At 39.2% G+C, this 60,948-nt stretch overlaps 1 protein-coding gene, 1 long non-coding RNA gene and 1 pseudogene across 3 annotated transcripts; 2 read left to right on the top strand and 1 right to left on the bottom strand.

The window, feature by feature from the left end:
• Positions 1–9,585: 9,585 nt before the first annotated feature.
• Positions 9,586–44,136, top strand: Nucks1 (nuclear casein kinase and cyclin dependent kinase substrate 1). Of its 2 annotated transcripts, none has more exons than XM_078022705.1 (7): positions 9,586–9,841; positions 26,662–26,711; positions 29,221–29,326; positions 34,010–34,065; positions 36,255–36,407; positions 37,183–37,329; positions 38,734–44,136. In XM_078022705.1, the coding sequence occupies exons 1-7, from the start codon at positions 9,825–9,827 to the stop codon at positions 38,931–38,933; spliced, it is 729 nt and encodes a 242-aa protein (XP_077878831.1). In that variant the 5' UTR covers positions 9,586–9,824; the 3' UTR covers positions 38,934–44,136. The 2 variants fall into 2 exon arrangements, with proteins under 2 accessions (XP_077878831.1, XP_077878830.1); XM_078022704.1 differs by having other exon boundaries at positions 9,592–9,841; positions 37,180–37,329.
• Positions 9,621–10,865, bottom strand: LOC144367195 (uncharacterized). Its single transcript, XR_013426496.1, has 2 exons — positions 10,181–10,865; positions 9,621–9,861 (listed from the first exon to the last, which is right to left on the bottom strand). It is a non-coding gene; the product is annotated as an uncharacterized LOC144367195 (long non-coding RNA).
• On the top strand, positions 25,307–26,626 carry LOC101967775 (inhibitor of growth protein 1 pseudogene; annotated as a pseudogene).
• Positions 44,137–60,948: the final 16,812 nt, after the last annotated feature.

Here is a 60,948-nt window from a genome sequence, read left to right as displayed (position 1 = left end):
GACTCCCGCAGTGTAAGTGACTCAATCTATTAAAGCCAAATAATCCCCAAAGGTACATGTTGAAATAAGTAGGAAGTCATTAGAAAGAAATGTATGTTGGAAAGAACTCGACATGTGCTTTTGATTTATCCATAAATACTACAGACTGCAGAATATATCTAGAAGTGATTTTATTGTTAGAAAAATCCTGCTTTCTTTCCTTTAAGGCATTTCAGACATGATTTGAATCCTCTCAAGTTTTATCTGCAGAGTTTCAGTATAATAATTGTATTGATCTGTATTAGAGTTCTCCAGGGACATAGAAACAATAAGTGAAAAAGAGAGAGAGAGAGAAGCTGGACTTGGTGGTGCACACCCGTAATCCCAGCTACTTGCAAGACTGAGGCAGCAGGGTCACAAGTATCAGGCTAGACTCAGCAACTTGGCAAGACCCTCTCTCAAAATAAAAAATAAAAAAGGGACAGGAATGCATCTCAGTAGTAGAGTTCCCCTGAGTCTTATCCCCAGTACTACACCAAAAAAAAAAAAATTTTTGTAGAGAGATATAGATAACAATATATAAAGAGATATGTAGAGAAATATAAATATCAATATATGGAGAGAGCCAGGCATGGTGGCACATGCCTGTAATCCCAGTATCTCAAGAGGCTGAGACAGGAGGATAGCGAGTTCAAAGCCAGCCTCAGCAATCGCAAGGCCCTAAGCTGCCGCAGTCTTGGCTGGGCACATAAGCTACTCGGTGAGACCCTGTCTCTAAATAAAATACCAAAAAAAATAAGGCTGGGGATATCACTCAGTGGTCTAATGCCCCTGAGTTCAATCACACTGGTACAAAACAAAACAAAAAAAATGGAGGTACATAGATGGGTAAGTGTATATGCATTTATTATAAGTAATTAGCTCATACTGTAATGGAGTCTATCAAGTCCAAATTTTGCAAAGTGAAGGATTCTAGTTTGAGTCCCCTTGAAGGTCAGCAGCCTGGCAGATCTAGTGTTTCAGCTGTTAAGGAGGAGAATTTTCTCTCGCTTGAGAGAAGACATCTTTATGTTCTGTTCATGTCTTCCACTGATTGGGTGAGGCCCACCCACTTGAAGGAGTCAGTCTGCTTTTCAGGGTCTGCTAATTTATTAATCTCATCCAAAATACTCTCGCAGAAAACACCCAGAATAGTTTTTGACCAAATATCTGGGCACCCTGTGACCCAGTCAAGTTGAGACAAAATGAACTATCACATGCTCTTAACAGGGCTCCCTGAGTGAGGGGTACTATTTTGATAACTTTTCTTTGCATAAATTGAATTTGATTCACATTCAAGTTGAGGCCCATCTCATAAGGAGCTAATTAAAGAGGAGAAAGCAGAGAGGAAGAGGAAGGCAATGAGACAGGTATTTTCCGATGAGTGCCCAAAGCACTGGATTCCAATACCTGATTCTGTACAGGACTCTTCCCTCAGCTCTGCAAGCTGTATAGGCCTCTCATACGATCTTTCAAACAAGAGAGCCAACAGTTCTTCCCATTTTCCATTTGAGGGAACAAATGTCTCAAAATTTGACTGACTGAAAGGCAGCTGGTTGCATTTGTAATAAAGCCAAGACATAACTGCATGTCTTCTAATTCCCCATCTCCATTCTGTCATTTGGGTTTCTGGGAAACGTTTGGCCTGGAAAACCCATTTTAGAAAATAAGCCTAGACATTTAGAGAAACAGAACTGAGTCCTTTGGGGTTTGAAACTCTTGGTTTGTATTAAGATAGCTTTTGAGAACATGCTTATGTATGGAATAGTGACATGTGATTAAATTTGGGGCCAAATCGAGTGCACCCTGAAGAGCATGCAGTGTACACGTGTCCTAAGATCTTTAATTGACAGGTTCGATTTACTAAGATATGTCACCCCGTGCAGTGACTGTCATTTAATTTCGCATATCACTTTTCTTATTTGCAAGTGCAGGGATTTTAACAGCCATTCTATTTTCAACTGTTGCTGCCAGTAGCTGTGTTAATCTGTGTATTTGCTGCAAACCACATACTCTCCTAAGCACTTCACACAGAAAATTTTTATTTCACATTGACCTTATGGGACAAATATATGAGGTATCTGGGGCCAAAAAAATGACTTTTCTCAAAATGGTGATTTTTAACTTTAATCAACTCCAGAAATAGCCCTTTGCTGCATCACAGTGCTTTCCACTCTTTGTGTGTGTGTGTGTGTGTGTGTGTGTGTGTGTGTGTGTTGGTGGTGGTGGCATCCTTGAAGTTTTTCCATTTAACAAATTTCAGTGTGGTAGAAAGAGTAATATGTTAAGTGGGTAGATAAATTTTCTAATATCTTTATGATAAGAATGTTTATACTTGCTCATTAAGGAAATGAGAAGGAAGACCCCCAAATTGGCCATAGCTCCACAACCCAATCAAGACCTCTAATTTATTTCAGTAAATTTGCTTTCCATTAATTTTTTAATGCAGACTTTTTTTGTTCAATTGTTTTCATACTTGAAACATCTGATTGCCTGCTATTTATGTATCTAGGGTTGCAGCAGGAATTGTAGGAGATATAAGATCTGTGCCCTAGAAATCAAAAGAAGAAAGAGGTCAAAAAAGAGTTCTTAAAGTAAATTTGAGACAGATAATGATTGAGAAAAAGGTGGGATAAGATTTCAGGTTGGGCAGAAAGGGAGTTTGAAATGCTTAGGCAAGTTTGGAAAGTAGTCAATGGACCAAAGAGTTTGTGTTAAAAATAAGGTTAGGGGCTGGGGTTGTGGCTCAGTGGTGGAGCGCTTGCCTTGTGAGGCACTGTGAGGCACATGTGAGGCACTGGGTTCGATCCTCAACACTACATAAAAATAAATAAATAAAATAAAGGTATTATGTCCATGTGCAACTAAAAAAATATTTTTAAAAAGTAAGGTTAGGGCTGGGGTGTGGCTCAGTGGTAGAGGACACACCTTGCACGTGTAAGGCACTGGGTTAATCCTCAGCACCACATAAAAATAAAGGTATTATGTTCATCTACAACCAAAAAATATTTTTAAAAATAAGGTTACAAAGATGATTGGCAGCTTGTTTAGGTGATTCATTTGGCCCATGTGGTATGCCCATTTTGTGCCAGGTATTTCTTTAAGTATGTAGGATGCAAGGCTGGGGAGGAGAAGGCTCCTGTCCCGGAAGGGTGATCAGAAAACAGAGGGGACGTGGAAAGAACTCTTCAGTGTGGAAAGTGCCAAGTCTTTACTACTTAAGAGTGGTAGAGCTTGAGAGGGGAGATCAGAAAAGCCTTATGACAGACAGGACAGTCAAACTGAGTAAGAGTCTGCCAATTGGAGGGCTATGGAAGGAAATGCATTTCAGACAGGTGGAATAAAGGGAATGAAGCCAGGGGAGATGTGATGCACAGCACAACTTGCTCAGAGGAAAGCGGATATTCGTCACAGCTGGAGCTGGAAGTGGGGAGGTGGCAGTAGGATTGTATTAGTCTGTGCATGCTGCTATAACAAAGTGTTAAACTTGGTAATTTTTAAGTACCAGAAATGTATTTATTGCTCACAGTGTTATAGGCTGGGAAGTCCTAGATCAAGACACCAGCCCTAGTGAAGGCTATTTGCTTCATAGATGACACCAATTTTGCTGTATCTAACTGGCAGAAGGGGCAAACAAGCTCCCTCAGGCCTCTTACATAAGGGCGCCAATACCGTTCAGGAGGGCTCCATCCTTATGACATAGTCACCTCTCAAATATCTCATCTAGATACCATCACATTGAGGATTAGATTTCAACATATGCATTTTACAATCAGGCTATTGCAAGAGTAGAGGTGAGAAAACACATTTGAAGTGGGGTCAAATAAAGGATATCTTTGTAGGCCATGCCAAAGCATTTGGACTTCATCTTGTAGTACCAAGTGAAGGGATGTAGTACCTGTGAAAGGATCTTTTTAATCTTGTTTTCTTATTGAAAAATACATAAATACTAGTCTTTTGAAATGTCATATTTAGACACCATTTTTTTAACCTAATTGTTCTGGATGTCATAAGTGCAACATGGTCTCATTGGGCTGAAATCAAGGTGTGGGCAGGACAGCATGTTTTTAGTTATAGGGAAGCATTCTTTTCTTGCTTCTGGGCCCCCTTTCTTCATTTTCAAAGCCGTTTTTTCTCATCTCTTATCACTCTGGCCTTTTTTGGCTCCTTTTTCTTTTCTTTTCTTTTTTGCTGTGCTAGGGATGGAACCCAGGGCCTTGTGCATGCTAGGCAAGCGCTCTTTACTGGGCATCACCCCCAGCCCCTCCTTTTTCCACTTTTTTTTTTTTTTTACTAGGGATTGAACTCAGGGGCACTCAACCACTGAGCCACATCCCCATCCCAATTTTGTATTTATTTAGAGACAGGGTCTCACTGAGTTGCTTAGCACCTCACTGTTACTGAGGCTGACTTTGAACTCTTGATCCTCCTACCTCAGCCTCCCCAGCTGCTAGGATTATAGGCACGCACCACTGCACCCTTTTTTTTCCACTTTTCAGGAACCCTTGTGATTCTATTGGGGCCCACTTGGATAATCGAGGTCAATTTTCCATCTTAAGATCAACAGATTAGAAGCTTACTTTCCCCTCACATAGTCACAGTTTCTAGGAATGAGGACCCAAAAAATTTTCAGGGATCATTGTGCTTATGATAGACAGAAAAACTGAGAGTAGAGGGGTCGAGGAACCTGTCCAAGATCATACAGCTAGTTTGTAGTAGGATCAAGAATAAAGACAATGTTTTACTATTTAAATAATATAGATATTTTTTTAAAGGAGATAGGATTCTGTAATGTCATCTCTGAAATAAAAATTGATTAAGAGATTGGATATTATTATAGGTATTTCTCTACATATACAGTCCCAGCTGTGAGCCCCTCCCCCTACAAAAAATAAAGTAAAATAAGAACAAGCTTATATATGGCTTTTGGCAATTTGCTTTTCTCTCTTTAATGTATCTTGGATAGCTTCCCATGTAAGAACACAGAATTCTACTTTCTTGCTTTTCATTGCTACATAGGATTGTATGGAGATATTATAATTTATATATCCAGTTACCTATTATTGGATACTTGGGGTACTCCTTTTTCCTCTATTATGAACTCTTATCTTTGTATATTTATGAATTTACATGAAAACTTTTTTAGGAACTCCTAGAAATACTCCAAAAGGATATACACATTTTGTTTAAATTTTGAATCAAATTTCCCTGTAAAATATATCCATATATACACATCCATTAATAGGGTCTGAGAGGTCAGTTTTCCAATGTCCTTAACAAGACAGTTTACTGATTTGAGAAGTGAAAAAAACTAAATTATTTGGCTTTTATTTTGTTATAAGTGAACGATATGTAATGTATATTCATCATTTTTATTTCTTCTGTGAGTCACCATCCTGCATCTGTCTGTGCTGGTGATTGAACCCAGGGCCTCTCCACACTAAACCCACACTCCACCACTGGGCTACACCCCAGCCCCTTCTTAGTGATTTATTTTATATATTAAGGACAATGATCTTTTGCTATATATTGCAAGTATTTTTCCTAATTCATGGAGGGATTTTAGCAAAGTCCTGTTAGATCTGTGCTTAAGAAATATCTCTCGTAGTAGCTTGAATGCTAGCTTAAGGAGTTAAGACTTTATTATGGAGCTGTATGCACTTAATTTGAGGATGGATGTGAGTGCTGTGCTTTATGAAGGCAGTGTTGCCTGTTAAACCTACCACAGATTACAGATCCCATCCTTCCTTCTAGGTTGGCAGGGTGAACAGAGCCAGTAGATTGGAAATAGAAATTAAAAAAAAAAAATTAAAGAGGCTTTCTTTAACTTCCTAGAAGAGTCTTCAAAGAGTGGTACCTTTCTGTGTTCCTGTGATCAGTAAAAGCAGGGACTGTCTTTTTATTTATTTATTTATTTATTCATATTAGGAATTGATCCCAGGGACCCTTTATCACCAAGCTACATCTTCAGTCTTTTCTTTTTCTTTCTTTTGTTTTGTACCAGGGATTGAGCCCAGGGGCACTCTACCACTGAGCCACATTCACGGCCCTTTTTATTTTTCATTTTGACACAGCGTCTCACTAAGTTGCTTAGAGCCTTGCTAAGTTCTGAGGCTAAGTTGCTGAGACTAGCCTTGAACTTGCTGTCTCAGCCTTCTAGAGGCACAGGGATAAAAGGCGTGTGCCACCAGGCCTGCCTTAGTTTTTTTTCTATTTTTTATTTTGAGACAGAGTCTCACTAAGTTGCTTAGGACCCTGCTAAATTGCTGAGGCTGGCCTTGAACTTATGATCTTCCTGTGTGTATGTGTGTGTGTGTTTGTGTGTGGGTTTGTTTTTGCTGGGGGTTGAACCTAGGGCCTTGTGCATGCTAAGCATATATCCCCTGCCTTTACTGTCTTTAATATACGCAATGAAGAAGGAAAAGACTACTTCTCAAAATACAATTAAAATCATAGGGGAAATTAAGCATTGGGATAACAAGCCAAGTGTTTTTTTGTTTGAGACGGGGTCTCACTATGTAGCCCAGGCCAGCCTCAAATACTTGGGCTCAAGTGATCCTCCTGCCTCAGCCACCTGAGTAGCTGGGACTACAGGCACACACCATCACACCCTCCTGTATGTCTCATTTCCGGAGAAAAGGAATAACTGCCTTTTCTGTCAACTGATCATTTTCTGTTTTTATAGCTTTTCAGAGTTTTATTACACATACTGTCTCTTCAGAGTTCTCAGATGGTGCTTTCAAAATCTGACCTATCATATATGATCCGTGTCTTTCTTCAGATTCCAATAAAATTGTTACGGTTGAGATAGGCACACAGTGATGATTGGAGGTGCAGTAGCTTGGAGCATGCATTCTAGGTTCTGTTAGCTCTAATAGGCAGAAGTTCTGAATTTGTCCAGTAAAAAGTAAACTAGAAGTTCAAATGTTAAGCTACTTCCTTCCTAAAAGACAGTGTTGGTGAAATCTCTTATATTATTACTATTTTGTACTAGGGATTGAACTTGGGGCACTCAACTACTGAGCTACATCCCCGCCCTTTTTTATATTTTATTTAGAGACAAGGTCTCACTAAGTTGCTGAGACTGGCTTTGAACTCACGATCCTCCTGCCTCAGCCTCCCAAACTGCTGGGATTACAGATATGCACCACTGAGATATGTACCACTGTGCCTGGCCAGTGTTGGCTGAAATATGAGTGAATAAATGAGCAAATGGAGGGGAAGCATCAGCTGAAGCTTCAGTGAAGAGACAGGGAGGATATGACTCACACCTCCGATGGGGAGAGTCTTCATTCAGTGGCCATTCATATGCTGGCCTTGGACTACACAACCAGGCCAAGTCCTGGAAGACCTGTTGTGAACTTTTTCCCTGCCTGGACATGTTGACTATGGCTAGTTTCATTCATTACCTAGTAAATGATTAACAAGACTGCTTCTGCCTCGTTTCATAATACTAAATAACGGTGTTTGCTAAAATAATAGCAATTTGTTCTAATAAAACAGCCTCCAACAAAACTACTTTTTGATCACAGCACCACCCCAATCTCGGCACTGGCATTCTGATAATAATACCAATGGTAAGACACTTAGTATAAACATATCTGGATATCTATTAGAATAGCTATTATAAAACCAAAACCAAAGCCAAAATAAGTGCTGGTAAAGATGTGGAAAAAGGAGAACACTTGTGCATTGCTGATGGAATGTAAATTGGTACATACAGCCATTCCTGAAAAAATTAAACAGAATTGCCATGTAATCTAGTAATTTCAGTTCTGGGTATATACCTAATAGAAGCGAAAATAGGGACTCAGATATCTGCATACTCATGTGCAGGCACTACCCATAGGTGGGAGCAACCCATGTGTCCAGACTTGATGAATGGATACACAAAATGTAGTATATACATACAATTTGGCCTTTAAAAGAAGGACATTCTGTCACCTGCTATGATGTAGATGAACCTAGAAGATATTAATTAAGTGCAATATGCCAATCACAAAAGGACAAAAACTATGTGATTCCACTTATAGGAGCTACGTGGAGTAGTCAAATTCATACACACTGAAGACAGAATGGTGAGGCCCAGGGCTGGGTGCAGGGAGAGGGAGTTAGTGTTTAACCTGCACAGAGTATCTGTTACCTTCCTGGAAGATGGAAATGTTCTGGAGGTGGATGATGGTGATGATCACCCAATGAAATGAATGCACTTAATGCCATACTACCGTACACGTAAATATGCTCATCTTGTGTAATCTTTTAGCCATAATTTTTGAAAAAGCAGGGTAGGGGAGAAGTTGGCAGGACCTGGAGTAGACAAGAGAGAACTTGTTTAATGTTTCACTGGTTGGCCGTACTATTCTCTTCCCTCAGAGAAGCCACGTTTTACAAAGGGAGACTTTCAGGAGACAGATGGTGATGTGTTTTGCTGTCGTTTGGGGACTGCATCTTCAGTTGGTTATAAACGCTCTGTGGCAGGGATTGAAGACTATTTACAATGAATGGTGGGGTAAACTTTAGTGGTTCCCATAGGGATCTCTGAAATCTCTGATCTCTGAAATTTAGGTATACAACAAATGTTTGTGGATTTAAACAGAAAGCTCTGACTTACCTTCATTTATGATTTGGGAGTCAGCCCCGCCTCTACCCAAGGATGTGGTCATATTTTAAAAATTAAGTGTAGCACATACACATTGCACTTATGTATGCCAGACTGTCCTAAAGGCTTTTCACATATCTATTCATTTAACCCTAATAAGCCTGTGCGGTAGGTAACTTGTTTCCCATTTGACAGATGAGAAAACTGAGGCACAGTGAGAGAAAGTTATACAATTATAAAGTGGTGGATCTGGGATTCCACAGGAAACATTTTATGATACCAGAGCTCATTCTCCAAATTATTATACACCTCTTGCTTCTTGGAATAGTAATGTTCTAGGCGGGGATTTTAATGACCCTGAAATGGATCTCAAGGTCCAGAATGGAGAACGTAAATTGGGGATGAAGACATCTTTGATTATGATCCTGATTCTCTACTTCAGCGGCGTGGTTGGTCTCCTGAGGGGTAATGCCGGAGCCAGGTTTAAGGGCTTTCGGGTTTAAGGTCAAATTTTTTGAACCTAAGGAATTTCCCTCCAATTCTAAAGCAGCCCCTTAGTGACGAATCTGCGGCGTAGCCCACGGGTTTTGCTATTAGCAGATTTCCTAAGTGATCAAGGCAGACGAAATGAAACATCATTTCATGAACACTGAGCCACGTTGAACCCTATATAAATCTTTTTTTCTAGTCATTTCAAGATACAGCTCAAGACGAATCTGCAACTTTGGAGTGGAAGCCAGGGGGCGGGCTGAGCAGCGACCATTTTTGTTTTGCGGCCGTGCGCTCTCAGAGCATCTTGATTAACAGGACCTCACGGAGGAGGCGGGGCCTACCAGGGGGAGGGGCGGGGCCTGAGAGACGTGATGATTTAAACTGACTAATAAGCAGGACGCATCTGGCAGAAGCCGCCAATGAGAGAGCGTGTTGGGGCGGGGCGCCCAAACCCTATTGGGTTTGGTTGTGCCGCTGCTTTGGCGCATTTTCGGCTGGTTTGATTCATCCATTTTGAAGAGACGGGGGAGCGGGGGGCTCGTCTGATCCAGGGGCCCTGAACCAAGGAGCGGCGGAGTTTGAGAAGCCAGCATCTCGGGGTTCGGCGGCAGCGGCCCCATCGGCCGAAGTTCGGGGGGGGTGGGGCGCCGAGCGCGCGGGGTGGGGGGGGTCCTGGTCTTTGGCTTCTCGACTCGGTCCTGTTTCGACAGCGAACATGTCTCGGCCTGTCAGGTCAGTGCGGAGTCCGAGGCCTGGAGCGGGTTGGAGGGGGTTGGGGGTGAGTGGCGAAGGAGTGGGAGACGGAGCCTAGAATCGGCCCTCCCGGTTGCCACGCGCGGCCTCCTCCCTTTCGGGGCCCGCGCGCGCCCTTGAGCGTGGGGGGCCCTGTTGGCGCGCGGGGGTGGCGGCAGCGCGCCCGTGCGCGCGCCCCTCCCCTACCCGCGCCGCTGCAGGGCTCCGGTCTGCTCTGATGCCTCCCCCACCCGCCGCACTGGAGCGGGCGGGGTGTTCCCGAACCGCCAGGGCCAGAGGGGGAGGGGTGTGAAGTCAGCGCCCCCAAGCAGGCCCCACCTCCTCGGGGCGGGCCCCTCAGGTCCCGTAAGGGAGACTGGCAGACTCGCGCTCGGCCCCCTCAGATTTGGTGAGGAGGGGCGCAAGCACCGTGTTGCCCCTGCATCCCGCGCCTTGCTTCGGGGTGGGGGCACTCGCCCTCCTGCTCCAGCGGACAGGGTGTTCCACGCCAAGGCGGAGGGGCAGCAGTGCTGCCCGGCCCCGCCTCCGTCCTCGGGGTCGCCCCAGGCCCCGCCTCCCGGGCCGGACGTGGGCGGGACCCATTCTTTACCCTTGGAGCAAAAAGTTGAGAGATTGGACCCCCCCAAAATAATGCACGGCTCTCTCTCCCCACCCCGGAGTTTGGAGAACTTTAACCCCGAAGTTCGCTCTTTCCTCCGACCAGAAATGTCCTTTGGGGAAATGTCCGTACTCAGGGAGGTGCGGGTTAACAGCACGACCCAAATCCCGTGTGGTTCTCGTTCCGCCCTAACCCGGCCTACACGGCTCGGGATATTTCTGTAACCCTCTCCCTCCCCGGAGTGACTTTTTAATCATAAAGGGGCTAGATTCCGTTAACCATCAGACTTTATTCTCAGAATTTCAACAAGTTTGCTGCTCCCCCAGCGGTCGGTGGGATCGCCCTCTACCATTCTCCAGGCTGTTGTATGGAATGTGCCATTTACGGAGGGGTGTGGTTTAGTCCGATCTGTTAAGGCGTTAAAGAGGAGAGCTGTTGTAAATAAATACACTTACTGTAAAGGATTGGCTACTTTGTATAGTGTTTTCTAAACAGATATTTAGTTTTTAAACGTTTTCATGCTTGTCGATTTCCCTTCATTCCAAGTTTTGTGGGCAACGGAAGTATTTTCAGAGTTCTAAAAAAAGGTTTGGGATCCTGGGAACGGTTTTGTTGCACACCGTTCTGTCTCCTACTAGAGGATCCGTTTCCAACTGGTGGTGGTATGGGACTGCGTACTCCTATGCCTGGGTGGGAATGCAGAGAATGAGCTAACTACCTGACTGCTTCTGTGCCATCCAACTTCAATCCGCATCTCTGTAAATCACCACCTACTGACAAAGTTTTGCTGGCTTTTTAGTAAGGAGTCTAGATGGCTCTTTCAAATTACAGTGTGAATACTTATTTGGCATAGAAAGTGGCCAGTGTATTTTATCAGGATATTTTTCCTTAGGATCAGGTAATTAGACAATATTATAATAAAGATTTATTTTATCTGGATTCCATCTTTTGTCTCCTGGAAGTAATTACTGTGTGGTGAAACTAAATTACTATTTTTCCCTGCCATGAAATCAGTACACTAGGTTGTGATGAATTTGTATTCCTAGATTTAGATAATGAAATATCCACAGAACTTTTTTACTGGAAAACTTGGGGTTATCACTTTGTGGACATAAATATATTAAGCACATTTATTATTTTTTAGAGGTATTGGGATTTCTGCACAACTTTTTCTTAATGTGTTGTTAAACATAATTAAACTTTGTCTATCCCCATAATTTGAAGAGCGAAGTCAATATATTGTGGGCTTCTCTTTTGTCACTTTCAAATTATTAATTTCAGAGCAGTTTGGTTTCTGATTATATTTTAGTGATAAAGTCTCTGTAATTATTTTTTAAAGAGTCTTTAATATACTTATGACCAATAATAAAACAGAAACAAATAAACTTGAGTTTGGTGGTTTGTCAAATTTTGCTATAAATAAGTCCTAGCTTAGGGAAATTCGATAGATTCAAAGTGTAATTAAGAATCTATATTACCGTAGATCATTTAACAACAAGAATGTAGACATTGACTTGATTTTAAAACAATCAAAAAAGAAGTATATGTTGAAAAATATCAATGTCAGTGCATCATTTGGTGTACATTTCTGTCCATGGACCATTTTTCTAGTTCTCGTTTTTACTGTAAATGTTTATTTTAATATAAACCTAAATATTTAAAGGGCATTTAGAAATGAATTAATGGTGCTTTGACACCAGTATCTAAATAAAGCATATAATGGGCTGATTGGATACAGCATGGTTTTCCATGGATGTCTAGGTTGATAGTACATTATTTCTTATTAAATTATTTATTTCATGGTGCTGGGGATTGAACCCAGGGGCTCATGCATGTTAAACATATGCTTTGCTACTGAGCCACATCCCCAGCATAATATGTTATTTCTAAGTAATTTTGTTCATACAAGGTAGCTGTCTTTACCTTTTACAGTATTTATGACAGTTCAAATATGTTGACCCTTAGTTTCAAATTAATAACATAAAACTATAATCCTGGAACTAGAAAGAAAAGACAACTCAGTTCACAGGACTTAATGTGGTGGACAAATGACATGCTTTGTATCACATACTACTAGTAGGTCCCAAAATTGAACCTAGAACCTAGTCTTAATTCCCCATAGTAATCACTTTACTTCTGCCTGAGAAGTAGTAATAATGTCTGTGGTGATTCAAAAACAGTATATGGTGTTTTTTAACATGAGAGTGCTTTGTGACTCTTAATCCTTGTGTAGAAGGAAGGAAAGTGCCACTTGTAAAAGATGAGAAAGAAAGCTCAGATTTACTGACAGGCCCTCACTAGAAACCAGGTTTCTTGATCCCAGCTTGGTATATTCTCCAGGGATCCTCCTCCCTTGTTGAAAATGATCCAAGTCACTCAAGTCAGTCAGTCTTGCTCCTCTTTGTAGAGAGGTGTGCTTGATATCTTTTGTTTAATACTTTAGAATACAGAGTCTTTGCCATTAAAAATTTAAATGTGAAAACAGAGGCTCTTACAAGTTACTTTTATTGTTTATAATTACAATGAAAATTAACAGTTTTCCCAAGATTCCAGATTGCTTTCTTTTCAAGAATGTGTTTAGACTCTAAAAATATGTTTGTAGCAAAAAAAAAAAAAAAAAAAAAGTTTCAAGAATCCCTCAGTTGGAGCTGGGGTTGTAGCTCAGTGGTAGAGCATTTGTTTAATATGTGGGAGGCACTGGGTTCAAGTCTCAGCATCACATTATAAACTAATAAAGATTGTGTCCATCTACAACTAAAAGTGATACACATACCAAAAAAAAACCCTCAATTATAGGGAAAACTTAGAAACCTGGAAATTCAAGGTAGCTTGGAATTTGTTACTAAGCAAGCACATGATGACACTTAAGTTGTCATGGCTGTAAATAAGCCAGTTTCCTTATATCTCTTCCGGTATTCTTTTTGGTGTTTATGGATATGTGCGAGATGAGTATGACTTTATTAACCGTGGGTCCGTACATTTTATTATTAGCTTTTATCTAAAAAGACAATCCCAGACTGGATGTGGTGGTCCACACCTGTAATCTCAACTACTGTAGAAGCTGAGACATGGTTTGAAACTTTGAAGTCAATTTAGTGAGACCCTGTCTCAAAAACTGAAAAGGGCTGGGGATGTGCTCAATGGTAAAAACGCCCTTGTGTTCAATCCCCAGAACCAGGAAGAAGGAAAAAAAGGATAACATAATTTTTAAAGCCTGAATAATGGGGAAGTTGGTTTTATGAGAAATTAAAAGCACTCAACTTTTTCAACATATTTGATTAATTGAAATAATAATACAATGATTAAAATAGAGTAGACTACCGAATAAACATTCATTGAGAAAAAATGCAGTCAGGCACTGTGCTTTCAGTTTATCTTGTTTTATCCTTTCTAAAAATATTTAACCAGGGTATTTTTTTTAATACCCAGAAAAACTTAAAAGCTTTTGTTACCCAAGGTAATAGAGTAGTAGCAGAACCATGATCTAATAAATACAAATCTAGATATAGCATTCTTTTATGATACAACTCTTTACTACCTAGTATTTGGTGTTAAAATGGTCAGGGTTTTTTTGTTGTTGTTTCCGTTTTGTTTTTTGCATGGGATCCAGCTTAGACTTGTTCATGCTAGGCAAATGTTGTACCATTGAGCTACACCCCTCAGCCTGAATACATTCTTTATTCATAGATTTTAGCTCCACATAGGAAATTTTTTTTGGAGAAAACATAGCCAAAATATTTCAGTATGAGCACTGTTGTTTGACACTATACAAAATAATTTTCAGATAAATTTTTTAATTAAAAGCATTGCATTAAAATCAGTTTCTTCAGTTTACCAGTGATGATTTGAAACCCAAAGAATTAAATACAGATTATAGCAAGGCTGCATTTAGACTGCCTGAATCTTAGCCATTCTACTTTCTGCATATGTACTGTATTTGGTTCCACAGAGAATATATTACAGGTGCAGGTCCCTGATTTGAAACCTTTGGGGCCAAATATGGGAATTTTTGAGTTGTTTTGGTTTTCTTTTTAATTTAGAAAAGGTAATGGGGTACATATAACATAAAAGTACTACCTCTGGGGTAGTACTATAATCAAACACATTGGTATCTTATGAAGTTTTATGAATATTCACAGAGGAGATGGGTTTGTAAATTATGAAAAAATGGTTTTCAGAACTTAGGGCATTCTGAACTGTGAATTAGGGATTGTAGACCTTTAATGGCATAAGTTGAAAAAAATCACTTTCTAAACTCAAGAGAGCTGTCAGTCACTGAGCAACTCTTAGGTACCAGGTATTTGGCCAGGTACTTTACACAACTATTTCAAAATCATGCAGTAGTTCTTCAAGCAAGGTATATATTATCCCATTTCATGTGTGAGGCCTGGGGCTTGGAAAAATTAAGTACCTGGCACAGTTCACCTAACTATTAGAGACAAATCAGGAATTTGAATCCAGATGTGAACAACCAAAAGCCATTATGATCTTTCTCATGTGGCACCCTCACAAGGTGTGGTTTTTCCCGCAGTGATTGTACACTGTCTTTGGAGGGTGATGACATTTCATACTGGGACTTGTGAGGAGGGTTAACCTTAAGGAAGTTGGGAGGGTGGTAAAGGAAACTCTTGGAAGGAACAAAGCATGTTAAGCAATTAAATGAGGATAAACTTGACTAGGGGGAAAAGTTGAAATTAGTTTGAGTCTTTTGAGGGAAAATGTAAATGATAAATGGTATTATTGCATTTACACATTTCATAATATGAGGACACTTCCCTTGATTAAAATATGTCAAAGAAATACAAGAAAGTTATGTGCTTATTTTACATTTTTGTTTTGTTTTGATACTGGGGTTGAGCCCAGGGGTGCTTAACCACTGAGCCATATCTCCAGCCCTTTTATTATGTTTTATTAGAAACAGAGTCTTGCTGAGTTGGTAAGTGCCCCTTCCTAAATTGCTGAAGCTGGCTTTGAACTATGATCCTGCCTCAGACTCCCAAACTGCTGGGACTACAGGCGTTCGCCACCCACAGCTTGTTTTATTTATTTATTTTTTTTAATTGACGCCAAAATAAATCCAAACAGACGAATAACTAACTGAATCCAAGGTATATTAAAAGAATTATGTGATCAAGTATTTTGTTCAAAGAACAAAAGAGTCTTATCACTGATCCTTTATAAAGACTAAAAGAAAAATTATGGCAATTGAAAGTTTCAACATCTATTAACAAAACTTGTTAATGCCATTAAAATTAGAAGGAATTTAATATTAGGAGTTTAACTTGACTAAGTTTCAAAAGTAAGTGGTTAAGTTTTTATTTTTTTAAGTCTCGATAAAACTTTTGCTTTTGAGGTGCTGGTGACTGAGATAAAAAACTAATTCTTTGGGGGAGATAGCATGGCATAGCAAAAGAAACCCTGGGGGCGGGGCATGTGTTTCACCCTCTTTTAGGTTTGTATAATGGACATGTTGAACTTCACTCGAGTATTACTACATTGCATTTAACAAAGCAAGCATTTTATTTTTCAAAGCTTTTCTCATTGGTTTGAGCTCTAAAATTACCATTCATGGGGCTGTGGTTGTGGCTCAGTGGTAGAGCACTTGCCTAGCATGTGTGAGGCACTGGGTTTGATCCTCAGCACCACATAAAAATAAATAAATAAATAAAGATATCGTGTCCATTTACAACCTAAAAATATAAATTAAGATATTAAAAATAAAAAAATTACCATTCATTATTAAGAAGGAGAAAATGATTTCAAATAAAGATTTTTGTTTTGAGCAGTGTTTGGTCTCTTGTTTCCAGAAATGTAAAACAAGGCCACCACACTATAAAACTCAGGGACATCATCCTCATTATAGTCCATGTGTATGTATAGTATCACACCTATATAGTTGTGTGATTTATAGTCTGCATAGCCAGAATTTATTTCTGTCTACTTGAACTAATAAAGATATTATTGCTATAAAGTATTAATTGTTTGCCTTTTTAAAAATTCTTAGCTGCAAGGATAAATGTGACTTAAGATTCAGAAGTAGTTTTTTGGATTGTTGAGACAGCACCTAGGGGACTCTGTAATGTTGTATACAAGTAGAGAAAATAATTGATTTAGCATAGGACCACTTTGGTCAAATTGAGCATCCTTTTTTTTTTATTGTGGGAAAATCTGATTATCAGTTGGCAGTGGCTTATGTAAGTAATCCCAGAAACTCTAGAGACTGAGGCAGGAGGATCACGAATTCAAAGCCAGCTTCAGCAAAGGCCACACTAAGCAACTCAGTGAGACTCTGTCTTGAAACAAAATACAAAATAGGGCTGGGGATGTGGCTCAGTGTTCGAGCGCCCCTAGTTTAATCCCAGTACCAAAAAATAATTTTAAAAATATTTGACTATCTAGAGTCAAGGAAATGAAGCTGATTATAGAATTGCATTTCCATGTTTAAAATAACTACCATTTAAGTAGTCATAATTATAGGTCTTTTAAATACATTAGATGAAGAGACCACCTGCTGCCAAGAGTTGCAACTGGGTATTGCATATTTTCAGATGCCTTGAATTGTACTTTTGTTCAGTTTCCACTAAGCAAGGTACTCTTCAAAGAGATTTCCTTTCCAACTACTTTTGGTCGTATAGAATCCTTCATTTGTCAAGATCATAACCTGAAAAATAAACTACATGAGAAATTAAAAGTCGGGTTACCGAGAAAATAGAAGTCCACCCTGCTATGTTTTTGTTGTTGGTTTGTGGTACTGGGGATTAAATCCAGGGCCGTGCATGGGAGGCAAGCACTCTACCAACTGAGCTATATCCCCAGCCTATCCTGCTATGTTTTGAGCTAGGATTAACAGATGTAGTTATCTTCCAAGATCATGTCATAGCTGTAAAGTTTTATGGCAACCTGTTCTTTAGTTGCTACAGTTCTTTTTTCTAGGCAGGGCTGGGGATTGAGTCCAGGGGTACTCTACCACAGAGCTGCATCACTAGCCCTTTTTTATTTTTTGAGACAGATGTCACCAAGTTGCCGAGGCTGGCCTTAAACTTGCAATCCCACTTTAGCCTCCTAAATTGCTTGGATTACAGTGTGCCACTGCACCCTTCAGTAACTACTGTTTTCTTAACAAGAAACCTGGTTTCTTTAAAATCAGAGACTTAGAAAGTTTTTTTGTTTAGAATTATAACATCACATTTTTGTCAGGAAGATCTTAGTCACTTTGACATAGAGAACTAGTCTTGATTTACAGCTTCAGTGCTTTGGATGAGGGATTACTAGCCATGAAATTCCAGATCTACCTTGCCTTCTTTCCCAAGAAATAGGACCCTTGGTCCACTTTGCGGTCCAGACCTGTGTGTACCCCTCTAACACATACTCCTACATTTAGAGCCTGTCGAGACCTGCTCTTTTTACCTTGGCTCTGTATTTCCCCAAAATCCTAGAATTTTTTTTCTCTGATATCAGATGCCAGGCATTACTGATGTGCTTTGTTTTAATGAGTCAATACATCTCACTTGGTCAGGCCACAGAATTGTCCCTGGTGATTGAGTTAGGCAGTTGAGTAGATTCCATATGGTTTCCAAACACCCTCTGCTGAAAAGCAATCCTTTAGCTCAATAATGTGTAAACCTGAGACCCCTAAGACTTCACCATTTGAGACTTCTTTGTCCCCATTTGCATAGGTTTTACAGTAAAATTCAACTGGGAAAAATCTTCTAGCCCATCTCATATAGCAAATATTTTATCTTATACTCATTGACATTTGTGTGTGATTTTCCTATGTAGTGGAACTGAATATGATAAGTCAGTGAAATATCTTCAGCCTTGGTAATAAAGCATACTATATAGGAATTAATATTTGTGTGGATTAAGACCAGTTAGTAAAATGTTTAGTAGAAAAATGTCATTTATCTAAAAAACATGTCTGGCTCATCTCCAGACTTTCTATAATTTTCTTGTTTGTTTGCTTTCCTGTATCTGGTAACTTTGTTTTTAATTTATATATATAAGATATACTTTATATAAATATATATATATATACATATACACATATTTATAGTGTATGCATGTATTTATATATAAATATTTTATATGAGTATGTATGTATATATAGATATATAGTATTTGCATATATATTCATGTATGGTACTATGGATTGAACACTGAACCTAGGGCCTAGTGCTTGCTAGGCAAGAACTGTACTACTAAGCTACATCCCCAGCCCTTGATGTTTTAAATGTGAATAATAGAATGACATAAAATCTTACTTAAAATTACATATCTTAGGGGCTGGTGCTGTAGCTCAGTGGCAGAGTGCTTGCTTAGCACATGTGAGGCACTGGGTTTGATCCTTAACACCACATAAAAATAAACATACAATACAGGCACGCTGTGTCCATCTACAACTACAAAAAAATTTTTTTAATTGTATATCTTAGAAGGAACTTGAAGGTAAAGATTTAAGTGAGATAATTGTAAGAAATTGTCCTGAACTAAGTTCAGGCATCCTGGGCCTCAATGAGCTAACATTTTTTATCCTGAAATATCTGATATGTAAGATTGCTTAATCATCTGAGGGATAGAACAATAGAAAAAGGTAAACGTCCTAAATTCTAAAAAGGAGCAGATAGTTGATGTGCAGAAATTTTAATGGGATCAGTTCCACAGAAGAGTTGGCTTTATAATGTTTAGGAAAGTTCTAGAGGGTTGCCTCAGTAGCATATGTGAGTTTGAATTAGGATGAACTTAGGTTGGAAAATAGTCTTTGTTGTAGTAAATTGTTTATTGAAGTAAAGCTATGTAGCCTTTTTGAGCATTATTTTCCTCAGGCAAAATTGATACAATATTAATTAGCTCCTCTTAGAGCAGTGTGAGAATTAAATGAGGATTTAGATGGAGCAACTCTGAAACTGCTCTTGTAATCAAAATTCATGGTTTCACAAAAAAATCTGATTTTGTAGATCAGTAGTCTTCATAATGTTGAATTTCAGGGATATATTAGACTTTTTAAAATATTTTTTCCCCTTAGTTGTTGATAGATCTTTTATTTATTTATACGTCGTCCTGAGAATCGAACCCAGTGCCTCACACATGCAAGGCAAGTGCATTAGCACTGAGCCACAGTCCCAGCCCAGAGACATTTTTTAAAATGTGAATTATAAGACCAATTTATACTTTTTATTTTTCTTTGTAGTGTTAGAATTTTTTTTTTTATTTTTAACTTTTTGTTCTTTTGCAATCTTAAGAGATTGAACACAGGGCCTTAGCATGCGCTGTACCTTTGAGCATACTCCTAACCCCAAGTTTATACTCTTAAAATACTACTTATACTTACAAATAGCTGTGTTTTATTTGTTGTTTCTAGGCAGTTTTCTGGTTGGTTGGTTTTTGCTTTGTTGTTGGGCTACTGGAGATTGAATCCCAGGGGCACTATACCAAAGCTACCTCCCAAGCCCTTTTTTAATTTTTGAGATGGGGTTCTCATTAAGTTTTCAGGGCTAGCCTAGAACTTTTTACTCCAGCCTTAACCCACCCAAGTGCTAGGATTATAGGCTTGCACAACTACTCCCAGCCCTAGACAGATTTTGTTTGAACAAAAGTATACTGCTTTGAGTTATCTATAATTTATGCCAAACAGATCCTTTAGTGTCCTCTGTTTAGCTCCCCACTTTATTTTTCATTTCTACATTTTAAATGAATATGAAAGTGGAAGCTTCCTGGTTCAAAGCCCTGTGGGAATCATCCAGGAATTGGTATGTTATGACCAAAATCAACTTTTTTTCCTTGATGCTTGAGATTGAACCCAGTGCTTTTGCACATACTACGTACGTGCTCTAGCACCAAATTATATCCCCAAGCTCCCTCCCCAAGTTACACCTAAAATCTAGATACAGTGGTTATATGAGCTTTTTAAGTGAGAACAGGCACAAAATTGGTATTTAAAGTTTCTGTGTTTCTGCCAGGAGTGGTGGCATACATTTGTAATCCCAGCAGTTTTAGAGGCTGAGGTAAGAGAATTGCAAGTTCAAGGTCAGTCTCAGTAATTTTAGCAAGAACCTGTTCAAAAATTCAAAAATAGTTTTTAAAGGGTCAGGGATGTGGCTCAGTGGTTAGGCAAACTTGGTACCAAATTCCTGGTACCAAAAATAAATAAATATATATATACATACATGCATATAGTTTTTGTGTTTCTGCCAGGCATTGTGATGCAACATTTTTAATCCCAGCGACTCTGGACACTGGGGCAGGAAGGTCACAAATTGAAGGCCAACCATGCACAGTGGTGTATACCTGTAATCCTAGCGGCCCGGGAAACTGAGGCTGGAGGATCATGAATTCATAGCCAGACTCAGCAACTGAACGAGGTCCTAAAAGCAACTCAGAAAGATCCTATACCTAAATAAAATATTAAAAAGGGCTAGGGATATAGCTCTGGCAGAGGGCCCTTGGGTTCAATCTCAGGACCTCAAAAAAAAAATCAAAATTTTTTTTTAAATAAAGCTTTTATGCTCTAGATTTTGTATTGTTTTCCTTGTTGGGTTGCAGTTTTTCTTTCTGGCGCAAACTTTGAGACTAGTTTAAATGGAACTCAAGTTGATTTGAGTGTTGGGAATTGTTATAACCCATTTGATGGTTTTAAAATGCTATAACTTGCTTTCTTGGATCTAAATGGTGGGTTTTTTTGGTTTGTTTTGTGCTGGGGATTGAACCCAGGGCCTTATGCATGCAAGGCAAGCACTCTACCAACTGAGCTATATCCCTAGCCTGATTGGATCTAAATGGTAACCTGAAAATTTTGCCATAAAGTTAAAAATTACTTAGTATAAAAATAGGGAGATGTAGGGCTGGGATTGTGGCTAATTGGTAGAGTACTTGCCTGGCATGTGTGAGGCACTGGGTTCGATTCTTGGCACACCACATGGATAAATGAATAAAATAAAGGGTCATCAACACCTAAAAAAAAAAGAGAGAGAGAGATGTAAGAAATAGTAGCTGATATTAATTGGAGAATAATCTACCTGACACTCGCTTATTCCTAGAACAATCTTGAGAGGTATTCCTGTTTTAAAAGTGAAGAAAAACTGAAGTTCATTGAGGAGAAAGCACTTCCTTGGGGACATGCCACTAGTAAGTGGCAAAGTCAGGATTTAAATCCAGTTTGGAAATTCGTTTTTGACCTCTCTGATATATTGAAAATTTACAATATGGGCCTCCAAGTTCTAGTTATTACTCATTATACACTGGAGAGTTAGTTTAGCTTTGGCTTGAATTTAAATAATAATATTTTGAGGGACTAATGTTGTTTCTGTTTAGGCTAGAAAAATCTCTGAATACTCAAATCCCTTATATAAAATGGTATCTTTGCATGTAACCTATGCATATTCTTCTGAACGTTTTAAAGTCATCTTTAGATGACCTGTGATGTCTGTATACTGTAAATGCTGTGTTAATAGTTGTTATATTGGGTCTGAGGTATAACCCATTGGTAGAGCACTTGCCTGGCATTCGTTAAGTCCCTGGATTCAATCCCCAGCACCACACACACGCAAAAGTAGTTGTTATATACTGTATTGCTTAGGGAATAATGACAAAGAAAAATGTCTGTACACTTTTTTTTTTTTAAAACACTGAATGTTTTTAGTCCATCATTAAATCTGCAGATGTGGAACCCACATTTAGAGGACTGACTTTAGTAGAATTGGTTTTTTTTTTTTTTTTTTAGGTATCTTTAAAAGGCAGGACATAGTTTGAGAAATCAATCAGATTATTATTATAAGTCAATATAACTAGTCATTATGAATGGCCCTTGTTACCATATATCATTTACCTAAATAATCCTTTCCTTTTTATCAATTTTTTATTAGTTTACTTTGGTTTGGCTAGTTACCCTTAATAAGACTCCATTCCTATACTCATATTTTGCTTTCCTCTGTTTTTTCTATTTGTTTGTTTTGTTTTATTATTTTTTAGTTGTAGTTGGACACAATACCTTTATTTATTTGTTTTTATGTGGTGCTGAGGATTGAACCCAGGGCCTTGCATGTTTTAAGTGAGAGCTCTACTGCTGAGCCACAACCCCAGCCCCTTTACTCTCTTTTAATAGTTTTTATGACAAATGACATAATTTTTTTAAAAAAACTTGTTATTTTTAGCTATACATGACAATAGAGTATATTTTGACATATTATACATACATGGAGTATAACTTTTTAGGATCCTATTCTTGTGATTGAACATGACGTAGTGTTCAAATAACATAATTCAGGTCCAAATAACATAATTCTCAAAATTCTGGCTGTTTTCAGATCATTTAAAAGTTTAAATATTGGTGGTTTTAAAGGAAAGGATCATCTTTCGATTCAGTTTTGAAACTTTCTTATTTCTCAGTATTGTCTGCATAGAATTTCTGCAGTTCTCTTTGAAAATTAGAATAAAGAAAATATACTTAATAATAGACTTTTCAACTAAGTTGTTTTTGTGTGTAGGATTTTTCCTTTTTGCGGCATTGGAGATTTAACTTGGGTGTGTTACCACTGAGCTACATCACAGCCCTTTTTATGTTTTTGAGACAGGATCTCACCAAGTTTCCCAGGCTAGCCTTGAATTTGAAAATTTATTAAAGAAACAAGTTATTTCATAGGAAGGAAACAGTTTTGTCTTGAAAGGCATTTGTTAGTCAGATGCCTGATAGGCTGAAAATGACAGTCTTGCAAACTTCCTCTCTACTGATGCCTTTTCCCACCCTAACCCTTTGCAGATGCTAAATCCATTTACACATCAAATACTTTGCTTGAGGGACTGTGTTGGTGGCTCAGTGGTAGAGCACTTGCCTAGCAGGTGTGAGGCATTGGGTTGATTCTCAGCACTGCATATAAATAAATAAATAAATTCCCATCAACAACTAATAAAAATATCTTTTAAAAATACATTGCTTGAATTTGGTGTTCCTAATGAAGAAGAGACAATGTCTCCCTGCCCACAAGAAGTTTAAGTTCAGTAAGACAGAAGTTTTAGCAAATTACATAGTATATCAAAGGATTAAGGGTGTTGAGAGGTCAGGTTGGATTTGTGTGGGAGTAACCTGCACAGCCTTCTGGGACAAAGCAACAGGAGCAAGTGGTAAGAAACCACAGGATTGGAGGAACTTCTAGGTTGCTTGATTGTCAAGTGGCAAGAGATGAGATCTCAAAGACTTGAAGGATATTGGATATTATTCTATAAAACAGAAAAATAAGCTTTAACAGAGCTCTCAAATTTGACCTAAAAGCAAACTTTTTACCTTGCCCTTTGCCATAAATGTGGATATCCAGACATGATTGTTACTTCCAAGAAGCTCAGATGATGAAGAAAACATGACTACTCCTTTTCATGTCAATGAATGCTGTAATGTAGCTAACATGTTTTCCCTTTGCAAGGAATGTGTTCAGTTTATATTCATATGATGCATCCTTTTCTATCCTGGTAGCATAAAGTAGTCTTGGGATTTATTTATGGCTACTTGACACTCAGAAATTGAGTGATATTTTTGTTGCCATATCACAAGTACGAGATAAACTAAAATTATGCCTACAAGTTTGGAACCTAGAGTCCAATTATTAGGGATTAAGATTTCAAACTTCCTTTTCTGGGGTTGAGAGTATAACTCAAGGGTAGAGCTTCTGTGGGGCCTGGGTTCAATCCCTAGATTACAAAAAATAAGTAAGATAAATCTACCTACTGTTGTTTTAATTTCATGGACTTGTTAAATAAAAAGTTTTGTTTTTAAATCATCCCTCTTCTGGGTATTTTCCTTTCCTTGTTTCCATGTCCTTTTTTCTTTGTTTTGTAAATAACACAGAAGATGCATTGTAATCATAATACTATTTTTCATGGCATTTGTCATTAAAAATAATCATTTTTCCAGAGCACAGTGGGCATTTCCATACTAGCCCCCAAATACTCTTTTAAATAGTTTTAATAGTTACATTTTCATTAGGATAAAACCTATTTAATATGATATTTACCATCTTGACCATTTAATGTACAGTTTAATAGTGGAAAGTATATCTTAACTACTCATGCCTCTTCTTCTAGCGCCTTGCAACCACCATTCTACTTTTTGCCTCTGTGAATATGACTACTGTAGGTCCCTCATATAAGTGGAATTGATAGACTTTTTTTTTTAAACAGGCAAAGTACAGATTTATTGAAGTGAAGGGAAAATAGCATTCAGAGGGGGCCAAGTAAGAGAGTCTCAAGGCTTAATAGACATTTAGTTGGAGCATATTTCATGCTTTTGATAGAAGAAAGAAAAACAAAGCAAAATTCCTCTAGATCTTTATTTCTCTCTCTAAAACTGAGGATATGACAATACCTCTTTCTACAGCTAAGCCCCACGTGTGTTTTGAAAATTCTCACACCCATATTATCCTTACATATCATGATAATACTAAATAACCAGTGCTTATACTCACTGTCTTTGGATCTTAAGTGATGTCCTAAGACACTTTTGGAAGCTGGTCTGTGTGGTTTCTAACATGGAAGCTTGCTAATATTTCTAAAGGAGGAATTTCAAATTTAGATTTAGTAAGAAAGCAAAAATTAAGATTAGTTTGAGGCTGGCACCGGGGCAGCAGCTCTGGAAGCCAGCCTGGTCTGGTGACCCACCAAAGGTCCCAGAAACCTCTCTGCTGATCTAAGGGTGCAGCACAAGTGGCCAGAAGTTGTAAGTGACCAAGGGAAATCCTGAAGGAATTGGATGAATATTTTGAGAAGTTTGAATGAAGGAAAGATGGTTGATGCCTAGAAAAGGCGAGTGGTACACTGTATCCAGACCACTCTGATTTGGAGCTAGGAGCAGGGCAATGAGAAGATTCAAATTGAGTCAGATGGCATAGCTAGTAGAGAACCAGGGCAGACAAGTCATGTTGAACTTTTTTGAAGCACATCAAGAGAGTGTGACACCATTGCAAAGTGGCAAAACTGGCCAGTATAAGTCCAAGAATGAGATTATCACACAGGCAGGAAAAGTGAATGCTAGCAAGAGGTCCCAGCCACAATGCAACACTAAAAATGGAGAGAATGCATCCAATAATCATAACCATGATAACATCACCTTGGGAACACCCAAGGAAAAGAAAGTGAAGACCTCAAAGAAGAAGAAAATGTTCCAAGGCCAAAGCAGAGATGGAAGCATCCCCTGCAGACCTTCCCATTAACTCAAATGAACCCAAGTACTGTGCAAACAGCTCTCCAATGGAGAAATGATAAGCTACCACAAAGAAGAGTGCCCCATCTAGTGGTTCCACTTCTGAGAATGACTCAGTCACAAACCAAGTCAAGTGATACTGCACCAAGTGTCAGGGAAGATGAGAAAATAATGAAAAAGCACTGGAAAAATCCAAAAAAGAAGACTTAAAACAGTTTGTGGACATTAAACAGTCTGAAGAGAACAGAATCAACCAGTATGTTTATTACATTGTCACTTTTGTTGAGGTGTGGGAATTGTCAAATGTAAATTTTTTTAAAAAAGATATTGTGTCCATCTACAACTAAAAAAAAATTTTTTTAAATGATATACCCTTTAATAAAAAACATCTTTTAACTAAACCAGTAAGCTTTAGTGTCCTCATGTATAACATTTAATTTAGTGTTATTGTATTTTTTGTTTTACTTTAACTATTTTATGTCTAAAAATTGCTATTGCCTTGAAAACAAAGTTTGGCAGTAATTTTGTTTATGAACTATACATGTGTATAGCAGTAAGAATAAAAATTTACAATTTTGCCTTGCAAATATGGTATCTGTATAATGAAAGTATGGTGAGTTAGTTTATTTTGCTGACATGTGTTTTGGGAAGGTAGTTTTATGGTATTTGAACTGTCAGTGAGATGAGCAGTATAAAAATAATAATTTGAAATATTTTGAATTGAGCTGCATTTTCCTGTAACAAAATGTGAAGGACTGGGGTTGTGGCTCAGAGATAGAGCGCTCGCCTAATGTGCATGAGGCACTGGGTTCGTTCCTCAGCACCGCATAAAAATAAAGGTATTATGTCCACCTACAACTAAAAAATAAATATTTTTTAAAAAAATATGAAGTATTGGGTAAAATGTGGAACTGTTAAATAATTTTCAGAGAGCTACTCTAATTCTATGTATGAAATAAAGTGTACGTTCTGATATCTTGGAAAAGTTTGGAAATGTTAATTATTCTCTTCTTTCTACAGAAACAGGAAGGTTGTTGATTACTCACAGTTTCAGGAATCTGATGATGCAGGTATGTTTTGTGATTTCAACCAATTTTATGTTGGACTGACTAGTGGAAGAGTTGGCAGCTAATATATCATATTTTAGTAATAAATTTTATTTATTCATTTTGCAGTACTAGGGATTGAACTTAGGCCACTTTACTACTCAGCTACATCCCCCAGCATTTTTATTTTGAGAAAGGGTTTCATTAAGTTGTTGAGGCTGGCCTCAAACTTGCAGTCTCCCTACTTCAGCCTTCTCTGAGTCAACTTGGATTAAGGCATGTGCCACTGTACCTGGTAGAATAAGTTTTATTTTTTTATTTTTAGAATATTTGTCCAAATTATTTGTGTTAACCAAAATAAAATGAATTTGCATAGGAATTAGCTTTCTTGTAAGTCATAGATAATAAACACTTAATTTTTTTTTCTCACATGGTTTTTGAGTCCTAAAGTTAAATGTCCTATAATTCCAATATAGTGTTTATTACTTAAAGTATCTCCTGCTAGCCAGGCACAGTAGCCTGTTTGTAGTCCCAGCTACTTTAGAGACTAAAGCAGGAGGATCACTTGAGCCCTAGTTTGAGGCCAAACTAGACAACATAGTGGAACGCCATCTCAAAAAATTTTGGCTATTTTCAGAGTAAAACCTGTGTCTTGTATTAGAGGGCAGGGTTAAGGTTTTTACATAATAAAGTAACTAAAATGGGATTCCATTTTGTGTAACAACTTTGATTTATTAACTAATTCATCATAGTATTTCCTTCCCTCTTTTCTTCCTTCCTTCCCACTCTTCTACCCCTCCCCCCCTTGGGAAAGCTTTGAAAAATGCAGAAAGATACAAAAGAGGGCTAGGGTTGTGGCTCAGAGGCAGAGCACTTGCCTAGCATGTGTGAGGCTCTGAGTTCGATTGTCAGCACCACATATGAATAAATGAATAAAATAAAGATACATCAACAACTAAAAAATAATATTTTAAAAAACAGATATACAAAGGAGTAAAAACTAAATACTAAATGCTGCCTTTTGCTCCAGGAATTTTGCTCTAAATGTTTGTATTAATAATTTATTCCTTAGAACAGTCCCATTAATGAGATGTGGTATTACTATTCTCATTTTATAGTTAGGGAACCTGAGGCAGAGAGAATATTCAAGGCCCATTAGCTAGCAAATAGTATTTCAACCTTTTTGTTAATTCCTAGTCTTTTTTTTTTTTTTTAACCTTTTAAAAATGGAATTGAAGCTACATCTCCAGCCCTTTAAAATGTATTTTATTTAGAGACAGGGTCTTGCTAACTTGCTTAGGGCCTGGCTAAGTTGATGAGGTTGGCCTTGAACTTACCATTCTCCTCCTCGGCCTCCTGAGTTGCTGGGATTTTAAGGGTGTACCTCCATCCCCAGCAGGAGTGGACATTAAATTCTTGAAGTGCTTCCTGGTGGATTCTCCTGAGGGATGGTAACATTCTAACCCTGAACTTTGTCCCACATGGAGTGGAAAAGGACTCCTTGCAACCACATAATTAGTGTTGCAGAGAGAATAATTGCAAGCAAGAACCAAATTCTAAGAAGTGGATGAAGAAATGGCCAATACAGCTAGGCATGGATGCACACACCTTTAATCCCAGCAGCTCAGGAGACTGAGGCAGGAGGATTGCGAGTTCAAAGCCAGTCTCAGCAACAGCTAGGCACTGAGCAACTCAGTGAGACACTGTGTCTAAATAAAATAAAAATGGGGCTGGGGATATGGCTCAGTGGTCAAGTGCCCCCTAAGTTCAATCCTTGGGAGGGGAGGAGAATAGGAATGGAGTTGAGGTCTTGGTCTTTGACCCTATCTCCCTCATACTTAAAAGTATGTTTCAAATTTTATTAAAGCATTTGAAAAATTCCTCTAAATGGTATGATAGTCCATCATGGAATTTATAATATATCTAGTCACTTAATAATTGCTGAAGCTCCAGACTACTTCCACCTTCTTGCCATTACATGTAAAATGGTGTAGTAAATAGTTTTGGAAATAATCACCTTTTGATGTAGGACAATTTTCTGTAATGTATAAGGCTTTTGAAGTTAGAGCTATTTTTCTGAAGTGCTAGAGTACCCAGAATACATTATATGTGTTTAATATTTTAGTTTACAAGTAATTTGCTTTATAACAGTAATTATGTTAGGATTGTAGAATTCTAAGTTTTTTACTTTCTAAAATGCTTTTGACATAACCTTATTATTATAATAATATTCAAATAAATATGAAGATGTTGACAATGGGAAAATCATAAAATGGAATGATATAAAATGACGAGATTTGGCTATAGGTATATAAAATATATAAATATATGAGGACTAGAGGGTAATATACAAAAATGGAATTAATGTGATAAAACTAGGTTGGAAAATTTTTTTAAATAAAAGAAAATATTAGGAAAATTTTTTGTTTGCCATCTAAGTAACATGAGATAATTATTATCTGTAAATATAAGTTGGTGCTTTTAACATGTAAACATAATATGGTTAAATGAATTTGAAAAATGCTCTGTTTAGATGAAGATTATGGAAGAGATTCAGGTCCTCCTGCTAAGAAAATTCGATCATCTCCTCGAGAAGCTAAAAATAAGAGGCGATCTGGAAAGAATTCACAGGAAGATAGGTAAGAGGCATTGTTTTTCTATTCTTGCTGATACTGTCACTCTGAAATGAGGGCAGTCTTTGATCTTTAAGTTGGTGAAATCTCCTTATAGTTTTTGGAGAGTTCTTACTGTCTGCTTAGTGTTTTGCATATTTCATTCTCTCAGGTCATGCTCTAGGTCTAGAGTTGAGTCATGAGGCTTGATCAGATTCAACCTTAAATCCAAAGTGATCAGCTAGGCTTGATGGCACATACCTATAATCCCAGCAGCTCAGGAGGCTGAAGCAGGAAGACCACAGGTTTGAAGCCAGACTCAGCAACTTAGTGAGAACCTGTGTCAAAATAAAAAGTAGGGCACAGTGGGGCATGCCTATAATTGCAGTGTCTGGGGAGGCTGAGGCAGGATCACCAGCCTTAGCAACAGTGAGGTGCTAAGCAATTCAGTGAGATCCTGTCTCTAAATAAAAAGGGGCTGACGGGCTGGGGCTGGGGCTCAAGCGGTAGCGCACTCGCCTGGCATGCATGCGGCCAGGGTTCGATCCCTCAGCACCATATACAAACAAAGATGTTGTATCCGCCAATAACTAAAAAAAATAAATAAATATTAAAAATTTTTTAAAAAAATAAATAAATAAAAAGGGGCTGGGGATGAGCCTCAGTAGTTAAGGGCCTCTGAATTCAATATCTGATACAATATAAATAAATAATCCCAAAGAAAAAACACACAATAAGCTGGCCGCAGTGGTGCATGCCTATAATCCCAGAAGTTGGGGAGGCTGAGGCAGGAAGATCACCAGTTCAAAGCCAGCCTCAGCAAAGGCAGGGCTTTAAGCAATTTAGTGAGACTCTTTCTAAATAAAATACAAAAAGGGCCAGGGATTTGGCTCAGTGGTAAACACCTCTGGGCTCAATCCCTGACACTCCTGCCCCTGCCCCCTGCCCCCCCCCCCAAAAAAAAAAAAAACACATGAGAAGGGGAGGGAAGAATAGAATTTCATTGGATTAGACAAAGGGGAATGAAGGGTAGCAATGTGGGGTGGGAATAGGAAAGACAATAAAACGAATTGGAAATAACTTTCCTGTGGTCATAAATGAATACATGACCAGTAAAACTCCACATCATATACAACCACAAGATTGAGGTCCTAATTAGAATAATTTATACATCATGTATTATTATATGTCAAGTACACTCTGTCATATATATCTAAAAAGAACAAATTTTAAAAATTAAAATAAAAAAGGGGCGTGCTGGTGGGGGCTGGGGTTGTGGTTCAGCAGTAGAGCACTTGCCTAGCATGTGTGAGGCCCTGGGTTCGATCCTCAGCACCACATAAAAATAAATAAATAAAATAAAGGTATTATGTCCATCTATAACTAAAAAGTAAATATTTGAATTCCCTAAGAATGCCTCTGCTGCTATCTCAAACCTCAACATAAGCATAAAGTCTGCTTAAGAATATACTTGGTTATTAAAATTAGTATTGACATTTTCATTGTAGTGATAGCAAAGAACAAGTGACCTCTCATTCAGTCACAAATCACTGGTCAAATCAACTAAAGCTTATAGAATCTTAAGTAGAGTGGCCTGCAGAGTTTTACTATCTCATACTCAATTCTTTTTTGTTTAAATAACTTAATCATTGTTGTGGGCTCCATCCTCGCCCATGCTATGGATGAAACACAGTGCCTTGTGCATATTAGGCAAGCACTCTACCACTCCAAGCCCTCTCTTCTCTTAGTTTTACTAAAACTAAGTTTTAATTTAACTAATTTTGCCTCATGAAGCCAGAAACTTGTAACTTTTGCTTGTTTTCCAAGGTTTTCACACACAGTCTCATAACAGCATAACTTCAAGACTTCTTTTATGATGATGATAATAATGAGAGTGAGGATAGCTACCACTTTGACTATTAATGTCAGACTCTATTATATGCTTTATATACATTATCATTTAATTCTCTTAACACCTCTGTTAGGTTAAGTGATGTTAACTTAGATGGGTTTGATGATTTAACCAAGGTTACCCAGCAAATGAACAAGCAGGTTTTGAAACCCTGCCAGTTGGACCCAAAATCCATATTTCAGCCATTAGGCTATGCCACTTCCAAGTAACTCTACTACAGATGAGCAGTTCAAAGAAATTACATAGTATTTTTCATTTCTTCTAAGAAACTTGGAGCCCTAAACTTATTGTTAAACCTATACATTTAGCCATATATGATGGCACACTCATGTATTCCAGCTTCTTGGAAGTCTGAGGCAGGCGGATCGCAAGTTCTAGGCCATCCTGGGCAACTTAGCAAGACCCTCAAAATAAAAGTTAAAAAGAGTTGGGGATGGGGATGGGGATGGGGCTGGGGCTGTAGTTCAGCTGCAGAGTGCTTGCCTAGCATGAGTGAGGTACTGGGTTCAATCCTCAGCACCACATAAACATAAAAACAAATAAAATAAAGGCATTCTGTCCATCTACAACTACAAAAAAAAAAAAAAAGTTGGGGATGTAGCTTGGTGGTAAAACATTTGCCTAGCATTCTAAAGGCCATAGGTTCAATCCCTAGGAAGGGGGGGGTGAGGGAGGGGTGTGTGTGTGTGTGTGTGTGTGTGTGTGTATGCATGTGTACATATGCATATATCTAGGGGTTTTTTGTTTTGTTTTGGTTTTGGTTGAATAATTTCCAATGTTTTTTTATTATTATTATTTGTTTTGTTTTTGCTTTATGAGTTGTTGGGGTTTTTTTTCCAAATATGTTTTTTAGGAAAAAAAAATATAAAATTATACCATTGGGAGAGAAGTCTTCCAAAGTTCCAAAGGGCCAGGGATGCGATTTAGAACAATTTTTCATTATATTCACTTATATTTCTCCTAGGAATGAACTGCTTATTGCTATTATAATGCTTCATCAATGTAATTATATCTAGTCTAAAGCTTTTCTTATTGAAACCATTTGATTTTTTTATTCTCTCTGAAATCTCTCTGAATTTTTATTGCCATTGGATTAGATGCCTTGTGTATTCCCTTAGAATAATGCTGTGTTGATTTTTCTATTATTCTTCATTTAAAAGTTCAGCTTTCATTTGACTTTGCCATAATGGTGCTCAAAGACTAATAGTGTTTACAATGATATAATTCTTCATCATTGGTTATATTTGTAAATTAAATGCCTGTGTGTGTGTGTGTGGAGGGGGGAGTGTTGGGAGTCAAACCCAGAGCCTTGTAAAAGCAATCACTCTACCAGTTAGCTCGAAATTCTAACCTTTAAGTCCCTATTTTACATGAAAAAAGTTGATATAGTATAGTCACAAGTTTCAGAATTATAAAGTATCTCAGAGTCAGATTACTTGGTAAAGAAATATGGTTGTTCTCTTTAGTTCAGTAATTTGTCATTTGACTATGGTCTACATTATGGGAAATACCAAAGTGATTTATAATACCTGATGTTTAAAAAAGGAAGGTCAAGATGGCAGATTTTACAGATGAGTGTTTCTTTTTTGTTCATCAAAATTTCTCATGAAGTCATAAAACGTTGGCACTCAAGAGTAAGTGCCAAATGATTTGCTTAAGATCGTACAACAAATTTATGATAAAATTCCCAACTTAAGATTTGAGGACATGAATGTTTATGACTTGAAAAGGCTTTTTTTGTTTGTTTGTTTTTATTTGTTTGTTTTTTTAGTTGTAGATGGACACAATACCTTAATACCTTTATTTTGTTTATTTTTTTATGTAGTGCCGGGATTGAACCCTGTACCTCATCATGCTAGGCAAGTGTTCTATCACTGAGCCACAACCCCAGCCTTAAAAGTTATTTTTATGGGATATTCCTGTAATCCCAGCTACTTGGGAGGCTGAGGCAAGAGGATTGCCAAGTTTGAGGTCAGCATGGGCAGTGAGACCAGGCTAGGGATATAGCTCAGTGGTGGAATGCTTACTTGCCTAGCATATTCTAGGCCTTGGGTTTAATCCTTAGTATCACCAAAAAATAAATAAATATTTTTTTTTAATTTTCCATTTAACTTTGAAGCTCCTCAGCTTCTTTTGCACAGTGGTTGTAAGCTCACTCTTACTTTCTCCATGGTACAAAGCAGGAGATTATTATTATTGATCTTTCTTTCTTTCTTCTTCTTTTTTTTTTTTTTTTTTTTAAAGTACTGGGTGTTGAACCCAGGAGCACTGTACCACTAAACTACATTCTCATCCTTTTTTTGACTTTATTTTGATACAGGATCTCACTAAGTTGCTGAATCTGGCCTCAAACTTGCAATCATCCTGCCTCAACCTCCTGAGTCATTTGGTTTCTGAAATATTTGAAGCAAAAGTTATTAGAAAATAATTATTAGTAAATAACTAAATTGTTTTATTTTCATTTTATATTTAGTATTTTTTTACTTTCTCTATGGAAAATACTTTTTCTTATGAACCAGGCCTGTGCTGAGACACCTTCTTTTTTACTTTGGGTCTTTGGAAGCAATTTGTTTTCCATAATAGATAAAATTAAGCTTATTCACCAACATCACTGTGAAGTGAAGAAATAATAGAAGCAATTTTACTGTTCAGCATTTGTTTGAACATTTTATTTTCATGCTTTTCTCAAGTCAGACATCAGAGATCTGTGGTCATTTAGACATTGATCTAAGACTTTAAGTTATGGTCCGTTTCTGCGGACCATATTAAGTGTTTACCCTTTCTTTTTTACCTTATAGTGAGGACTCAGAAGAAAAAGATGTGAAGACCAAGAAGGATGATTCTCACTCTGCAGGTAGTAAACTATTTTCAATGTGATAAGTTCATTAGGCATTTTAACAAGCAATTTTGTACATCAGGCACTATTGCAAAAACTGGACATACAAAGATGTCTCTAACTTCAAATAATTAATAATGATTCTGTCCTGGTCGCTTATTACAAAACAGGCACTCTGGGTTGTGCCCCAAGATTTCCAATTAAATGAATATAGGTGGAATGTTGAGGCTTTCTGTGTGTTTTTAAGTATCTGTAGATTATTCTTATGCACAGTCAATATTGAAAACATTCTACGTGAACAGATAAGACTTCAAACTAAATTCATATATGTGTATAATCTAAGTGAAATAAAGGTATTAAAAAGGAAGTTATCAATTCTAGGTTGAAAAGCAAAAAGGCTTAAATTTCAGTGCCACTTTTTTTACATTTACATCTATAATTCTAGCACCTCAGGAGGCTAAGGCAGGAGGAAGGCAAGTTCAAGGCTAGTCTCAACAACTTAGCAAGACCCTACCTCAAAATAAAAAACAAAGATCAGAGGAAATAACTCAGTGGCAATGGTAGAGCATCCTGAGTTCAATCCACAGTATCTGAACGAAAAAGAGAGAGAGAGAGAGAGAGAGAGAGAGAGAGAGGAAAAAAAAAAGAAAGAAAGAAACTACCTACAAAGAAAACTTTTTGTAAGAATTAATGAGGCATCTCCATGGACTAATGTTCAATCCTGATGACTTATTGCTGATACTAAATGTTAAGTTTAACTTTTAAAAGAAATGAGAATTTTTTTCCTTATTGCTCCCAGACACTTAGTTTTGACCTGTGTCCCTGCTTTGTCTTCTTGGTTTTTCCTTTTAACTAGACAGCTATTTAGCTGATATTTAGATGGTAAACAAGGTTCTGCTAAATTCACTCTGTTTTACTTTCCTGCTATATGTATGCTGTTTGGCTGCCTACATTGAAAATAAATCATTTTAACATTTTATACTATCTGGTGATCTTAAGATAATGTAGCATACACTTATTCATTTGCCTTGTGAATCCTAACTTGAATATCTTACCTTTATTAGTTTTTTTGAGCATTTCAAGATACATAACTCTGTACTAATATCAAGAATAGGTGAATTTATTTTAGGGTCCACCAACTCAGCTTTCTTCTCTGTTGTCTGTAGATGAGGTTTTTGGCAATGACTGTGAGGATTTGAACACTGAGCATGGCAAGGCTCATAGGACCCTGAGTGTTTCAGAAGAATGACAGCTAAACCTTAGTAGAATTAAGAGAGCTTAAAAGGGCTATACTAGAGTCTAATACAGCATAGCTTGTTCTAGAGCCAGGGACCTGGCAGACTGTCCTTAAACCAAATTTATTCTCAAACACTCTGGGTATTGAAAAAAAAAAAAGGTTTTAATTAAATTGTAATATGTGAAAGTAATTTTTTATAAGCTTGTCCCAGGTATCTTTAGCTAATTGATATAAACATGTTTTTAAAGGGTTCCCTCTAACCCCTCTAAATTGTAAAGGGTAATGATTTGACATTGGTTTTTGTCTTATTTCTTAAGATCACTGGAAAATATTCATCCCCTCTTAAAAATACTTTAAAATATTTTTCTGTCTTTTCTAAAAACACTGAACATAGGTTTGAATGTAATTGAGAATTTTAGAGCAAAATAGTGATACAAATTTAAAGTATGTTATAGGAAATGTGTTCACTCTTTAATTCAGCTTTGTTATTTGCTTAAAACTACATGTTTAAGTTATTTTTATGAATGTCCTGGGTATATAGAATTATTCAGGTTCTTTCCTTGTGAACTTTAACTCCTCCTTTTTATATTTTGCAGAAATTTTTAAGGATAGAATTTACCCTTTTAGAATGAAATAAAGCCAGGTGCTATGGCACTCACCTATAATCCCAGTGGCTTGGGAAGCTGAGGTAATAGTATTGCAAGTTCAAGGCCAGTGTCAGTAATTTAATGAGGCCCTAAGCAATTTAGTGAAACCCTGTCTCAAAAAATAATAAGGGCTGGGGATATAGCTTAGTGTTAAATTGCCCCACTAAGTGGTAAATTTAGTGGTTAAATCCTCAGTACCAAAAAGAAAATAAGAAATAAAGCCGTCTTTACATACTATATTGGCCACTAGGTTGACTCTTTCAGTCATCTTTGATATGCAAAAATGATTTGATCCTTTCATCATGATAACTTTCATATTGCAGAGGATAGTGAAGATGAAAAAGATGATCATAAAAATGTACGTCAACAAAGGCAGGCAGCATCTAAAGCAGCTTCTAAGCAGAGAGAGATGCTCATGGAAGATGTGGGCAGTGAAGAAGAACAAGAAGAAGAAGATGAGGCACCATTCCAGGAGAGTATGTGAAGTTGGCTAGTGTCCTTTGGTTGTTTGGTTACAATTATCGTCTATGACTCTGGTTATTTTGGCATTTTCTAAGATACTAAATGTTTCATACAGCCCCTTAAATTAGGTTGACAGTCCCTGTTAAAAGAGATGATGACCCATTATATTTTAAGTATTCAGATATTCTCATTATTCACTATTTGTAATGGTTGTCCTATTTTCTTAAAGATGTTCAGGTTCGAACACAAAATGAACAAGTATTAAAGTAATGACTACATGTTGTGATTTGAGATGTGTTTTAGCGTGGTACAGAATGTAGGACACCCTCAAAAAAAAATTAATAGCAAAGTGTAGATATTGCACAGGTTATTTAGATTAGTGATATGAATTTTTGTTTTACCTGTAATTTTCTTGTTTGATTTATTCAATATCGGGCCCAAAGTACCAGGTCCGTTTGATTCCCTGGTTTCAACCAGTCCTACATGGGCCTGATAAAACTACCAAAAGTTATTTTAGGTTTCAGTTTTTATTTAGATTGTTTTGTCCCTTCTGTCTCCGAGCAGCTCTTTATCGGCCATGTAACCTTTATGTGAGGTACATGCCAAGCCCGTTTACAGATGGGGCCAGTGATGACTCCAACCACATTGTTAGAACAATTACAAATAGAATCCAGTAGTGTTTGACTCCCAAATCCCAACCTCTGATCATTCTTCACAGTCTTTCCCTTTGTTTATTTGGAAGAATGTTTACATTAAGTTAGATGTTGAAATTCTCTTTATTCTCAGAAGATTCAGGCAGTGACGAAGATTTCCTAATGGAAGATGATGATGATAGTGACTACGGCAGTTCAAAAAAGAAAAATAAAAAGATGGTTAAGAAGTCCAAACCTGAGAGAAAAGAAAAGAAAATGCCCAAACCCAGACTAAAGGCTACAGGTAAGTTCTGCAAATGTGAAATTTAATTGCTACTTTGAAAAAATTTTAAGAACCAGTACTTTGTCTTCATCTACTTCCAGGTATAAGTAAAATTTGATAATGGCTTATTTGTTTCAGATATAGTAGTAGGAATACTGTGTCAGCAAACCTTTTAACTGCCCTGTTCTCCAACTGATGTATATCATGGTCCCCACATCCAGTGTGAAGATTTGAAATTGTCCTACAATAGTGCATTCAAGTTCTCAGTTCTGGTTTCTGCCTCATTCTCTGTACTATGAGAATAAAATCACTCTTGAAAATATGAATTTACTTTCTCTAAGTCCTGATGTTTTCTGCCAGATATTTCCCTAGTTGGAACTAGTTTGTTAATTAAATCAGAAATCTAGATTTGCTTTTTGTGTAAGTAGTTTTATTCTGGCAAATAGAATTAGGAGTTTTGTTTTGGTTTCTTTTTTTTTGGTACTAGAGATTGAACACATGAGCACTTAACCACTGAGCCACATCCCCAGCCTTTTTCAATTTTTATTTTGATACAGGACCTCACTGAGTTACTTAAGGCCCTGCTTAGTTGCTGAGGCTGGCCTAAAACATGGAATCCTCCTGTCTCAACCTCCTGAGTTGCTGGGATTACAGGCATGAGCCACCACACCCCATGTAGAATTAGAGGTTTTTTTAACTCTTCCTAAAAAAAAAAAAAAAAAAAATACTTCTTGCTGTTGGGAATGATGGAACTACCAAAAATTGTTTGATGGCTTCAGTTTCTATGCACATTAAGTCATACTTTCCCTCTTCTTGTCCTGCTTTTTAAACATAAAAACAGTTTCCATCTTGAACACTTATAGTTTGACAAGCCACTAAGGATGACATGCATTTTCTGTAACATATTTCTTTATTAAAGGTATTACTGATAACATTAGGTAAATGATTAGATAACTGTTTGAGGAGCTGGGTGTAGTGGCATGCACCTGTAATCCCAGTTACCTAGGAAGTTGAGGCACAAGGATTACAAATGCTAGGCCAGCCTCGGAAACTTATCAAGACCCTGTCCCAAATTAAGAAAAAATTTTAAAAGAACTGGGGGATAGCTTAGTGGTAGAATGCTTGCCCAGCATGTGTGAGGCCCTGAGCTCAATCTTCAGTACCACCACCAAAAAAAAGTTTAAACATTACATAGCATATATGTATATTGAAACATCACATTATACCATATAAAAATATGCACAATTTTTATGTTTTTATATATCAGTTAAAAATAAATTTAAAAAATATTTGGAACCTACTACAACATATTGTAGTAATGTATCAGGACTTGTTTAGAAATTGAGATAGGTTGGTGTTTTATAGATTTTATTTTTACAGAAAGACATTTTTTCTCTTCCCTAAACATTGTTTTTCTTCTTTCAGTGACGCCAAGTCCAGTGAAAGGCAAAGGGAAAGTGGGTCGTCCCACAGCTTCAAAGGCCTCAAAGGAAAAGACTCCTTCTCCCAAAGAAGAAGATGAAGAACCAGAGAGCCCTCCTGAAAAGAAGACGTCTGCAAGCCCCCCACCTGAGAAATCTGGGGATGAAGGGTCTGAAGATGAAGCCCAGTCTGGGGAGGATTAAAAGTGATAATGGTTTGGGGAGAGATTTTATTAAAAAAAGAAAAAAGAAAAAAAGAGGAGGAAAAAAAGAGAATCTACTTAAGATAGAACATGGTTTTGGCTATGGCTTGACTCATGGGCTTTCAGTGCTTTTTTCCATTTGTTGAAAATAACATTCTCTCTCTCTCTCTTTTTTAAGAAAACCATTGTATGTTGAAGTGTTTAAGTTACCTTTTGTCTATTGGGCTTCTCTTTGCCACTACCCCCCTTTCCCAATGAAAGCCATGTCAACTTAATCACTGGATTGACTGCTTCATCTTTTTATTTTTAATGGAAGGTATACCACAGTTGTAAAGCAATAAGATTTGAGATGAACACTATGGAAACTTTGCTTTTTGCTAAACAATAGCAAGTTGAACAGTAATCAAAAACATAGAGAGGTTTTAGTTAAAAATGATTGCTTCTTTCTCTGCCTGGACTCTTTAAAAAAATCAGTTGTCATCTAATATGAGTTTATATGTCTATATGCTTAAGTATAAATGTCTAAAAAAAATCATGACTCTAAACTTCCACTGATGAGGCAGGTAGGATATAAAGATGAATTCTGAATTGTTACTAAAAGTACTCATATTTTTTACCTGGGTGGGGGTTGGGGATTGGGTTTACCTGACCTTATTTGGGGGTGTGGGTTTTCCTTTTTTATCTCATCACTTATTATCTCAAAGAGACTCGGAGCCAGTGATCCTTTTATCCTGCTACAGTCTTTAAGGAACTGAAAAAAAAAAAACAAGAGCCGCCAAAACTGAAATCACTCTTGATTTCATATTTCATTCTCTAATGGTTCATGTTTTAAAAATATATATGTGTATCCTGTTTTTTTGGATAAAATTTTACCAAGGATCAAAAAAAGAAAATAGACACCCTAGAATTTGAATGGTAAGGTGAATCTACACATCACAGGGGGTTTCTTCTCAAACTGACAATGTTTTAGGTTTTAAGCAAATAAAGTTCCGGTTAATGTGAAACTCAGTCACAGAGAGTTGAGGTATTTCCTTATAAACAGAGAATTGAAATTCTTTTTATGTTATAAATGTACATTCAGATCCCATGAACCATGCGGTTATTTGTTATAGAACATTTTCCTTTTTATATCCCAATCTTCCCGTTTCTTTGTAGAAATATGGTGTGAAGTACATCTCTGCTTCCTGCTGCTACATAGAACACCACTGCGCCCCCTATCCCCAGGCCTATCAGCTCACTAGGGGACACTTTTCCTAACTATTCTTCACTTACTGACAGGATAGGAAGTATGTTAAATGTTGCTTCCATACTATTGAGTTGGCTTTTCTTGACTTAGTCTGACCCCCTGCTTACTGCTCATGTTTCTCAAAGCAAGAGACTGAGACTCAACAAGCCTAGGAAATCCTGCATTTAGGAGGCCTGTGTGCCATTGGTAAATAGACATTTTACATGCCTTAGGAAAGTAGTTAGGAAATAGATTTGCAAGTTTGATCCTCCATATGCTGATACCCTGAATTAAAAGGAGCAAAGGTTAGGGAGAGATCCTGGTATAATAATAAATTGAAAATATGGTGAAATTTAATTTCTGCATTTTTCCTGCTTTTTAATTGAGATTTGCTTCCTCAATATCTTCCTCTTGTTGTTTTCTTTCTGTCTTTTAAGTGACGACAGCATGTATTTCTCAGACAATATAACTTTCTTGCAGGTGTTCCTAGGACAAGGGTTATTTAAGGAATTATTTTTACTCTTAATTATAAAGAAACTTTTAGGAACATTCTTAACTTTGATTTTTTAAAAACACCCAGTGGCAGAGAGTCATTTCATTGTTGCACTGTGTGTTAAAGAATGAATAAGGAGTTTTTAATACATGGCCAAAAAATGCAGGACTTGAACATAAATAGCAGTTGGATTTTTATCTTACATGGTGGTAAAATTTATGGTTGCAAACATTGTAATGAGGGTGTTAAGGATTATTTTCTGTGCTTTAGTGATTTTATTCAGATATCCATTTTTAACAAAATAGGTTTGTGTTTGTAAGTAAAAGACCTATCAGTGTTTCCACCATGCACTTATGTTGTTTGGGGGTTTTAAGTCTTACATTCCTAGAAACATCTGGGTTTTTCAAAGGTTTTGTTTTGTAAGGATTGGGGAGGAGTTCTCTTTAAACTTTAGCCTCCCATTTTGTGTGTGTGTAACTGTCTCTTTAAGACATTACTCTGCACTAACATCTCTGATCGTGATATATGCACATACTTTAGAGATAATCGTGTATTCTAGTTAACTTGTGTGCATTTGATTGGGCTTCTCTTTTAGGGTCCCTTTTAAAAATAATTAAGTTGAAAAATATATTTTCTATTTCTAATAGGCTGGACAGAAGGATCTGTGTCCCCAGGTGAGACAGGCTCTGAATTACCTTTGTTTTCTCCTCTTTTAATGATTTAAAACACTCTAGTCTTCCCCTCAAATCATGCATGCAAATGGGAGGACTGTTTTGGTGACTCAACTGGAAACAGGTGCCCAATAGTCAGGCTTGATAATGATGTCAGGATATGTTGTAGCTATAAGCCAATAGTGGCCAGCCATTGGCACCTCCCTCGGCTGAACTTCTCTTTTTATCTAGTGTGCCTATGGTGAAGTGGCAATAGCATTCACTGTCTTATTTTGCAGTGCTCAGGAAGTGGGACATTAACTTTGAAGGTGCTTGTTTATGTTATCCGAATTCTCTTAGTTAGCTGTGCTAGGTTTACCTCTGTAACAGATTTCGGCAGCTATGCTGACTGACACTACATTCTAGTTGTTAAGGTTCTTTTTTTCCAGCCTCCCCTCCCCTAACTAGAAATGGGTAGCTTCCCTCTTACTCATTGGTAACTTGCTGCTGCTTTTAGCCCTCGTCACCTCAGAATGGAATTAGAGGAGTGGGCCCAAAGGATAAATATTAATCTCCGTAATGGTAGATTTGTCCTACTTTCTAAAACATTTCTCCCTTTCATATTTCCCCTCCATTTTGATTCTATAAAGGAAAATTAATGGGTGATTCCTTCTTTAGGGAGGTAATGAGTGGAAATCTTTTGATCTGGAAGAATGGTAATTGAGTTTTCTTGAAGAAGCTTTGATAGTGGGTTGTGGGGTTTTTTTTCATTTGTTTTGTTTTTGTTTTCCCACAATAACTGGTTTGCCCCAGTTCAATCCTCAAATTCAGTACTTATTCTTTGTAAGTTCAAGCATTGTCTTACAGATAACAAATCAAAAATAGAATTTGGGGTTATGTTCTAGTAGTTTTTTGGTAACTTGTGAATATGGTCAGCTAAACTGAACTTGAGTCACTTTTTTTAAATAGTTCTTTTTATGTCCGTGACATTCAAGTAACAAGTGGATTTTTGAATACTGGTTGGGGAAGGGAATAGTGCTTTTCTTTAAACAAACTTCATTGTAAGAGCTGTTTTAAGGGTTAGAAAGGCAAGAGCAGACTTTAATAGTAGGAGTAACTGGGAAAGCTTTATAAAAGAACGTGAGGCCCTTGTTGCTGTTTGGAGTGTCAGTCTTTATTTGGCTGCATCCCCAGTAGCTAAACAGAAAAAAAACTCACCTAGGGAATTTGGAAAGGAAGAAAACCGGGCTGTGGTCTTTATGGCATTCAAGCTAAAAGACTTAGAACAAGTAGTACATACACATTTCCTGCCAAAGGGTAGGGAAAATAAGCTGGTTGCTCTTGAGGGTAGAAATCTGTTCCTTTCTCTGTGGATGAAGCTGAGTTTACTTGGACAGTTGGTTTTTTGTTTAAATATTGGGATATCAAGCTATCTAGCTGAGTTTCATTCTCAACTCATTTCCTTTTGTCTTAGACAAACTCAATATGATTCTTTTTTAAATATCAAATCTATGTTATACTTTTATTCAAAGCCTAATTGATAAAATTCACAGTGGTGCTGACTAATAACCACTATTGGGAAAAATCCCGTATACCTGCCCGTTGCCATGCCAATGGAGTGACTGACTGGTGACATCTGTATGAGCATGCCTTGTGTGGCTGGGAGAATGCCACCGGTTGTGCAGACACTTTGTACATCAGGGGTGAGGGAGGGTTTTCTAGATTATGGGGGGGAGGGTAAAATTGGGGTTTTTGTTGTTCCTTTTTATTATTTTTTTTGATGGGGTGTGGGGGTGTAGTACTCAGCTTATGCCCTAAAATAACGTGTATAAAAACCCCTGAAGTATCGTGTGGGTGTGCGTGTGAGTGTGTGTTTGTGTACGTCTGGCAGTTAAACCTTTGTCTTCTGGAAATTAGTGAATTCTTTTCTTTTTTTCCTCCAGAAGTATTTGTTACAAGATTTGTAAATAAGAGCTCTACTTAGTTTGTTTACCTTGAACGTGTTGCAGCAAACCTTACACACCTAATCCTGTAAGACTTCAGGAAAGACAGACTTGCCAGGTTAAGCAGCAGCCAAGTTCTCAGTAATTGTTTGCTTTGATTCATCTTTTAGACTTCATTTTGCCAGCTCTAAAATTCCCAGTCTTCCTTGATTTTAGTCCTTAATCGTTTATGTTCTGAGCAGGAAGGGTAAAAGAGGAACCTGCTTAAATGTATTAATTAGTCCATGGGCTGTGACCCTTTCTTCATATTGCAGTGTGGCTAGATACATGATCTGACACCAGAAGGTTGGGCATTCTTGCAATACCTTAACAGTGCTGAAATCTGCAGCATGGTACTAAGGAAGTTAAAGTTTGAATGTAACCACTTTATTTAAAAGTTTTTTTCCTTTAATTTAAATGAAATGGGGTTGAAGTGAACATGATTTTGTTGACCATGTTCGTGGCTTATAGATGCAACATGCATTGGTAGAATCGTGTGATGGTCTTTTGTGATACTTAATTTTTACATATCCCAGTCTCTGTATGTATCTGCATAGACAAAGAAAAAACAAACTCTGCTTTGCTTTTATTGAAGGGTTTCCAGGACTGCGTGTCTGCTCCTGAGCTTTGTTTTAAGTATGTGTATCCTTTGCTTGTATTTTGTATTAAAAAAAATAAGAAAAAGAACCCCTTATTGTTGAGCATGTTGGCATTGTCCCCTTTATTTTTTTTTTTTCCTCTTTTGGGGACATGCGAAGCAAGTTAACTCTTTTTCTGTATCTTTTTTTTTTCTTTTGTAAACTTTTTTTTTGTTTTGTTTAAAAATGGCTTTATAAAAGGGCTTTTATAACCCAGATGTGTGCTCTGTGTACTTCTTGTAATACTTCAAAACAAATACACTGATTTACAGCCGATTACCTTGGCCCATCAGATCTCTGTCCAGCCTGACTTTGGGGAGAAACAGTTCCCTGAATAATTTAGAAACTTTTAACAGTGACCCCCCTGTTGTTGAAAAAGGAAAGCTTATCTTGTCTTAAAAGCACAAAATCAAGAGGCAGTGGGTTCACTAATTTGTAATGAGCTAAGAGAGGGAGGACTGGACTGAGTGTAGTAGGATCCCTAACTAGTGTTTTTCCTCATGTTCTTATCCAAAGACAGGAAGTATTGTGAAGGGCAAAGTTTATCTCAGCGATCTGTATTATAAAAGATAATTTTTATGCTCACAAATATTTCCATTCAATTTCAAATACCCATTAGAACTATACTAAATCATCTTTTATGACTTAAATGTTACTTAAATGAAGAACATGGTACAAGCTCCCTTGTTAGAACAGGGCTATGACGTAGCTATTGGGGCTTTTATTCTTTTTAGTCTCTCATTTATATACTTGCCTTGTCAGCAAATACTGTAACTGACTTATATGCTTCCCTTTGCTTTGAAATTAAATGCTTTTGTGCATGCTGTTATATGTCAGTGACTAGCTAGGTTTATTTTATTTCCTAATAAAGTTGTCCCAAAGTGGGATATCAGAAGAATGTTAGCAATCCATTTTTCCTCAATCTGTGTTTTGTGGTTAATATACCAAATTTTATGTTTCTGTACAGTACTAAAGACATATAATCTGGTTTTAAAAATTTCAAAAACTCCAAGTGGCTAAACATCAAACACATGGAGGTAAAAATATGTTTAGAACTACCTTGACTTATTTAGAAATCTGACTGTACAGTAATTAATAATATACTTGTACAGCCCATTGCAGTCTTATGAATTCATGTTTGTGTTTACATATTACCTCATTTAATTTTCACAACGATTATGAAATAGGCAAGATGTTTTTTCCTTCCAATATTACAGAAAATAGACTGGTTCAAGTAGAATGAGTCTTGATGTGATTGATACCTGATGGGGCTAGTATGTGGTACAAGGGTTTGAATCAGGTTTGTGTCATGTTGTCAGCTGGTAGTAGCATTTTGCTGTTCTTTGGCATCTCCAAGTAACAATGGTACTTGAACCAATACAATGAGTTACGACAAAGGTTTAATGAAAGGGCTGGGGATGTGGCTCAGTGATAGTGTTTGCTGTTCAGTGCCCCGGATTCCATCCCCCAAAGCGCAAAACAACAACAAAAATTAATAAAAGTACAATCTTGGGGCTGGGGATGTGGCTCAAGCAGTAGCGCGCTCGCCTGGCATGCGTGCGGCCCGGGTTCGATCCTCAGCACCACATACAAACAAAGATGTTGTGTCCGTCAATAACTAACAAATATTAAGAAAAAAAATTTAAAAAAAAGTACAATCTTTCAGTGAGGTATGAAGATTTTTCATTAAGTACTTCAAAATTCCCATGACCCCTCAGGAGACAGGAGGATTGCAGGTTCAAGGCCAACCTTTCAGGAGACCTTGTCTCAAAAGAAAAAATAGCTGGGTGTGGTAGAGCTCACCTGTCATCTCAGCCAGCCTCAGCAATTTAGCAAGACCCTGTTTAAAAATTTAAAAAGGCTAGAGATATATATCAATGGTTAAGCACTCCTTGGTTAAATCTCTACTACAAAAAAATAAAAATTAAAAAAGGATAGGGGCTTAGCTCAGTGGTAGAGAGCCTCTGGATTCAATGCCCAGTGCCATGAAGCGGGGGATATTTTCAAATTATTTAAATTATTTTTTTCTTCTGATTGTTTCAGGATTGTTGTAACTAACTATTGAGGAAAAAGGTTAGTCATCTTGACTACATAAGATTGCCTTCTGCCAGTAGAGGGCAGTGTTTGTCCTTCACATCAACTATGACTGCTTTTTCTCATCTGGCATTCAGGTACTGGCTCTGCATCCTGTGTATCAGGACACCTTGCCACTACTTGGATTAGAACGTGTACACACTTATCATCCTAGTACACACAGCAGCAATCTTTTTTGGATGTTAAATGGGAAATAGGATCTCTTGATTCATGCACACCTGTAATTTCACGGTGTTCCCTTCTTATAACTCCCAAACTTACATAGACAGCCTCCCAAAATGATAGTGTGTTAAGGTTTCAAAATGCACCTGTGATCTCCTGGCCCTATTTTGAAACAGGTGTTGCCTTTTGAATTGGTCTCCAGCTATAAACCTTGTTTCTTGCATAAGAAGCACTGATATATGTATTTGCATACAACAAATACTAAGACCGTTTTCCAGGTAATGTGGTAGCTTGTGTTCCTCGGTTTTTAATTTTTATTTATTTATTTTTGTACTGGGGATTGAACCCAGGCACTTAATCACTGAGCAACATCCTCAGCCCTTTTTATTGCTAAATGTCTAAGGTGGCTTTGAAATTGCAATCTTCCTGCCTCAGCCTCCGAAGCTACTGGGATTACAGGTGTGTGCCACTGTGCCCAGCTGTTTCTTGATCTTGATGACATGCCTCTTTTTCCCTCCATTATCTTAATCAAGTGAATAGCTATGCATTTTGACGTGCTTTCACTGAGTCACCACCAGGAGAAATTGGTGTTGCTCATGGGTGCCCTGTTTTGATAGTAAAGTCCTGGACAAATATTGTGAAATAAATGTGTATTAATTCAGGGGTCAGGAGCAAGAAAGTGCAGTCAGAGTTTCCATCCTAGTAAAGCAAATAATTACTTTAAAACATGATAAAAAATCTTGGGAATAATTGTTTGCCTTGAATTTACTCTAAGCTAGCACCCGGAAGTGATTTGTTTAGAAATCTAACTTTAAAGAACAGGTAGAGCAAGGAAGAGTACACTTATATATTAGTGTTATTGGTAATGTTTTAGCTATTAAGTTGAATATAATATATACACAAAAGCCATTTTATTCCAATATGTAAGATTACCTCCTTGTCTGATGGGTATGTAATGTGTCCTCTGTCTCTGTCTTGGGTAGGAACAGGAATAGGTCCTCTCTAAGTAGTCAGAATTCCCCTGACTACAAGAGATAGGGTGGATAAATTGAGTCAGGCTCTGAAGGAGATAGAAAGGAATTGACCCAGGGAAAAGGATGGCCTAAATGTTAGGAAAAGATTACCAATTTGGGGGCTAGGGTTGTGGCTCAGTGGTAGAGTACTTGCCTCGCATGTGCGAGTCCCTGAGTTCAATCCTCAGCACCACATAAAAATAAATAAGTGAAATAAAGGTATTGCGCCCAACTACAACTAAAAAATAATTTAAAAAAAAAAAAGACTACCAATTTAGTAACCGTGGCTGATTGGATATATGTGGCAAAAAGTGATTCTTATCCATTTAATGAACTGTGGTATAATTAACCAAAAATAGATTATCAAATAATGATCTTTACCAAAAAGTGTAAATAGTGACATATACTCAAAAAAATTTTATTTATTTATATATTTTTGGTGGTGGTACTGGGGATTAAATCCAGGGCCTTAGTGAATACTAGGCAAGCACTCTACTGACTGAGCTATATTCCCAGCCCTCAACAATCCTTACCTGTGGCTATAATGGAATAAAAGTACTAAGCTCTTAAAAAACATAGTTTTACTTCTAAAGTGGTTAAGAATAATGATAAAACAAAGTTCTTATATAATATGACACTAAATGTCTTGAGGAATCAAGAGACTCAATTGCCTGATAGGGTGGTGTACATCTGTAATCCAAGTGGCTTGGGAGGCTGAGGTAGGAGGATCCCAGATTCAAAGCCAGCCTCAGCAATTTATCGAGGCCCTAATCAAACTCAGTGGGACTCTGTCTCTAAATAAAATACACAATAGGGCTGGGGATGTGGTTCAGTGTTTGAATTTCCTGAGTTCAATCCCCAGTACCCATTCCCCACACACACAAAAAAAGAATTGACATTCTGTTTAGATCTTAGAACATAATCTTGAGCCCCTTAATCTAACTTCATACCTAATGCATGCTACATCTCAATTTCAAACTCCAAGCTCCTCGTTTTGTCTTTCCCTCCTGCCTCTGACCTCATTTTGTCACTCTCTCTTTTCCTTCTCTTGTTTTGGGGAAGGAACAGTTGGTTTCCATGGGGTTAGTGCTTTTGAGGCAAATATAATGCTTGTAAATGAACGTGGAACCAGCTGTTCTGTAGATAGACACACAGTTGGCCGGACTGCAAGATAAACAGCATTTCCTGGTAAACCTGGAACAATGCAGAGTGCAGATTCCAAAGCTCTATTGTAACAAATGCTGGTGCGGTTTCAGGTACACGGGATAGGGGATAGAGACGGTGTGGGTATTTTCAAGGGTGTGGGTATTTTCCTAGACCTTGCACAATGGGCCAGCCTTGGGCCATCAGCAAAGCAGATCATCCTCTCGTCCTGCTTTCCTTCATTCTCTTCCTACTCACCCCATGGCTCTACTACTGGCTTCTGGGTTACTCATTAAGTCGGCACCATTGAGTAGTGGCTGAGAAGCAGATGCCATTCCCTGGGAGAATTGAGTCTAACTGGGGAACACACTAACAATTCCAGACAGTGGCTATAGGATAGGCGTTCCTAGAACACCTGTTCCTCTATAGTTTGCCTCTGAATTGGCTGGCAATATCTTCTGATGATGACAATTATGGTGGCTATATTCCAGTCTCCAAATTGGGGTCTATGCTGGAGTGAAGAGTTGTGTCATGTTCCTCAATAGGAAAGACAGTCTAAGATATCTTTTGGCTCTCAGAATATTGGCACATCTGGGATGTGCCAATGGTTTAAGAAACTAAAGCATGAGATTTTTAAAATTGAATTATTCTAGAGAATTTCTGTGACTAGTGTAAAAAGTGCAACAGGCATTCAGGCAGCAAACCGAGAATTGCCCATAGTGCTCACTCTAGGGTAAGTAGTTGTTTGGAGTTCATTTGGTTTTGTTTTTCAGTACTAGGAATTGAACACAGGAGTGCTCTACCACTGAGCTACATCCACAGCACATCCCCTCCCCCCCCCTTTTTTTTTTTTTTGAGAAAGGTTCTCACTAAGTTGCCCAGTCTGGCCTCAAACTTGTGATCCTCCTGCCTCAATCTCCTGAGTAGCTGAAATTACAGGTGTGAACTACCACACCTGTAAATAATTACTTGTTTTTCTTGAGCCCCCAGTCACTTTTCCTCACTTGGTGACATGCTTTGGAAAAGCTTTGTGAATGATTTAGATGAAATCAGAAAATCAATTTGCAGGGTGATCTTGGGCAAGTCACCTATCCATCCACCACTGTACCATGACTCTCTCTCTCTGTTTCATGTAGTGGGAGATAATAAGAGACTTCTTCTCTGCTTTACAGGGACATTATGTGAAGGAATGAGACTGTGTGCACCCAACACTTGGAAAACAGGCTCTCTATGCACACAGGTTACTGCAGGCATTGAAGGCTGATCATCCTCAAACAAAAGCAGCAATGTACCTCTAGCAGGGACGCTGCAGGCAAAAACCCTCATTCCTTCAGTGCTGCAATCCTTTTAACATGTCTCTGAAGTATAAACGGGTTATTTATTAGTAAGAACACTCTTGCAAAAAGGTAATCTTTAACCAGCCCTCGATATAGAATGGTTTTAAAGGAAAAGGGGGAGTGACCGTAACTCCCAAGTCACCTGCAATAGTAAGTGTACAGACCTGTTGGTTTGAGTTTTTTCCTTCAGCTTCTAGTAGGAAAAAAGAATTTCATCCAGTGATTTTAAATGGTCTTCCTCATATAGGCATATTTCAAGTGAGAGAACATTCAATTGGTCTGGAAAACTGATTAGAGATACTCATCAGTAGCAGATTTTGGGTATTTGAAATCACCTTATTTCTATGTCCTTGGTCTTTCTAACTTAATACCTTTCAGAAAGGAAGCCACAAAACTATCTATTGGATCCACAATCAGGGACAGAATCCAGGGCTCAGCTGAAACCATTAGATGAAAGTGACATCATTTGTAATATATATGTACACACACACACACACACACACACACGTTTGTATTGACACCATCAATACTAAAGCCTCACTAGAATGCTTTTTGGGGGGCCCTTATTCTGAGACCCTTTTATAGACTAATAGCATTTTGACAACTGAACTCCAGGGACATGCTACAAGATAGATGCCTCTCCTCCCATAAATTCTCTCTTCAGTCTTTGGGGGGGGGGGAAAGAACTTATTTCAACAGATGAAGAAGAGAACTTTTTAAAAAAGTTTGACTTGCCAGAAATGGTGATGCATGCCCATAATTCCAGTGGCTCCAGAGGCTGAGGCAGGAGGATCACAAGTTCAAAGCCAGCCTCAGCAACTTAGTGCTCTAAGCAACTTAATGAAACCATTTCAAAATAAAAAAAGTCAAGTATGTGGCTCAGTGGTTAAATGCTCCTGGACTCATTCCCCACTACAAAAAAATAAATAAATAAATATTTGGCTTAATGTAAGTTGAGTAATAATCAGACTATATAAATACTAAAATTTGGTCAGGAACCTGTTATCTTACATACTCTCCCATCAGATTGTGAAGAACATCATTTGTGCTTTGGGGAGAGATAAGATAACTCCCCAAAGTTGAAAGTTCCCTTTGTCATGTTATCTTGCTGAATGAGATAGAATTGTTCGTTTTTGGCTTTAGTAAAAATTTCAGTTTTCTCAACTGGGTTGCTATCACTGAGTTCCCTTAATGTGCATGACACATGCTTCCTCTCATTAGGCATGTTGGACAAGTGTCAACATTTAAGGTCGTGAGAACTAGATTTTTGTTCCCCTTAAGAGTCTGCTATTAGGAAAACTTGAGTGAAAATCAGGGTAGCATTCTTGCCCCCAGGCTTAGCTTTTACAACATTCTTCTAGAGTTGGAATGTTAGCTTGGCCAGATAGAGACAAGGCAGATTCTCAACTTGAAGCATCCAATGGCGAAGAAGTGGAGTGAGGAATAAGGAGAACTGCTATTGAGGCCTCTCTCCATCCACTGGACAGACCATTTTCAGTTTCTGTTTATGTCAATCAGACTTTCAAAAGAGATTATTTTGGGATCGAACTCAGGGCCAGAAAATCATTCTACCACAGAGCCACATCCCCAGCCCCTCAAAAGAGATCTCTTGGTTTTGGATTTTGGGTTTTTTTTTTTTTTTCTGTTTTTAGGATAAAACTCTTAATTGAGAATACATATCTTCATTTTCTAATCAATGAGAAAGAGTGGCTGGTAACTATAGGCAACTGTTATTAGAAAGCAAGGTATTGGATATTCTTTGGCAGCCTGTAGAAAAGTGCCTTAAATCAGTGGTTCTCAAAATGTGGCCCTGGATCAGCAGCCTCAGCCTCAGCTGGAAACTTGTTTGAAATGTTAAATATTGCATCCCACCCTAGAGCCTTTAAGAAAGAAACTGGCTGGTGCTGTGGTACACACCTGTAATCCCATCGGCTTGGAAGGCTGAGGCAGGAGGATCCTGAGTTCAAAACTAGTCTCAGCAACTTAGCGAGGCCCTAAGCAACTCAGTGTGACCCTGTCTCTGAATAATATACAAAATAGGGCTGGGAATGTGACTCAGTGGTCAAGTGCCCCTGAGTTCAATCCCTGGAACCTCTCCCCCCCCAAAAAAGAGAAACTCTGGGGATAGGATCTGGCAATTCGGGTTTAACAATCCCTCCAGGTAACTATGACACACAAACACTGCTACTTTCAATCATGCCAAAGGATCAGCTGAACTAAATCCTTAACCTTTCCTGCTTGTTGGAAAAGGCAGCTTGGCCTTAGCAATGCTTAGACAGACCAGTTATGGCGTCACCTAACTGATGGATTGGCTCAGCAGTACCAACTAAAACCTGGAGCTGCATCCTCATTTGCCATTCCTGGAAATAATTTTCTTCACTTTCAGATGCTCTGTACCTCTGTAGGAGTCACCAACAGGAGAATTTATCCTTTTCAATGACTCCCACAGTCACACACTTCTTCTGGCACCTCTGCCTTTTATCCTATAACTTTCCAATCCTGCCTATTGGTCTTCCTGCAGATTCAGGTCTTGGTTTGGGATTGTGTGTCTGGTTTTTTTTTTTTGTTTTGTTTTGTTTTTTTTCATTCTCTTCCTGGAAAGAAAACTGGACAAATGTTGTGTGTGTGTGTGTGGTTCTGGGAATGGAACCCAGGATCTTACACATGCTAGGCCAGTGCTCTACCACTGAGCAACACTTCTAGCCACTCTAGTGAGATCTTTAGGTCTTCCATAGTCTACACCTCACCCTGGAAAATTCATTTTGGCTGTTAACTTGCACTTCTCCCAACACTAATTCTTGGTAACGACAGTAGCTCCTGTCAGGAAGGACTTGCTGCATTCAAGGGATCATCTTGAACATTCCCTCTGCCTTCTATTATCAAATTCTCAGGGCTGGAGCTGTAGCTCAGTGGTAAAGTGCTGGCCTCACATGTATGAGGCACTGGGTTCAATCCTCAGCACCACATAAAAATGAATAAAGATACTGCGCATTCATCTACAACTCAATAAATTTTTTTTTTCAAATTCTCACCACACTCCCACAAGGTACAGGTGCTATGACTATCTCCAGTTTACACAGGAAGAAACTTAGGCCTAGAGATGGTTAAACACTGTGCTCAGGTCACGTGGGTTGACAGTCACAATGTTCTGCAATCTTTTTGACTAAGGTCAACATCAATCAATTACATGTTGGTTCCCTTTGCTTGTTTCCCAGAAGACGCAGCCTCTGACAGAAATATCAGGGAGCAGTGAATTAACCAACATAGATGAAGACAGAGCGAGGAAGAGGGAAAAACTCTGGACAGAAAATCAGGAATCTGGGTTGGAGTGGGGTTCTCCACTAACCAGCTAGGTGCAAGACACCCTCTGAGTCCCAGCTTCAGAGAACTTTGTCAGTAACATCACTTTGTCAGTAACATCCAAGAAAGTGATGTTACTGACAAATCCAAGAAAGTCTTGAGACTCATACCTGAAACCATCTAACAGGAGGCCTTTTGGAATGTTTCCCCTGGGGGCGGGGGGCTGAGAAGTTAATAAAGCATCAATAGCAAAAGTCAGGTGTGGCCTGGTCTGTGAACCACAGTGCCGTTCATGCTTGTTGCACAGGGAAGTTTTTGGTCTCCACTGTTTTTTCTTCAGGGTGAGATGATGGCGCAATCTAGGTAAATAAGGGGACAGGAGCGAGGGCTGAGAATCACACAGCCTGCATATCTCAGTGCTGCTGATGGCCTCCTTCTTTGCCTCTGGTGCACCTTGCTTCAGGCGCTATCTGTTTATTTATATTTGCCCTGCAAACTCTGTCAAACAAGGTGCCTCTTGTGTACATTTTGATATTTGTGAAGGGAGCCAGACAGAGCTCTTTGTTGGAATGCCCTAGGATTTAGGAAGGGCACAGGCAAGGCCTGTCCCCAACATTCTCCTGGATGCTCAGATCTCCCTGGCTCCCGGAGGGTAGCTAATAACCCTAGTGAGACATTTACTGTGGGAGCTGTGCCTGGGAAAGTAAGCGAGGGAGACCAGGATGGGCTGGGGTTGCTGTGAGCTCCCACTTGGCCCTCCCTCTAGCATGCTGTGGTGGAGGGGCCGGGTGGGCAGGGAGATGCAGAATAAGCCCACACAGTCCTCCTGCTCCTCCCTCGCTTCTCTGGAAGCTGGCTTGTGTCTTACAGTCAGGAAGATATACTAGCACGCCTTTGCCTCCCTGGAGAGGCTTAGCAGTGTGTGCTGCAAAGGCCCGGAATTACCCCCATGCCTAGGTGGACAGACTCCAGCTGCCAAGCTAGCGCAGCATTGAGGGGGGTCTGTCTTACGGCAGGGTGGGAAGAGCTGATGGTGAATGGACAGTGAACATGAGACAAGGAGCAGGGACAGAAAGGCCATACGGCTCCCCCTCCCTCTAGAAACTCAAGTTGTGGCTCCTGGCAGGAGGGAGTCCTGCGCCCACCCTTCTCAAAGGAAAAGGGTAGATGCTGGGATCTGAAGGAGGGCCTTGCCCCTGAGGGCCTGAAGACCCCTCCCCTCTAGCCCAGCTGCCAGACTGTTTGTAGAGTGCAGACTTCAGAATAAACAGTGGTGACCAAGTAAACAGGACTGTGCCCTCCCTTCCAGGATGTACAATTTTAACTATTTGGCTATTTCTTTCTCTCTTTTTTTTTTTTTAACATGTCACTGTAGAAAGGGATAAAAGCTGATGCATAAGCTAATTTAAGGAGAAAAGTCTTGTTAGTGGGGAGTTTTGCTTTCATATTTTTCTTTGGGAGAAGAAAGATTTGCTCAAAACAATCAGGAAGTGATATCTTGTTAATGGGTAGTTGTGTGGGGTTCCCCCACAATGCACACTGAGGAATGAGGAAGAAGGAGAATTTTGATCATAAAAGAGTCAGAGAGGTGTTTATTGTTCTAAATCCGGCTTCTTCCACCTTGGTACTAAATGACATTTTGGATCAGATGATTCCTTGCTATGGGGGTGCTGTCCTGAAAATTGTAGGATGTTTAGCAACTTGTTTAGCCCTGTCTTTCTACCCACTAGATGCCCATAGTACCCACTGCCCTGTGGTAATAATCAAAAATGTCTTCAGACATTGTCAAATATCCCCCAGGGAACAAAATTGCCTCCAGTTGAGAACTACTGATCTAATTGTGTCCTACCATTTCCCTCCTAGTGATTTGGTTTTACGTTTTGTTTGTTCCCGGGTCTTTATTCTTAGAGTCAAGGAATGAAACTGGCTTTTCTGAAGAAGCCCAGCCCGTAGGCCCTGCTGGCCCTGCTGGCCCTGCCCAGCTCACAAGAGCCCCAGGAAAGTCCTCTGCTTTTGCATCTGGACTGGACCACTAAAGCACTTTCAGCAATCTAGGCCTAGCCTGGATCAGAAGCAGGGACAAAGAGGGTTAGTAACTCTGGAAATTCAACTTACAGCTGGGGGAGTCCTGTGCCTGTGTCCTGCCACAGTGTGCTCCTAATTCAACAAGATCTCAAGGGTACTTATATATCCTGGGCACCTAGCATTTCTTTTGTGTGTTTGGCTGGTACATGTGTATAAGAGAGTATCAGGAAGAAAAGGGTTGATCCGAGCCTTCGCCTATTTCTATTACAAAAGACAGGTTAACAAGAGAACATGAATTTATTTAATCAAAGTTTTATGTGACACGGGAGTCTTCAGATTGAAGACCCAAAGATCCAGGGAAAACTGTCCATTTTTATGCCCAAGTTGGATTGAAGAATGGACAGCCGTGTGAAAATAGGATTGGATAAAACGTTATGATCTAATGGTCAGAGACTGGACCCAGCAAGGCTGGCTGTTCAGGTTCTTCTTGGTCTCTCCATGCAGCATTGGGCAGGAATAGGGATCTCTTGTGTGTGTGTGTGTGTGTGTTGCTGGGGATTGAGCCCAGGACCTTATGCACGTAAGGCAAGCACTCTACCAACTGAGCTATTTCCCCAACCCTGGAGTAGGAATCTTATGACCTAATATCAAAAGAGGTAGGTCAGGACTGGGCTGTAGCTCAGTGGCAGAGTGCTTGTGTGAGGCACTGGGTTCAATTCTTAGCACTGCATAAAAATAAACAAATAGAATAAAGGTATGCTGTCCATAAACAACTACCAAAAAAAAAAGGTAGGCCAGAGAATTTCTTTACAACTAGCTCTTACACATAAAGGTGGGAGAAGGTTAGAGTAATAATCTTAGGCTCTATGCTGGTTTTGGGGGAAAGGGGTGCTAATTTCTATGGCACAACTTGAGAAAGAGGAATTCTGGATTCTATGGCTTGCCTCAGGGAAGAATAGGGGGCAAGCAACAGAAGGGAAGGAAGGAGAAACTGCTTCTGGGGCCTTCAGTTTGGGGCATTGCTTTGAGCCCCAACAAGAGAAACAGGGGCAGATGATGGAGCGTTTGCATGTTGGGGGATGGAGGCAGGAAGGGGGATTCTCATCTCTCCGGAGCCCCTCTCTCGTCAATGTAACCAAAGGATACGTTCCTCCCTGGGCCCTCCCACTTCCCCGGGCTAATTACATGCTTCTTTAATGAAAGGAAATAGTTTCTCAGCTGAGCTGGGAAACCCAGGTCCTGATGCCCCCTCCCGGCTCCCAACGTGGGTATCATGGGAAGGACAAGGAGGGAAGCAGCTGTTCCACTCACACCTTCCCTGCCCTTTCCAGGGGTGCCCAGCCCAGCCTGGGACAGGGCCAGTGTCTTTCTGCCAGCAGAAGCCTCCAAAAGCTGCCTCTGGATGTGACAGGGACATGAATGCTTTAAAAGAATCCAAGCAAAGGATGAGATTAGGTGGCAGATACAGGCCGGTGTTGGAAAGCGCCTCTAGGAAGCCAATTTTTTTTTTTTTGTTTTAATTCGCAAAATAAAAAAAAGCAGCTGCTGCCTGGGAGTGAGAGGGAGTGTGACTGTCCCCTTTCCCTGCTGTGTACAGCTGCTGGGGACCTAGCCGGCTGCCTCAATCTTGGGAGGGGAGGGACGGGGCCACAGTGGGGACCAGGGGAGGTTGGCTGGAGTCCCAGGACTGGGCTGCAGGATCTCCCTCTCCCTGCAGGGCCTCCCTAGTCAGCACAGTCCCTGGGAGGTGGTTTTAAAAAAGAGTCCCCTGTGGGACCAAAGGTGAGGGGGATGTGAGGGAGCGTTATAGGGGCAGGAAACAGCTGGGCTCTGGCTTCCCTAGAGAGGTTACTCATGGAGCAGAGTCCAGGATGTGAGGGTTATGGGCACCTTTCCTCTTTCCACTACTGGAGAGAGAGGGAGGGAGAGAAAAAACCCCACGGAGCTCCACGGCCTTCAATTCCGACAGTAAGCTGGTCTGCTGGGAGCCAGGGTGATGGGAGACCAGGCAGAAGAGAGTCTCTCTGGCCTCTTCTCTCTCAACTGCCTCTGATTTCTAGGCCACCACCCTGGAGGTTCTAAGTGCCTCCACCTCCCAATACTCTCTATCTGTAAAAATAAAATGCCAACACAGAGGAAACAGCATCTGGGGAAATCAGGAGTGAGGACTGACCTGAATTTATGGTCTTTCCCTGACCGTTGAGCAACCCGACTTCCCTGAGGTAAACCAGGGTGGTAATTTATTATGCATCAATTACTTTGGACTTGGATAAAAGAAAAAGGGAGGGGAAGAAAATAGGGGACACCTTAGAGACTGCATGCCCCTTGAGGACAGGAGATTTCTTAAGTCTTTTATTTTACTTTGTTTTTCTTCTGGTGCTGGGAATTGAACCCAGGACCTTGTGCCTGCTAGGAACATGTTCTACCACTGAGCTGCGTCCCCAGCCAATATTGAGATAATTATAGATTCACATGCAGTTTTAAGGGAAAAAACACAGCGTTGGGGATGTAGCTCAGTGGTAGAGCATATGCCCAGCATACAAGAAGCCCTGAGTTTGTTCCTCAACACCACAAAACCAAAAAACCCACAACCAGAAACATTGCCCAGTTCTCCCCACTGATAAGATATAGCAAAACTTTAGCATATCACAACCAGGATATGGACTCGGATACAATCCACCAGTTTTTTTTTTTTTCCAGGGATTGGAATCAAACATATACCTTTTAGACAAATGTTTTATTATTGAACTCCTTCTGCAGGCCTTTTTGTAAAATTTTAAGACTGGGTTTTGCTCAGTTTGGCCTTGAACTTGCAATCCTCCTGCCTCCACCTCCCTAGGAGCTGGGATTATAGCTGTGTGCCAGACTAATTCATCAATCTTATTTAGATTTCTCATTTTACACGTGTGTGTGTGTGTGTGTGTGTTTTAGTTCTACACAATTTTTAACCCGTGTATGTTTGAGTACCCACCACCATAATCCAGACTCTAAATGTCACAAGGATCCCCAGTTGCCCTTCTATGTTATTTATTTTTGCGGTACTGTGGGTAGAACCCAGGGCCTTGCAAAAGCGAGGTGAGTGTTACCACTCTACCACTGAGCTACACTCCCAGCCCCAAGCTGCCCTTTTATGATCACACTGCTCCCTTTCCCTTTCTGGTACCCAATCCTCAGCAACCACTCTTCCGTTTCTAAAGGTTTTCTTCTAAAATGAATAAAGGAGCTGGACGTAGTGGCACACGCCTGTAATCTCAGAACTCGGGAGCCTGAGGCAGGAGGATCACAAATTCAAACCCAGCCTCTGCAATTTAGTGAGGCCCCAAGCAACTTAGTGAGACCATGTTTCAAAATAAAATTAATTAATTAATTAAAAAGGATGGGGATGTGGCTAAGTGGTTAAGTGCCCCTGGTTTCAATCTCCAGTACCAAAAATAAATTAATTAATTAATAAAATAAAATAGAATTAAAATGTTGAATAAAGGGATCCTACAGCAAGGGACCTCTGGGGATTGTTTTTCTCAGCATAATTCTCTGCAGATCCATCCAAGAGGTAGCAGGCATCGGTAGTTCATTCCTTTCTAGTGCTGAGTAGTAATCCGCGGAATGTTTGTTTATTGTAGTACTGGGGATTGAACCCAGAGGCACTGTACCACTGAGCTACATCCACAGACCTTTTTATTTTTTTGAGACAGGGGTCTAGCTAAGTTACAAAAGCTGGCCTCAAACTTATGTTTGTCCTGCCTCAGCCTCCTGAGCTGCTGGGATGACAGGTGTGCACCATCACATCCTGTCGTAATCCATGGTATATTAGTGCCAGAGCTTGTTTTGCCATTCACCTGTTGAAGGACACTTGGGTTGTCTCTAGTATGGGGCTAGACAAAGAAGGCCACTATGCACATTCATGGACAGGTGTTTGTGTGAACCTCAAGGTTTCATGTGCTTTTCTATCCAGCCACAGCAGTGTGCTGGACACCTACAAGATCCTCAGTTCATATTCCTTGGTAAGACTTCAGGGAATGTAGAAAGCGAGAGTAACAGTGGATGATGGTAGTTACCACAAAAGTGAACCAAAAATTGAGGCACCGTCTGAAGAAAGGATTGATCAAAGGACACATGGTCATCATTAGCATGAAGCAGGTGGGATTACAAGAGGACAAAATTGTCTATAGGAAGCAAAGGTGCAATATACAGGTGAGCGAGAGGGAATGGCCGTGGGCAGCAGCACAAGGCTGTATGGGAAATGAAGGACACTGAAGCAGCCCTGATAGTGGCAGGATCAGGGCTTCAAGAGCACCTCTGCTTTGGAACCTGCCTCACCCACTTCTTAGCTGTGTGTTCTAGGCGAGGCATTTAACCTCACTGAAAATTCTCTTTCCTCATCTGTAAGATAAAGATAGTATTTTTTTCCTAGGAATTCAGAGTTATATTCATAAGACATAAATAAAGTAGTATATATAAAGTTCTTGGCCCCAGAGTCCCTGGGTAGATGTTAGTTACCATGCTGTTTCCCCTCCCAGGGGAAGTTCAGCCGTCAGAGCTATTGTGATAAGCCACAGACCCCTGAAAAGGTGCTTGCTTTAGAGGTAGTCTGCAGAGGGGCACAGAGTAGAGGGGGGACTTGAGCTCAGTTGAGAGACTAGGCAGTAGGCTACAGGAGGTGCAGGCCACCTCTCTGGGGCCTAAGTGTCACTTTCACGCACTAAAGTAATCTGCCATGGGCTCCTCCCCAGGAGTCAAGGTAGCTTCAGCTACCATCTGGGTGGGTACTCCACACATTGCTTCTTCTCCCTTCAAGGTGAGCTCCTCCTTCCTTTACTAAAGGCCTGAGATGGACAGTGGGCAGCTCTCTTTGGAAAGGCTACAGGGGCCAACTGGACAGGAAACTCCTCCCTCAACCCAAGCACATGCAAATCATCCACAAGCCACCTCTCCCTCCAGATTCCAAACCCCAGGCAGCCAAAGTTCCTGGTCCTGCCAACGCCTTCCAGAAAGTGCCTGGCCCTCCACAGGGCCCTCTGTCCAGATCTGCCTTTGATCTGACAAAGATGCTTAACCTCTTGATCCTATCATGGGACTGTCCCCAGCCCCAGGTCACTGGAGAGGGGGAAATAGAGACATCCTTTCCTTGTTCCTATTTCTCCCTTCTTCTGAACAAGGATTACCTCCCTTGGGGGTCTCTCTGGAAGAGAAGGGACTTGATTCTTCTCTCTCTTCTCATCTCTCTTCCTGCCTCTGGTGCCTCCCAGGTCCCAAGCTCCTCTAGATTCTAATTGGAGCCAGGGATGCAGCCAGAGGTGGTGGTGGTGAGGGACAATAGGCTCCTGCCTCCAAAATGCTATGGCCTTCTCCCCCAGGTCTCTTTCCCATTACCTTTTGGGTCGGGGAGACAGAAAAAGGATAGACAGGGCTCCCTTTGGAAGAGACCAGTGAGAAGGAGCTCTCCCCAGCCCTCCAGGGTCCTCTATGCCACTTCAACAGTCACAGCACACTTCTGTTCCAATCCTCTTTGTGTCCATCATCATCATCATCATCATTATTATTATTATTTGGTACCAGGGATTGAATCTAGGGATGCTTAACCATTGAGCCACATCCCAGCCCTTTTTATATTTTATTTAGAGACAGAGACTTGCTAAGTTGCTCAGGGCCTTGCTAAATTACTGAGTCTGGCCTTGAACTCTCCATCCCCCTGCCTCAGCCTCCTGAGCTCCTGGGATTACAGATATACGCTGCTGTACCTGACTCATCATCACTTTTTTCAGTGGAAGTATTAATACTTCTCCCTGCACAACTCAAACCTTCCAACATGATCTCTTTTTTTCTTTTAATATTTTTTAGTTGTCAAGGACCTTTATTTTATTTATTTATATGCAATGCTGAGGATGGAACCCAGTGCCTCACACATACTAGGCAAGTGCTCTACCACTGAGCCACAATCCCAGCCCCCCTAAAGT

This window comes from Ictidomys tridecemlineatus, chromosome 10 (genome assembly GCF_052094955.1).
Source record: "Ictidomys tridecemlineatus isolate mIctTri1 chromosome 10, mIctTri1.hap1, whole genome shotgun sequence".
Taxonomy (NCBI): domain Eukaryota; kingdom Metazoa; phylum Chordata; class Mammalia; order Rodentia; family Sciuridae; genus Ictidomys; species Ictidomys tridecemlineatus.
Note: the sequence above shows the minus strand (reverse complement) of the source record. Positions and strands in the feature narration are given on the sequence as shown.

Bases quoted from the DNA above. Each gene is read 5' to 3' on its own strand.
- Nucks1 (XM_078022704.1), top strand. The intron at 34,066-36,254 runs GTAGTAAACTAT...TTCATATTGCAG, and splicing joins GGATGATTCTCACTCTGCAG to AGGATAGTGAAGATGAAAAA. The intron at 37,330-38,733 runs GTAAGTTCTGCA...TTCTTCTTTCAG, and splicing joins ACCCAGACTAAAGGCTACAG to TGACGCCAAGTCCAGTGAAA.